Below are 72,089 nucleotides of genomic sequence, written 5' to 3' on the forward strand. Positions count from 1 at the left end.
GTTTAACCAAACCAAAGGAATTATTAAGCAAAGAAAAGTTGTGTTAATTTAAGACAAAGTAGACTTTAAGACAAAAATAATCAGCAAAGGAAAATAATGTCAACATAATGACAATAGGTAACTTTCTCCAGGAAATTTCTAAAGATATACATATAAAATTCAATACGTGTGTCTCTATCTCAGAGCTGCAGGACATATAAAGAAAAGAGATGACAGAATTACAAGTGGAAAATGAAAAATGCGTTACTGTTATGGGAGATTATGAAGACAATCTCTTTCAGTAACTGAGACATAAATATATAGAAGAGAAGTAGGATATAGAATAGTTTAATGCTGTAATTATAGAACATCTTGATTTAAGAAACATACACAAACACTTCACCCCAAAACACTGACTGATATTGGAACCTTTATTAATGTTGATTATATTATTTATACCTTAAAACAAATTACAATAAATTCCTCAGACTATTTAGTCTGACCACAGTACAAACAAATTATGACTTATTTTTAAAAAGTATGCATGCTAGGAAATTTCAAAGCAAACTTCTGTACAACTCATAACTCAAAGGGGAAAGTATAATAAAAACTAGACCATACCTAGAAATGAATAATACCACTTCTCAAAAAAAGAACCATGAGGATATTTAGAATTGTACTAACACTAGCAAAGATGATTAATAGAAAATACATGGTATTATTATTGAACTCAAACTGTTAGAGAAAAAGAAAAAGAATAAGCATGAACTAAGAAAAATGTTGCAAGATACAAGCAGAAATTAATAAAACAAATGGTAAATGCATTTTTTAAGAGAGACAAAAACTCAAGAGGATATTTATTTTTAAAAATATAATAGACTAGAAAAATATTTGCCTAAACTGGTACAATAAAAATTTTAAAAAAACATAAATTCATAATGTTTTTTTAAGCAATAAATTACAAGATACAGTATGGAAAATAAATTTCAAGGAAAAATTAAGTAGACAATGTCCTGGGTGGGGAATAATTATATTAAAAGTGATCTGGGAAGAAGAAGAACAACTTGTGTAGAAACTATCTGTATTTAAAACTGTATCAAAAAAGTAAAGCAAAACAAAACAAACAGCTCCCCAGGCCCAGGCAGTTTTAATTGAAAATTCTAACAAAATTGAAAGAACTAAAATTCTATTGTAGAAATTGTTTCAAGGACTAGGAATTCAAGTGCTGGTCTCAAATCTAGTAATAAGTTTGTTCAAAACAGAGACAAAGACATTATTTAAGAGAGGAATTACATATACTAATCTCACTGTTGACCATAGAAGCTGAAATATTAAATATTTTAGTAAACTAAATCCAGTGATACATAAAAAAATAATACATTATTAACACAGTGGCTTTATACCACAAACACAAAGACAATAAACATTATAAAACCTACTATTGTGATTCAAAATATAGGTGGAAAACAGTTTAACAGTAACTGCATTAGCTAAATTCAAACATATTTAAGAGTAAGATTTTCAGGCTTCCCTGGTGGCGCAGTGGTTGAGAGTCCGCCTGCCGATGCAGGGGCCATGGGTTCGTGCCCCGGTCCGGGAAGATCCCACATGTCACAGAGAGGCTGGGCCCGTGAGCCATGGCCGCTGGGCCTGCGCGTCTGGAGCCTGTGCTCCGCAACGGGAGAGGCCACAGCAGTGAGAGGCCCGCATACCACAAAAACAAAAACAAAAACAAAAAAAAACAAAAACAAACAAACAAAAAAAAAAAGAGTAAGATTTTCTAAAAACTAGAAAGAGGAGAAAATTTCCTTATTATAATAAGAGGTATTTACTAAAAACTATACTGAATCCAGTATTTAATTGTGAAACCAAAAAAATACTTTTCTTTAACTTCAGGAAGAAGAGCAGAGTGCCTACTCTCACTACTTCTGTTCAATTTTTTTTCTGGTTGCCTAAGACAAGCTTATTAAACAAGAGTAAAGAAGTAAATATTAAGATAGAGCAGTTGATATGTTTGTGTGCATAGAAAACCCTAGAGAACCTATAGCTAAATTATTGGAATTAATAAGAAAACTCAGAAGGTTGTTAGTTGTAAAATCAGTGTATGAAATTGGATTGTATTCCAATAACCATCAACAAACAGGTGGAAAATCTAATTATTAAAAGACCATTTACAAAACAAGAAATATATTACTGAGGATTAAATCTAACAAGAGATATGCAATAACTTTATGGGTAAAAATATGAAACATTATTAAAAGACATAAGAGCTAACTAAATGAAGAGAGATAACATGTCATAGCTAGAAAGACTCAGATATCAAGATTTTTTTTTATAAAATAAAAGAGACTGAGAGTGTAATGTTAGCACTGGGATAGAAAAACAGATGAATAGAGCATGGCCATGAACATAGAAAGAGCCCCACAAACATAGATACAGAGAATTGGTTTATGACAAAGGCAGCTTTGTAAGTCAGTGCAGAAATGCTGGCATGGGGGAACTTTCAAGATGGCGGAGGAGTAACACGTCGGGATCACCTTCTTCCCCACAAATACATCAGAAATACACCTACACATGGAACGACTCGTACAGAACACCTACTGAATGCTGGCAGAAGACCTCAGATTTCCCAAAAGGCAGGAAACTCACCACGTACCTGGGTAGGGCAAAAGAAAAAAGGAAAAACAGAGACAAAAGAATAGGGATGGGACCTGCACCTCTGGGAGGGAGCTATGAAGGAGGAAAAGTTTCCACACACTAGGAAGCCCCTTCACTGGCGGAGATGGTGGGTGTGGGGAGGAAGCTTTGGAGCCACGGAGGAGAGCACAGCAACAGGGGGTGCAGAGGGCAAAGTGGAGAGATCCCCGCACAGAGGATTGGTGCTGACCAGCACTCACTAACCTGAGAGGTTTGTCTGCTCACCCGCTGGGGTGGGTGGAGGCTGGGAGCTAAGACTTTGGCTTCGGAAGTTAGACCCCAGGGAGAGGACTGGGGTTGTCTGCGTGAACACAGCCTGAAGGGTGCTAGTGAGCCACAGCTAGCCAGGAGGCAGTCTGGGAAAAAGTCTGGACCTGGCTAAGAAGCAAGAGACCATTGTTTCTGGGTGTGCAAGGAGAGGGGATTCAGGGCACCACCGATATGAGTTCCAGAGACGAGCACGAGCTGCAGCTCTCAGAGTGGACACCAGAGACAGGAATGAAATGCTAAGGGTGCTGCTGCAGTCTCCAAGAAGCCAGTGTGCAAGCACAGGTCACTATCCACACCTCCCCTCCCAGGAGCCTGTGCAGCCTGCCACTGCCAGGGTCCCATGATCCAGGGACAACTTCACCAGGAGAGAGCGCCTCAGGCTATTGCAACTTCACGCCAGCCTCTGCCTCCTCGGGCTCGCCCCACATTCCATACCCCTCCCTCCCCCAGCCTGAGTGAGCCAGAGCCCCAGAATCAGCCACTCCTTTAACCCCATCCTGTCTGGGAGAAGAACAGATGCTAGAGGGCAACCTACATGCAGAGGTGGGGCCAAACACAAAGCTGAACCCAGGAGCTGTGCAAACAAAGAAGAGAAAGGGAAATCTCTCCCAGCAGCCTAAGGAGCAGTGGATTAAATCTCCACAATCAACTTGATATACCTGCATCTCCGTAATACCTGGAAAGACAATGAATCATCCCAAAATTGAGGCAGTGGACTGTGGGAGCAACTGTAGGCTTGGGATTTGCTTTCTACATCTAATTGGTTTCTGGTTTTATGTTTATCTTATTTTCGTATTTAGAGTTTATTATCATTGGTACATTTGTTTATTGATTTGGTTGCTCTCCTCCTTTTTTAAAATTATTTGTTACTTTTTTAATATATATAGATTTTTTTCCCTTTTTCCCTTTTTGTGAGTGTGTATGGGTATGCCTTTTTGTGTGATTTTGTCTGTATAGCTTTGTTTTTACCATTTGTAATAGGGTTCTGTCTCCATTTTTTTTATTACTTGTTAATTTTTAATAATTTATTTTTATTTATTTTTTATTTTAATAACTTTATTTTATTATTTTTCTTTCTTTCTTTCTTTTTCTCTCCCTTTCCTTCTGAGCCATGCTGCTGACAGGGTCTTGGTGCTCCAGCTGGGTATAAGGCCTGTGCCTCTGATGTGGGAGAGCTGGGTTCAGGAGCTCGGTCCACCAGAGACCTCCCAGCTTCACATAATATCACATGGGGAAACATCTCCCAGAGATCTCCATCTGAACGCTAAGACCCAGCTCCACTCAACAACCAGCAAGCTACAGTGCTGAACACCCTATGTCAAACAACCAACAAGACAGGAACACAATCCTCCCATCAGTAGCGAGGCTGCCTAAAATCATAATAAGGTCATAGGCACTGCAAAACACACCACCAGATGCAGTCCTGCCCACCAGAAAGACAAGATCCAGCCTCATCCACCAGAAGACAGCCACCAGTCCCCTCCACCATGAAGCCTGCACAATCCACTGAACCAACTGTAGACATTGGGTGCAGACACCAAAAACAAAGTTAACTATGAACCTGCAGCCTGCAAAAAGGAGAACCAAAACACAGTAAGTTAAGCAAAGTGAGAAGACAGAGAAACACACAGCAGATGAAAGAGCAAGGTAAAAACCCACAAGACAAAACAAATGAAGAGGAAATAGGCAGTCTACCAGAAAAGAATTCAGAGTAATGATAGTAAAGATGATCCAAAATCTTGTAAATAGAATGGAGAAAATACAAGAAACATTTAACAAGGACCTAGAAGAACTAAAGAGCAAACAAATAGTGATGAACAACACAATAAATGAAATTTAAAAATTCTGTAGAAGAAATCAAGAGCAGAATAACTGAGGCATAAGAAATAATAACTGAGCTGGAAGGTAAAATAGTGGAAATAAATACCACAGAGCAGAATAAAGAAAAAAGAATGAAAAGAATTGAGGACAGTCTCAGAGACCTCCAGGACAACATTAAATGTGCCAACATTCAAATTATAGGGGTCCCAGAAGAAGAAGAGAAAAAGAAAGAGACTGAGAAAATATATGAAGACATTATAGTTGAAAACTTCCCTAATATGGAAAAGGAAATAGTCAAGTGCAGGAAGCACAGAGAGTCCCATACAGGATAAATCCAAGGAGAAACATGCCAAGACACACATTAATCAAACTATCAAAAATTAAATACAAAGAAAAAATATTAAAAGCAGCAAGGGAAAAGCAACAAATAACATACAAGGGAATCCCCATAAGGTTAACAGCTGATCTTTCAGCAGAAACGCTGCAAGCCAGAAGGGAGAGGCAGGACATGTTTAAAGTGATGAAAGGGAAAAACCTACAACCACAATTAATTTACCCAGCAAGGATATCATTCAGATTTGATGGAGAAATTAAAAACTTTACAGACAAGCAAAAGCTAAGAGAATTCAGCACCACCAAACCAGCTTTACCACAATTGCTAAAGGAACTTCTCTAGGCAGGAAACACAAGACAAGGAAAAGACCTATGATAAAAGACCCAAAACAATTAAGAAATTGTTAATAGGAACATACATATCGATAATTACCTTAAATGTAAACGGATTAAATGCTCCAGTCAAAGGACATAGACTGGCAGAATGGATACAAAAATAAGACCCGTATATATGCAGTCAACAAGAGGCCCACTTCAGACCTAAGGACACATACAGACTGAAAGTGAGGGAATGGAAAAAGATATTCCATGGAAATAGAAATCAAAAGAGAGCTGGAGTAGCAATCTAATATCACACTAAATAGATTTTAAAATAAAGACTATTACAAGAGACAAGGAAGGACACTACATAATAATCAACGGATCAATCCAAGATGAAGGTATAACAATTGTAAATATTTATGCACCCAACACAGGAGCACCAGAATACCTAGGGCAAATGCTAACAACCATAAAAGGGGAAATCAACAATAATGCAATAATATTAGGGGACTTAATTTATTTATTTATTTTTTGTGGTACGTGGACCTCTCACTGTTTTGGCCTCTCCCGTTGTGGAGCACAGGCTTCAGACGTGCAGGCTCCAGATGTGAGCGGCCATGGCTCATGGGCCCAGCTGCTCCACAGCATGTGGGGTCTTCCTGGACTGGGGCATGAACCTGTGTCCTCTGCATTGGCAGGCAGCCTCTCAACCACTGTGCCACCAGGGAAGCCCCTAGTAGGGGACTTTAACACCCCACTTTCACCAATGGACAGATCATCCAAAATGAAAATCAAAAAGGAAACACAAGTTTTAAATGATACATTAAACAAGATGGACTTAATTGATATATATAGGACATTCATTCCAAAAGCAACAGAATACACTTTCTTCTCAAATGTTCATGGAACATTCTTCAGGTTAGATCATATCTTGGGTCACAAATCAAATCTTGGAAAATTTAAGAAAACTGAAATCATATCAAGTATTTTTTCCAACAACAATGTTATGAGACTAGATATCAATTACAGGAAAAAAACTGTAAAAAATACAAACACATGGAGGCTACATAATACACTGTTAAATAACCGAGATATCACTGAAGAAATCAAATAGGAAATCAAAAAATACCTAGAAACAAATGACAATGAAAACATGATGACCACACATTTATGGGATGCAGCAAAAGCTGTTCTAAGAGGGAAGTTTATAGCAATACAATCCTACCTCAAGAAACAAGAAACATCTCAAATAAACAACCTAAACTTACAATTAAAGCAATTGGAGAAAGAAGAACTAAATCCCCAAAGTTAGAAGAAGGAAACAAATAATAAAGATCAGATCAGAAATAAATGAAATATAAATGAAGGAAATGATAGCAAAGATCAATAAAACTAAAAGGTGGTTCTTTGAGAAGAAAAACACAATTGATAAACCATTAGCCAGTCTCATCAGGAAAAAAAAGGGAGAAGAGTCAAATCAACAGAACTAGAAATGAAAAAGGAGAAGTAACAAATGACATGGCAGACATACAAAGGATAATGGGAGATTACTACAAGCAACTATATGCCAATAAAATGGACAACCTGGAAGAAATGTACACATTCTTAGAAAAGCAGAGCCTTCCAAGACTGACAAAGGAAGAAATACAAAATATAAACAGACCAATCACAAGCACTGAAATTGAGACTAGGATTAAAAATCTTCCAACAAACAAAAGCCCAGGACCAGAAATATCAATCAGTGAAACAGAATAGAAAGCCCAGAGATACACCCACACACATATGGTCACCTTATTTTTGATAAGGGAGGCAAGAATATACAATGGAGAAAAGACAGCCTCTTCAATAAGTGGTGCTGGGAAAACTGGACAGCTACATGTATGGAAATTAGAGCACTCCCTTACACCATATGGAAAAATAAATTCCAAATGGATCAAAGACCTAAATGTAAGGCCAGACATTATAAAACTCCTAAAGAAAACATAGGCAGAACACCTTATAACATAAATCACAGCAAGATCCTTTTTGACCCAACTCCTAGAGAAATGGAAATAAAAACAAAAATAAACAAATGGGACCTAATGAAACTTAAAAGCTTTTGCACAGCAAAGGAAACCATAAACAAAACGAAAAGACAACCCTCAGAAGGGGAGAAAATATTTGCAAATGAAGCAACTGACAAAGGATTAATCTCCAAAATATAGAAGCAGCTCATGCAGCTCAATATCAAAAAACAAACAACCCAATCCAATAATGGGCAGAAGACCTAAATAGACATTTCATCAAAGAAGATATACAGATTGCCAACAAACACATGAAAGGATGCTCAACATCACTAATCATTAGAAAAATGCAAATCAAAACTACAGTGAGATATCACCTCACACTGGTAAGAATGGCCATCATCAAAAAATCTACAAACAATAAATGCTAGAGAGGGTGTGGAGAAAAGGGAACCCTCTTGCACTCTTTGGTGGGAATGTAAATTAATATCACCATTATGGAGAACAGTATGGAGGGTCCTTAAACTAAAAATAGAACTACCATACGGCCCAGCAATCTCACTATTGGGCATATACACTGAGAGAAATATAATTCAAAAAGAGTCATGTACCACAATGTTCATTGCAGCTCTATTTACAATAGCCAGGACATGGAAGCAACCTAAATGTCCATCATCGACAGATGAATGGATGAAGAAGATGTGGCACATATATACAGTGGAATATTACTCAACCATAGAAAGAAATGAAATTGAGTTATCTATAGTGAGGTCGGTGGACCTAGAGACTGTCATACAGAGTGAAATAATTCAGAAAGAGAAGAACAAATACCATATGCTAACACATATATATGGAGTCTAAAAAAAAAAAAATGTGGTTCTAATGAACCTAGGGGCAGAACAGGAATAAAGATGCAGACGTAGAGAATGGACTTGAGGACACGGGGAGTGGGAAGGTTAAGCGAGAGAGTGTCATGGACATATATACACTACCAAATGTAAAATATATAGCTAGTTGGAAGCAGCTGCATAGCACAGGGACATCAGCTCAGTGCTTTGTGTCCACCTAGAGGATCAGGATGGGGGTGTGGCAGGAAGACGCAAGTTGGAGGAGATATGGGGATATATGGATATGTATAGCTGATTCACTTTGTTATAAAGCAGAAATTAACACACGATTGTAAAGCAATTATACTCCACTAATGATGTTTAAAAAAAAAAAAAGAAATGCTGGCATGTTTATTAAGGAGTTTGGGAAAATATAGTTATCCCCCAAATATATATATATATATATATATATATATATTTATATGAAATGCTACATTATACTGTATATAAAAACCAAAGCTAAGAGGGATAAAATCTAAAGATGAGAAATAAGAATTTAAAAATTTACTAAAACGATTATGCTTATGCCCACATGAAAGTAACTGGTGTGGGATGTGCCCACCCACTGTGAGCAACTAGATATAAGAACTAGATAAAATATTGAAATCATGCTTTAAAAAAATAGGCAATATGCAGCACAGAATTCTGATCTCTAACAGAAGGAAATAAACAAGTGATCCCTACCTTCAATTTGTGCCTCTAGGCAATTTCTAAACTTCAGTTCAGGGAGGGCAAACTTAAGCAGAACACTGTGGTCTTTGGTGTTACTGAGTTGAAGAGACAATGATTGTACTTGAAAGAGGCAGAAGTGGCTTGAATTTAGATGGTAAAGTATCAGAGTGGAGAGAGAAAATGTCTCCTGAGTCTTTGGCTTAATTCTCATACACTCAGGAAAGACATGAAACTCCACGAGGCTGCGGAAAGTACTGCTACCAGATTCAGAACAATTAGCAGGGAAGCTGAAAAATCACCACACAGAGGTGAGAACAATTTCAGCTCCTACCAGCTAATACGGATATATCAGTATCTTGTTGAATACAATGGGGCGTTATGTAGAGATCCCAGAAAATAACAAGTATTTTAAGTAAGTGGCCCAAACAAAAGTGGGATAAGTAATCGTCGAGTAAAGGCTGCTCTACACATGTCCAAAAAAGTACCTAAAACCAAGCTGCAAAATGTTCAAGCTGATGCACAAGTTGTGTAAGTGTCTGCTTATGTGCCAGCCCAAGTCCAACATGCTTTCAAGCCATAAAACAACCTTCGGAACTCAAAATCAGAAATACGCAATGTCTAGAATCCAACCAAAAATTATTTAAAAAGAAGAAGCAGGAAACGGTGCTTCCCATTACCCATTACCAGGAGAAAAATAAATCGATACAAACAGATGTATAAATGAGAGAGATTATAAATGATCACACAAAGACTTTAAAATAGTATTTATAATATGCTCAGAAAGCATGAATATGAGAAAAAAGTTGAAGATATAAACAGGAACCTCATGTAACTTGTAGAGATGGAAACATGTTATATCTATGAAAAGTCCCATGTACTCATAAAATCTTCCACTTTATTAGAAAAATTTCACTGGAGGTATTAACAATAAATGAAATGTAAAAAATAAATGAATTTGAACATAGCTGTAAAAACTCTGCAAAATGAAGCATAAAAAACAAATCGACTGGAAGAAATTGAACTCACTAAAATTTATTTATCACCCCCAAATCAATACTTGCAGCACTTTCATGGTTGAACAAGACAACATTCACCTTCTTATTTTAGCTCTCCTACTGTCAACAAGCTGCCTTTTTGTGATCCATTTCAGGTCATGTTTCTGCATTTTTGTGCTTTTTGTTAGTGAGTAACTGTTTAAGATGTTTAAAATGACACTCAAGCATATTACAGAAATTCTGTCTGTGTTCATGAGCACAAAAAAGCTGTGATGCACTTTATTGTTAATGTATTGACATTACATACCAAATAAGGTGTCTTCAACAGAAACATAAATTATGCATTGATTGACTGATGAAAATGTAGGCTCACAGGAACCTAACTCTGTATTTCCCCTTGGAGCAATGTTCAGTATCCACTAACTCAGTATTTGTGGACATTTTATAGAAGATGACTACTAAGAATAATGAGAATTGACTGTATTTCTTATATCGATACAATTGCTACACTTTAAAAGCAGAAATATTATATGGTGGAAACTATATTAAGAAGCTATGCCTTCTCATTCCTTCTTAGAGGAATTCCTTGTATTGGACTAACTCTCCAATCAATAGTAATTATAAATTTGTGTAAAATACAATAAACATTTTTGAAGGCACTACAAAGTGACTAAAATTGGCTTAACCAGAGGGGATTTGACTCTCGGATGAAGAAAACCACACTTAGTGAAATCCACATTCATGTATTTCACTTCAAATGGGAAAGGTAGAACAAACATCCCTACAGGGACGTTGCAAATAGATAAGCATATGCTAAGATAACATGCAGATGTCTGGGAAAGATTAGCTACAATCTGGTCCACAGAAAGATGTTTGTAATATGATGCAAATCAAAGTAAGTAATCTTTGAAACATTGATGAGAGTAAGTACATTTTACGTAGTAAAGGTAAATTCCTAGCTTAACAGATTTTTAAAATTGTAACTGATTCCTTGAAAAGTTCTAGAAGAGCTAATAAATAAATAAGGACCAGCCAAGATTACAGCAATGAGGAGTAATCACTAGTACTAGTTAAGACTAGTAATCACTGATTTTAATAGCTAATAGTTATTAAAACTCAGAGGAGCAAACTCGCAAGCTGGCTTTTTGGGTTTTGTTTTATGAAGGGCTTACTGAAATGGAATATCTTGAGAGAGCTGTCCATAAAGAATATCTTGATTTCAGCAAGGCATTTTGAACTCAGTGGATTAAAAAAGAAAAAAAAAAAAAGATGAAGCGGAAATAAATGTAATGTGTATGCACGTGGGGAGAATTTGTTTGGAATGCTGTACTATTCTCTGATGGACAAGAAGCAATTCTAGCATGTTCTCATTACTGCTGAAAAGTGGATTGTGTCATCTCCAAGTGCTCACATAGAGCCTGAGTATACACAGGGGAAGATGTTTTAAATGTGTTTTGTCACAGCTGCTTTTGAGTGGAAAAATGATAATCGATAAACAATGTGCATATTCCTTGCTCATTTATTTGTTTTTAAAATTGCATTTACACAAGAAACCTAAGTAGAGTGTCTTCACATCTATAATAGGAGGCTCATTTTCTGTTTGTTTGCAATTTTTATTTTTAAAAATAATCATGAAAAGCTGGATTTGTAGAAGTAGGGGGTGAATGTGATCCACACATTCATGATCTCTTAGCTCTGATTAAAAGACAAACAGGAAGGGTTAACACTATGTCCTTTTTATATAGCATTAGCAATGGACATGGGTGCCCTTACACATGGAAGAATTTAAAAAGTCAGATAAAGACTCATGTAAGGTTACAAGAATATTCATACAGAGTCCACTAGATCTGATGCAATGCACATGGAGGATGTCTTGCTCACGTAAAATTGTCCCCACCAGCCCAGGAGGTTTGCTCTAAGAGGTTTCATCCACTGTGCTGTCTTCATTTCCCAGAAATAACTGCTGGATCTTGTTATCCGAGGAATGCAGATGGGATTGTGCCATGTACAGGCTGACTTCTTTCCAAGGCTGCCACTGCTCACAAGCTCACTGTGTGATTGTTTTCCCAGTGTCTCACTTGTACATCCAAGACTTGGGTTAAAGCACAACTAAGATCCTTCCAACTCTAATAGTCTGAGCTTCTGCTGCTGCTTCAGATCCTCCAACCCTGTAAGCAAAGAGCTAGAGGATCTCAAACACAAGATTACAGAAATGGGTATTGTATTTAGAAAACATTTCTAAAGAGTACTTTTATAGTCATAAAGATAATGCAGATATATTTTAGGAAATTTGTGAATTACAGAAAAAAACCTTGTGATAATAGTTAAAATTACTTGACGTTTGTTAAACACTCACTACAATCTGGGAACAAAATACTTTTTATACTTTGTTCCTCCCCAAGCCTCACAAACTAGGTAAAATTATATTACTTATATTATAGAGATAAGTAGAGTGAGGATTAGAGACTGTAATTATTATACAACCACAATATGATTTCACAGCTAATAAATGGGATTTGATCCCAGATCAAATTCTAAAGAATACATTTTTACCACTGTAATAATCTGTCGTGTTAAATGCTTATTTCTTTCCATCTTTCTTTGTATAGATTTACATTCTGAAAAGAAATTGAGATTATACTACATATATTGTATGTACATAAACTACAATCCAATAATTGGTCAGCTTGTGTTGCTAAAAATGTGGAGTATCCCCATATCATAAACTAATCTTATAACGTATTGTTTTCAATAACCCCATGGCATTCTGTTGAGTGGAATGTTGTAAAATGTATTACAATCTGTTATCTACTGGTGTATCACAAATTATTCTAAAAGTTTAGACACCTGAAACCATGAAGATTTACTGTGTCACGGTCCCTAGGAGTCTGGAAGCAGCTTAGCTGAGCTGTTCTGGTTCACAGTCTCCAGTGGGAGGGGGAGCATTGCAGGCATAATGCAGTTAAAATGGCAGTGGAGCAGTGGGCATCTGAAGGCTTGACCTAGCCTGGAGGATTTGTTTCTAAAACAACTCCCTCACTTGGCTGTTGGCTGAAGGCCTCAATTCCTCACCATGTGAACCTCTCCCCATAATAGGGCAGGTGACTTCCTGCAAAGAGCGATCCAAAATAGAGAAAGCAAGGGGTAAGTCTCAGTAACGTTCATGGTGTAGTTTCCAAAGTCAAACAGATCACTTCCCGTTTATTATACTGCGTGTAAGTGACTCAGGAGGCCCATCACACACTCAAGGGGAAGGGAATTAGGTTCCATCTCTTGTAAGGAAGATCATCAGAGAGTTTGTAGGAACACTTTCAAACCACAACATGAAATAACTCTACTTCTATATTTGCATTTACATATTTTCTAATTGATTTCTAATTATTACCATTGTTAACAATATTGTTACAAATAGTGCCATACATAAATCTATGAGATCTTTGTCATTATTCCCTTAGAATAATATCCAAGTGAGATGACTGGGATAAAGGATATAAATATTTTTGAGGTTTGGAATGTATATTGCCCTGCAGAAGGCGGGCACCTCTTGAGCCTCTGTGGCAGGTTGTATTTTTCCAAAGACGAACAACAAAATCACTACATTCTACATATTATTCTTACAATGTGATGTTAAAAATATTCCCTTTGTGTAGTAGGGCCTAAGTCCTAGTTCCCCTACACTTGAACCTGGGTGAAACTTTATGACTGTCTCAACCAATAGAGTATGGCAGAAATGACACTATGTACTTCTGAGTAGGTAATAAAATGTCATGAACTTTTGTCCTCCTGGGACACTTGTTTTTGGAACCAGTTACCATGGTGCAAGGAAACCAATTGTCCTCAAGGAGACCACATGTAGGTGATATGGATGTCAGCCCCAGCTAAGGTCCTGGACACCAGCCAACATCAACCACCAGGAAGAAAGTGAGTGAGCCTTCTGATAATTTCAGACACAGGGCATGCCAGGTTTCAAGATGCCCCACTTGACACTGCATGGAGCAGAGATAAGCTGCCCATTGAATGTGGTCCAAATTGAAGATTCATGAGCAAGATAAGTAACTGGTAATTCCACTCCAGTGTATTGACCCAAGAAAAATGAAAAACTATGTCAACGAAAGACTTATATAAGAAAGTGAATAACTACCAAAAAATTGAAAAAAAATCCATATGTCTTTAGACAGAAAAGTAGATAAACAACTGTGCTATACTCATAAAATGAATATGCCACAATAAAAAAGAGAAAACTACTTACACATGAAACAACATTGATAAATCTCACAAAAGAATACGTACTGCACGATTTCTTTTGCATGAAATACTAATACAGTTTGTTGGAGGACAGAGGGAACAAAAAATGTCCATTGAACTGAGAGGGTATCTTGAGACCAAAAAATGAGGCAGGCAGCCCCATGTAATCAGTGGATCAGTTTATTATAGGGTAACTTACTCACAGGGTGGGAACAGACAGACAATGATCTGTAAGCATTTGTAGCTGTACTTGGCACTGCTGAGGAGCCACTGGGACCATTTTATAGTTAACCTAGTGTATGGGGGTGCATGCTTGGAAACAGGATGTGCATTCCTAAGATTTATGAATGGGTAACTAGTCTCATGTGTGCCAGGAGTACGTCAGCGAAGGTCTTCATCATTGTTTGGGGACTAACAGAGCATGGAGGCCACCTGGACCTAAAGATCACTAAACAGTATCTATTAACAAAGCCCTTGATGACAGAGAAGAGATTTACTACACGGTGCAGACCTAGATAGGGTCAGCGGAAGGACAGGAGGGACTAAATGGGCCCAAGGTGGCATCAGTTATTCCAGCAGCCGTACACAGGTAAAACTAAAATATGGTGATAAAAATGGATTGTGGTTATGGGGACAGTAGAGAGGGGAGGTTGACTGGAAAGGGTACAGTGGAATTTTCTGGAAGGATGGAAATGCTGTATATCTTGTTTTGGGCATGGTGACACGGGTGTTTATAATTGCCATTATTCATCAAGCTGAACACTTAAAATCTGTGTATTTTATTGTATAGTAATTACATCTCAACTTTTAAAACCTGCAACCATCTAAAATACTTTTACTCTCTCAGTCCAACCATGCACATTTAATATTATCATGGAAGACACTTTCTATTAAGCTATTAGAGGATGGAAAATGAGAAACCATATTTATTGAAGGTCATTTTCTGTGATGGAGGTTTCATCAATTCAACTTGGGGGCAGAAGATGACAAAAAATAAAGCTAACCACTTGGTGAAAAATGGGGTCTGAAGATAGGAACTCAAGTATTTAAAAAAATCTAGGTGATGAAGCTTAAATTGAGCACTCCTGCTACTCATGTTCTCACATGAATTTATTAAGAGGAAATTAGCACAAGCAGTGGACTTATAACTTAGCCAACACTGTTTCTGACAAGTTTTAGGAAATAATTTCGGCAAAAGAAGGGTTATATTAACACGATCAATATTTACATTCAAGGCCCTGAAATATAGTTTAATGGATAAAGAAAAAAATGACATCTTAGTTGTGTAGTGGGTTCTCGTGCAGGGTTTACATTCAGTCCTGAGTCCAGGGGAGAATCCCAAGTGAAAAAGAATCCTGTAGTCTGTCATCTTGATCTTTGAACGTTAGGTATAATAAAGAAAAGGTTTTGCATAAAGGCAAGTTGTCTCTTCTCCTAGTAAAGTGGAGAAATGTTTGTGTACTGCTCCCAGGAGAAGCTAAACAAATGCTACCTCCATCTCTCTGTGTCCAATCAGATTTAGGAACTGGACCCTCAGTTCTCCATGTCTCAGAGTATAAATGTGGACAAAATACTACCTGGAACATTGAAGAGGTGCCACTGGTTACTGTAAATACTTTTATTTCATTTCCAGTGGTTTTCTCAGTGATGTATTAGTAAGTCAGGGAATCTGATTAGGGAGCCAATAAGAGAAAAATCCCTCAGTCTGGGTTTATCCATAGATATGCTTTCAAAGTCAGATGTGGGGCCCAAAGATGGTAAACAAGATGAGCCACTGACCCATGAGAAGGAAATTTAAGAGCTTTTCGTTGTATTAAATTATAATTAGAAAGGAAGTATGCAGCCCTAATGTTCAATAGCAGGTCTCTAATCGAGTCCTGGATCTGTCTGCGGGTCACTGCTGATTGATGGGTCTTTAGAGAGGAGATATTGGCAGTCCCACCTCACTTAGTTACTGGCTTTATTGCCATGCTTTGCAGCTTAAATGGGCCAAAACAAGTAGATTTAAAAATTGTATTACCTAATTTCACTTAACTATTCTTTTGCAGAATAAAAAAAAACTGGTTTCAAATAGACATACACGGAGATACCAGTTGTATCTCAGTGTCACTGGTCCAGAGAGCAGAACAGTCTGGTCCAGTGATACCCTAGCGAACTCAGTGGGCAAACAGAGGATCCCAGGTGGATCTAGGGACACCTACATCCACACCCCCACGAGGACACAGATTCTTGACTTCTGCTTACGGCCAATGTGGAATCAATCACAGGGACTGAATACACCCTTTCTCTTGAAACAACGAAAAAGTGGACAAAATATAGGAAATGATGATTTTCAAGACACTAGACATCAGTTATCCTTGGTAGGGAGGAAAGGAGTGAGATGAGCTTCACAGTAGCCACAGCTCACGACCTGTGGGGAGAGACAGGTGTCAGCAGAGCAAACTGCCTGAAGCGAAACACGGAGCCCAGCGCCTGGAGATCAAGGTTGTCAGGGTGCATGACAAAAGAAGGGAGCAGAGCTGTGCAGAGAGACCTGCAGAAGGCCTCCTTCAAATACTCGGCTGTGAACTGACCAACTCATGTGTCTGAGGAAAGGACCACCCAACAGGACTAGAGAATAGTACCCCGTGCTCGGACAGGGCCAGGCTGGTGCCTGTTCCCACCAGCTGGGCTGGATTCACAGGACACTGGGCGGGGCATTCGGTACACTCTTGCCTCTGTGGAGGGGAATATCATCTCTGAACTGAGCATTGCTCCAGTCCCGCCTAACACATCTTAAGAGCAAGACCCAAAAGGATCAAGCTGTTTGCAAGTGGCTTAACTGTGCCTCAGAACAAAGCTCAAGAACACTTATAGGGATGCAAAAATATCCAGGTACCAGCAAGGTAGGATTCAAAATGCATGTTCTCTTAAAGATGACCAAGTGTGCAATGAATCAGGAAAATGCCACCTTACTGAAAACTAGGAGAAAAAGATAAATCCTCTATTATACTCAAATATTGCAATATATCTCTCCTTCAACAAAAGAAAATCAGTTAGGATATAAAATGTTTAAACAACAATATCAACCAACTTGACCTCATTGACATTTATAGAGAAACTCATCCAATAAACAGCAGAATACATGCTCTTTTCAAGTGACACATAATTTTGACCAAGACAGACTATATTCAATACCATAAAACAAGTCCCAATACATTAAAAATAAATAAATTTCTACAAAATACGTTCTTGGATCACCATGAATTAAATTAGAAATCAAAACCAGATAGATCTCTGGAAAATCCATGGATATTTGGAAAGTGAATGCATCAAATAAAATATCAAAATTAAATTGTAGAACATTTTGAACCAGATTAAAATGAAAACATTAGGTAATAAAATTTGTGGAATGCTACTAAGGCAGCACTTGGAGGAGGGTATATTTAGCTCTGTATGTTAATATTAGGGGGAAGAAATCTCAAATAAATGACTTAAGTTTCCAACTTGAGAAACTAGAAAAAGAAGGGCAAATAAAGTTCAAAGTAGAAGAAAAGAAATAATAAAGATCAGAGCAGAAATCAAGGAAATAGAAAACTTTAAAAAAGAGAAAACCAATGAAATTAATAGCTAGCTCTTTGAGAATAGTACTAAAACTAATAAACCTGTAGCCAGACTGATTAAAAAATGAGAGAGGATACATTTTACTAATATCAGAAACGAAAGAGGCAGTATCACTACTGGTTCCACGGATGTTAAAAGGATAACAAGAGAATACAATGAATGACTTTATGCCAATATATTTTATTTGTTTTATAAATTTATTTATTTATTTTTGGCTGCATTGGGTCTTTGGTGCTGTGCATGGGCTCTCTCTAGTTGCAGCAAGCGGGGGTTACACTTCACTGCAACGCACAGGCTTCTCACTGCAGTGGCTTCTCTTGCTGGGGAACACGGGCTCCAGGCATGGGGTCTTCAGTAGTTGTGACACAAGAGCTCAGTAGTTGTGGCTCATGGGCTCTAGAGCACAGGCTCAGTAGTTGTGGCACACGGACTTAGTTGCTCCGCAACATGTGGGATCTTCCCAGACCAGGGCTCAAACCTGTGTCCCCTCCATTAGCCGGTGGATTCTTAACCACTGCACCACCAGGGAAGTGCCCAATACATTTTAAAACTTAGGTGAAATGGACAGATGCCTTGAAAAACACAACTTATCAAAGTTCACTCAAGAAGAAATACGTAGTTTGAATAGCTCTATATATCCATTACATTTTCAAATTTGTTATAAACTTTTCAAAAATGAAAATTCTAAGCCTGAATGAATGGCATTATAGGTGAATCCCACCAAAAATGTAAGGAAGAAATAATACTAATTCCATATAAACTCTTCTAGAAATTGAAAAAGAGATAGTTTCCAAATGATTTTATGAGGCCAGCATTACCTTGATACCAAAACAAGACAAAGACATTACAAGAAAAGAAAACTATAGCCCAGTAATCCCTCATGCATGTAGATGCAAAATTCTTAAGAGAATTTTAGTAAGTGGAATCCAAACTACAGGTACTTTCCTGGTGGTGCAATGGTTAAGAATTGCCTGCCAATGCAGGGGGCATGGGTTCAAGCCCTGGTCCAGGAAGATCCCACATGCCACGGAGCAACTAAGCACATGCACCACAACTACTGAGCCTGCACTCTAGAGCCTATGAGCTACAACTACTGAGCCCACATGCCACAACTACTGAAGCCCACGTGCCTAGAGCCTGTGGTCCGCAACAAGAGAAACCACCACAATGAGAAGCCTTCACACCTCAACAAAGAGTAGCCCACACCCACCGTAAATAGAGAGAGCCTGCAGGCAGCAACAAAGACCCAACTCAACCAAAAATAAATAAATAAATAAATTTATTTTTTAAAAAAGGAATCCAAACTACATATTAAAACTTCATCATGACTTGTGAAAATGACTATACTACACAAAGCCATCTACAGATTCAATGCAATCCCTATCAAACTACCAATGACATTTTTCACAGAACTAGAACAAAAAGTTGCACAATTTGTATGGAAATACAAAAGACCCTGAATAGCCAAAGTAATCTTAAGAAAAAATAAAAAATAATGGAACTGGAAGAATCAGGTTCCCTGACTTCAGGCTATACTACAAAGCTACAGTAATCAAGACAGTATGGTACTGGCACAAAAACAGAAATATAGATAAACGGAACAGAATAGAAAGCCCAGAGATAAACCCATGCACATATGGTCAACTTATCTTTGACAAAGAAGGCAAGAGTATACAATGGAGAAAAGAGAGCCTCTTCAATAAATGGTGCTTGGAAAACTGGACAGCTATATGTAAAAGAATGAAATTAGGACACTCCCTAATATCATACACAAAAATAAACTCAAAATGGATTAAAGACTTAAATATAAGGCCACACACCATAAAACTCTTAGAGGAAAACATAGGCAGAATACCTTATGACATAAATCACAGCAAGATCCTTTTTGACCCTCCTTCTAGAGAAATGGAAATAAAAACAAAAATAAAGAAATAGGACCTAATGAAACTTAAAAGCTTTTGCACATCAAAGGAAACCATAAACAAGATGAAAAGACAACCCTCAGAATGGGACAAAATATTTGCAAATGAAGCAACTGACAAAGGACTAATCTCCAAAATATACAAGCAGCTTATGCAGCTCAATATCAAAAAAAGAAACCACCCAATCCAGAAGTGGACAGAAGTCCTAAATAGACATTTTTCCAAAGAAGATATACAGATTGCCAACAAACACATGAAAGGATGCTGAACATCACTAATCATTAGAGAAATGCAAATCAAAACTACAATGAGGTATCACCTCACACCAGTCAGAATGGCCATCACCAAAAAATCTACAAACAATAAATGCTGGAGAGGGTGTGGAGAAAAGGGAACACTCCTGCAGTGCTGGTGGGAATGTAAATTGATACAACCACTATGGAGAACAGTATTGAGGTTCCTTAAAAAACTAAAAATAGAACTACCATAAGACCCAGCAATCCCACTACTGGGCATATATCCAGAGAAAAACATAATTCAAAAAGAGTCATGTACCACAATGTTCATTGCAGCACTATTTACAATAGCCAAGACATGGAAGCAACCTGGGTGTCCATCAACAGTTGAATGGATAAAGAAGATGTAGCACATATATGCAATGGAATATTACTCAGCCATAGAAAGAAATGAAATTGAGTTATTTGTAGTGAGGTGGATGGACCTAGAGACTGTCATGCAGAGTGAAGTAAGTCACAAGGAGAAAAATAAATACCGTATGCTAACACATATATGGAATCTAAAAAAAAAAAAAAAAACGTTCTGAAGAACGTAGCAGAAGGACAGGAATAAAGATGTAGACGTAGAGAATGGACTTGAGGACCCAGGGAGCGGGAAGGGTAAGCTGGGATGAAGTGAGAGAGTGGCGTGAACATATATACACTACCAAAAGTAAAATAGATAATTAGGGGGAAGCAGCCACATAGCCCAGGGAGATCAGCTCGGTGCTCTGTGTCCACTTAGAGGGGTGGGATAGGGAGGGTGGGAGAGAGATAGATGCAAGAGGGAGGAGATATGGGGATGTATTATATGTATAGATGATTCACTTTGTTATACAGAGAAACTAACATACCATTGTAAAGCAATTATACTCCAATAAAGATGTTAAAAAAATTAATCAATGTAGTTCACTATATTAACAAACTAAAAAAGAAGATCCAATCATATGATTATCTATTGAATAAACAAATACAGGAAAATATTTGTCAAAATCCAGCAACCTTTCTTTAAAAAGGTCCCAACACAGTAGGATTAAAGGAAACTTCCTTAAATTGATAAAAGTCACCTATGAAAATCTATAGCTAACATCATACTTAAAAGACTGAATGATTCCCCCCAAATATCATGAACAAGACAAGTATATCTCTCTCAGCACTTCTATTTAACTTTATACTGGAGGTTCTAGACAATACAATCAAGTAAGGAAAATAATAGTAGCCATCACAAAACATGATCATCTATGTAGAAGATCCAAATGTATGTACAAGAAAAAAAAATCCTACTGGCACCAATAAGGAGTTTAACAAGTCTAAAGTATATAATCAGTATACTAAAATCAACCATGTTTTTATATATTTGCAACAAATAATTGAAACTTAAAATTAAAGCAACAAAACCATTGGCAATAACATCAAAAGTTTAAATTATTAGGGATAAAGCTGTCCAAAGATCTGAAAGACCTGCAGACTGAAAAATAAGAAAATATTGCTGAGAGAAATTAGAGAACTAAATAAATGAAGAGCCATACCCTGTGAAAGGGTCAGAAAACTCAATATTGTTAAGATATCAATTTGCCTGAAACTGAACCAAAGTAATCCCAATCAAAATCCTAGCTGACATTTTTTTTGGTAGAAATTGACAATTTTTTTCTAAAACTCATATGGAAATGAAAATGACTAGAAGTAGAGAAAACAACTTTAAAAAAGAAAAACAAATCTTGAGAATAAATACTGCCTTATTTCGTGACTTATTATACTGCTATATTAACCAAGAGATTGTAGTATTGTAGAGACAGATAGATGGAATAATATAGAAGAAATAAACACACACAGACATATATATATATATATATATATATGCACACTTGATTTGAAAATGGTACTAAGACAATTCAATGGATAAAGAATAGTCTTTTTGCAAATAGTGGTAGAATATTTGGATATCCATAGGTTAAAAAAACAAAAAAGAAATTCAAACTGCACTTTGCACTATATCTAGAAATAAACCCCAAATGGACCATAGACCTAGATGTAAAACCTAAAACATGAAATCTTCTAGAGAAAAACACAGGAGTAAAGGTTCATAACCTTGAGTCAGGCAAGGATTTCCTTAATGGAATGTCAAAATGTACAGTCCCTAGAGGAAATTATTGATAAATAGAACTTCCTCAAAATTAAAATGTCTGCTCTTGGAAACACTGTTAGAAGAATAAAGAGACAAGCCATAAACTGGGAGAAACTATCCTCAAGCCATATGCCTTAAAAAGCACTTGCATCCAGGATTTATAAGGAACACTCAAAACTAATGATAAGTGTCTTAGTCTATTCAGGCTATAACAAAAACCACAGACTAGGGGGCTTATAAACAACAGAAATTTAATTCTCACAGTTGTGAAGGCCTAAGATCATGGCACACGCATGGTCAGGTGGGAGTCCTCCTTCAGGTTGCAGACTCCTCATTGCGTCCTTATATGGAGGAAGAGGATAGGGAGCTCTCTGGAGCTTCTTTTATGAAACTCATCCTATCCATGAGGGCTCCACGCTCATGACTAAGCACCACCTGAAATCTCCACCTACTAATACCATCACCTTTGGGGTTTGGATTTCAACGTACGAATTTTTAGGGAGACAGAAACATCCAGACCTCAGCAATAAACATATATACAAACTCATACAAAGTGACAAATATGTGCACATCCATTCGATCAGATACTTCACTAAAGAAGTTATATTGAAGGCAAATAAGCCCCTGCAAAGTTGTTCAACATCATTATTCATTGGGAGAAACGCAAAAACGTTCTGGAAAACATTTTAGAAGTTTCTTAAAGAGTTAAACTTACCCTTCTCATATGATCCAGACATTACATCCCTAGGTAGTTCCCCAAAAGAAATGAAAGCATAAATAAAAAATAAAATTAGCAGAACTAATGTTTATTCTTAAAGTAATATTTTGTCAAGCAAATTATTCTGTAAAAACCTCATGTACCTGCTGTTTTTTCTTTGCCTGAAGCACTCTTCATCCCTTGCTCTGCATAGTTCCTTCTCTCACATCCTCCAAAATTCCAAACAAATAACACCTTCTTGTTGAAACTTTTCCTAAAACAACTAACTGGAAAGGTCCCCTATTCCTTTACACTTTACACATCTGTTAACTATGTACAATTTGCAAAACAAATTCAGTTCCCTACCCTTATAGAACTCACGTTTTACTGAGGGAAGACAGACAATAGTAAAATAAATATTTGTTGGATGGATAAATAATCACACGTGCAGCTGCAAAGTTGGCCAAAACATTTGAATTTATCAAGAAGTCTATTTTAAAGAAGGATGTATATCTACTATGGTTAATTAATGACCTTGCTCAAAGTATGTGTTGCCTTGAGATATTGACTCATGATGACAAAATGGATTATAAATCCTAAGTACATAAGTGTACATATGCAGGACATACCTTGAAAAATGTCTGATTGATAGTGATGCATGATCACATATGTTTGCAGATGGCTGGTCTAGGTCAAGGCCAACTGTGGACCTAAGGGAAACCCCTCTCATTTCAAGAAGATAGAGACTGGCCTCCTCACATGCTGGCTGGGAACCTGGTGAGGGATGAATGGGCTGATTTATTTTAACATGTTTGTTTCTGTCCAGATATTTTGTTTGACACTCCTCCTATGAGATGGGAAAGGAAGAGGAAGGAAGCAAAGCAACACTGATTTTTTTAAACCATCATTTAGTGTCTCTGGTGGTTTTCTCTCTCTGTGTGTGTACGCTTTGCTTCCCCAGCCACTTCTGAGCCATGAAAGCAAAAATAGCCATGAACATAGAGTCTGGCTCAGTGCCCTGGAAGTTTTTTTTTTTTCATACATCATTCACAATCTGCTGCAGTGACTATACAATGCAGCACATAACCTCGGTAGAGAGGAAGGATAAAGGAAGAGTGTGCCCACGTGAGGGCTTGGCCATACTTATGACTACAAAGCATCCTATGCTATCTGCTCATACAGTTTCTGCTAATAAAGGAAAAAATGCACTTGAATCAAGGACTTTTTTTTCTTCCTGAGTTTATTGACTTTGATTTTGATATTTCAATAAGTTAGCTAACTGCAGAAATAAGTCTAAATCTTTGTTTTTATATTTAGACAAGGAAAATAATTTTCTTTTGATGTCAGTGGCTTCACAGACACAAGTTCAAGGGAGCCTTTGTCTTCTCGGTTTGTAGAAAATTAGTTTTGATTTTACATACCCATACACACATGCACACACACACACTCACACTCATATAGGCAGATTGACAGTAGAATAAAGGTCATCACATTTCCTCCTGAATTCCAATTTAGGGGAAAATTAAGGTCATGGACAAATTAAGCAATGTCATTTTTTCTAAATCAATAGTTCTTCATATTTTGGGGTCACAGACCTCTCTGAGTATCTGAGAAAGTTATGGAAACTCTCTGAGGGATGGGGGTAGGGTGGGAAGCATAAAACATTTTTCATACAATTTCCAGAAACATATGGCCCCTCATATTTTTCAGAGGAAAAATCTCTGCTTCAGGTCTGAAATGCAGTATGCACTAGCAATGCCATTATTTATAACTCAGTAGCAGAGACTGGAGTGGGGAAGCAAACTTCATCCTTGAAACAAAGAGAATGGCTGCCTCATTCACCCAGAAACTCCCCAAGGCCAAAGGCCTTGTCTTTGATTCCAGTTCTGTTTCCATGCAGCCCACAGGTATAACATACTACCTACAGTCAGTCTCCACAAATGAAAGGGCCAAGCAGTGCTTTGAAGAATCTCCTGGGTGGCTCTTTTAAGTGGGAACAATTCTAACCTCGAGTCCATCTAGGAGGAAGTCTCAGTGGGTGACCACGGTCCACAGCTGCCCACCCCACTCTTTGTCACTGTGGTCACCAAGCTCACACATCTCACCCCTGTTCTGAGGAGGGAGGCTTGGCTCTCGGTTGTAACGCTAGGCAGAAAATCTTTTGTCACTCCACGGATGCTTGGCAGGCTTTACTCTCCCCGCAAAGTCTTAAAAGGAGAGTTTAGCAGGGTTTGGAAATGGGGCAGACCATCACTGAAACACTGCATCTGACCCATCTTCCTCTAGGGAGGCAGCACGAGAAACAGAAGCATGCGTGTCTCCAGGTGCTGTGTTATTCTCCCTTGCTTGTCACACACAAGCTATTGCTCAGGTGCAAGATCAAGAATGTAGAAGTATTAAAAAGTGGGAAAGCCAATCTGGAAGTTTCTAACCACCATAAGGATTATAAAGCCACATGGATATATGGTGCTTGCCCTTACCTGACTGCGGTGCCCCTGTGAACCTCCATGGCTGCTCTGGGATGAGCCCACACATCCTCTGTGCATCGGGAAACACTCCAGTCCCGTGAAGCTGGAAAATGAGCTCTGCCTCTCGTCAGCAAACCTGCAACCAGTCACTTCGTGGGGCACAGAATGAGGGTGCAGGTTCCTGTCCGTTATGTCATGAGGGTCCAGCTTGCTCATACATCCTCCTATTCTGCTTGACTTGACTTCTTCGATGCTGACATTCACTTGCAATTCTAAACCCAGTTTCTGACCCTTTTCTGTGAAGTCTTTTTCATCTTTCCAGTGAGTGTTCACCACTTTCTCCTCTATGTTCCCAGAATCCTCTAGCTTTGTCATGTTTTTACATCTCCAAATAACACCTCTTTTCAAGAGGATGCACAGGGTCTTGGCCTCAGACAGCAGAGCCTGAGGCAGAGGGACTCTGTAACTACTTAATGAGAAACACCATCCATGGAGCAGGGGCAGGGCAACACAAAGGTGTGTCATCAGACTGACCGACATTTTATGAAGAGCAGTCACGTACCCAGACTTGTGGGTCCATCTTCCCAGCGGCTGTACAAGCGGCTGCTTCCCAACGCAGGCTTTCTGGAGGAGGGAAGAGGAAGAATACATCTCCAGTTCCCTCTCACTGGTGGAAGGTGGTCTCCACAGGGCATCACATGTCCCTGAGCTTTCTGGTCGGGCACGTGGTGCCCTCAGCATATCCTGAGAAACCCTGGAGCCAGAGATAAACAAGGTGTGAGGGGCTCACACGAGGCACGGCTCTACTAGCTTGTGTCTGTGAGATAACCATGGTTGGAGATCATACAAGAGGAAGCAGCAGGGTGGTGAGGCTGGGCCTGGAACGATTGGCCAAAGGCACCTGAGCAGATCTGTGGGTGGTCCAGTGTGGCACATGAAGCCCCCTAACAGTCACAGGTGTGTCATAAATGTGTCATATATGGAAAATTCCAGAATCTTCAAGTCACAAGGAAACTTAGAGACTAATCTACAACCTGACCTGGGAGCCCCTTCTGCAGCATCCCTGAAAGAGCCATCCAGACCAGGAGCACCAGCGCTCCCTGAGGTCGACCATCTGCTGCTCCGGGCTGTAATAACGGGAAACCCCTGCACTCGCAGCTGTCCCCCTGCAGGCCATTAGATCTGGAACGAGGGAATTCCTCTGCTTCAAGCCAGTCCTTCAAGTGTTTTCAGAGTATCATTTTCTAGGTTAAAAATGTTCAGGTTTCAGAACGAACAACCCACAACTACACACAACAACATGCGTGAATCTACAAAAGTGACGCCAAGCAGAAGAATCCAGATGTAAGAAAGCACGCACTGTGTGTTCATTTAGATCCAGTGCAAGAGCCACAGCTGCTCCATGCTGAGAAGCCCTTGGGAGGTTCACAGCGAGGCAAGGGACTCCTGGGTGCTGGCAGCTTTCCGATCCTTCATCTGGATGCTGACTACACTTTTGAATTAATTTGTGAGATTTATCAAGCCATCCACTGAAGTGTACTCTTTTCTGTATGCATCTTTTACTTCAATGTTTTCTTCGAATGTCCGATCTCATGGACCATTACTCTGATGAAATGGGGTCCAGATCTCCCACTACTTTTTACCTTCTGTATCTTTGCATGGTGCCCACCTGAAAATGGGACCTCCAGGAAGCACCAAGACTGATTCTGATCTTATCACTCCCAAATCTTATTGTAAAGTAATTTCCAGGACTAGACACTCAGCCTCCACTGATGCAACTTTAAATGGTTTGGAAGTTTGACCATTTTTTAAAATAACACAAATAATGATAACTTTTTTTCTTACATTTTCCCATACAGTAATCCCGTGGCCAAAATATTCAACAAACACACAGGATTCCATGGCTAACATACAACTATTTTAGAATGATGTGAAAGGGACCACAAGGTTTCAAGCCTATGTTTCCACCCTGAAATTTGCTAACATAAGCATTATCTTTCTACCAAGATACTACTTTAAAAATGACTTAATAAATGATAATACCTCCATGTGATGTGATTTTATCCAGATATTAAAATGACATGTGAAGAGTTTGCAATCCTGAAAACATATCCACCAGTAAACACCCATGAAGAGTGTGAAATCCCGAATGGGCACAGACATATGAACAGGCGATTCCTCTGTTGTCACGGATGCTGCTGGAGACCTGTTCATCCTCACGGGCTGGCCAGCTCTAGGAGCGCACCTTGCCAACCTGTGGGCAGGTTGGAAAAGGTGGCACCAGATAGAGTTAGGTAATGGCCAGGCCAAGGAAGGGTAGAGTCTGCTGTCACATGCGGAAAATCCTGAAGATTAAGGAAAGAAGGGAAATCTTTCAGCAGGATCTAAAAATTGATTAATTCATCATTCCTGAATTTCCTCTCCTTCTAACAATTCAGGAAAACTAATTTCAGATTAAAATAAGTTTCTGGAAAGGATGAAGACCATACTCCATACAAAGTTATTATTTAAAGGAGAACAGAGAGAGATATTATACTGGTGGATAAAGCCACATACCGGGCATGACAGCCTCAGTCAGGCACACCTGCTCCCTCTCTTTTCTGCTCCTGGACCAGGAGGGCTGCAATGACCTGTGCTGCAGTGACCATTGGGTGTAGATCTGGGGCAACAGGATGTAAGAGAGTGAACTGAGGGGGTTCCAACCACAAGGCTCTGCAAGAGAGTGATGTCCTGTTTCTTTCTGCAGTGTGTAAGTAAATGAAGGGTGTGAGTAAACTTACCACCACAGGTACAACGTGAAGAGTTGAAGGGGAGTGAGGAACAGCCAGAGCATTAGAGGACAAAGTCAAAGAGGAGAGAAGACATGGGTGGTGGCCCTGCACCTCACCAGTGCTGAACACCCTTGGGGAAAGTCCTCTAGCTCTCTGTGCCTCAGTGCCCTCACCTGAACATGGTCATCATGCCTCTGTGCTTTGTCATGAAAAGCCCTGGACAAACTGCAGCTCACCTGCAGTGGGACGTCGGGTGAGGGCTCCTCTGCTCTGTTGGCATCCTGCAGAGGTGTGCTCGCCCGGGGACACCTCGAGGGACCAGGGCACTGTGCGCTGGGTGGGGGAGCTGTGACCTATTTCTCCCCATCTTAAGGAACAAGGGTGCCAGTCCTACAGGAATTTGAGTGTGGGCACAGCACCTCCTGCTGGTGGAAGGGAGGGAACTTTCAAAGGAAGCTCTCAAGTCATTCTTGTTTCCATATGGTGGTTTTAGAATTAAATACGATAGAATCAATCAGGCATTTAGCATAGTGCATGGCATAGGATAATTTCTCATTATATACCATAATTATATTCTAGCCCATATACAGAGTCTATCCCAATTCTGGCCACCTGGAGAATTCTGTAACTTAATTGCCTTTTTTTTTTTTTTGATGAAGAGACTGAGGTTCCAAGGGGCTATGTGATTTTCCCAAGCTACCAGCTAAACTGTAACCATCCTGAACATTTCAATATGGTTATTGACACTTGGTGTGCTCCATAAGTAACTATTGAGATGTGTTGGTTAATTTAGCCATTCAGCTGGTAAATGGCAAAATAGCCAGATAAACCTTGACTCTCTGACTCCCAGGTTGTGTCCGTGTCCATCACACCATGTTAACTTCCTTCCTTCACTTGCTTCTTGCTTCCTCCTCTGACATCACACTAACCATTGAAGGTCATCTCAGTTGTGCTCTTGACCACTAAAATGTAGAGAAGGGAGTGGGTATCATGCGTCCAAACAAAAACATGAAGTGTTTTTGCAGAAAATCTCACTGACATTCTATGACACACTCTTGAGAAATGCCAGGAAAGTATCAACCTTATTGTGCACACACTTTTCCACAGACATTTTCCTCTGGTTTGTACTGCTCGGGCTCTCAGGGATTTATCCCTCTTTTTAAGTAGCCAAGAAAAACACCAGCTGCTCCCTGGAAGCCCATTCCGTCGTGGAGAATTTCTCCTTTTTATTAGAGCATTTGCTTCTCTCTGGTCCCATGGCCAGCTGTCTTCTGCTCTTTATGTCTATTGTGTGCATGCTTAGCTTTTAAAATTGTCTTGGGTCTTAACCTTAAGCATCTGAGTCACAGCTAGTTAGTCTTCAAATCACTAGTCAGTGTCTCCTGAAACTCACTTCTCTATTTACCTAACGGGGAGTTCCTGGCTTTCTCCTTTCTGTGATGGTCATGACTCAGTGGGCTCCCTTAACATTGAAAATCCTCAAAAACCATTTAGCTACCTTAAAAGGGCAAATGGCCAAGGCAGGGTGGTCATTTCCAGCCACGGGAAGATTCCTCAACAATCCGTCTGAAGGTCAAGAAGCTGTTTCCCCTTGAATTGAACATCAGGATTAAGTGGGAGGTAAACTTGCCTTTGTAAAGCAGTCTGCTTGCCTTCTGAATATGTGTTATTTAAGTGATGCCCTTGTTACCTGGAGAGCTTACCTACATCAGTTGGAAACCACATATGGACTTCCCAATAATACACCTACTTCTGTGATTCTGTCTTTTATTGGCAGTTTTTTCCTTTCTTTTCACTTGAGTTTTTTTTTTTTTTAACATCTTTTTTGGAGTATAATTGCTTTACAATGGTGTGTTAGTTTCTGCTTTATAACAAAGTGAATCAGTTATACATATACATATATCCCCATATCCCCTCCCTCTTGCGTCTCCCTCCCACCCTCCCTATCCCACCCCTCAGGTCACAAAGCACTGAGCTGATCTCCCTGTGCTATGCGGCTGCTTCCCACTAGCTATCTATTTTACATATGGTAGTGTATATATGTCCATGTATTGGCATTTTTTTGAATAGTATTCCTGAATTCTATCACTGTGTCAAGTCCAAATCTCTAAATACATTGACATATAGAGTAAAACAGAGATTTGCCTCTTGGTATGTCAGAAAACATCAAAGTTAAAGAGTACATGTTCTATAACCAAACAATAGATGTAGGATATTCTGCTTAAAGCCAGAAAGCAGAGGAATTTCAGACTAAGAGTAAAAATAAATAATATTATAATTGTGATAAACAGACAGTTCAAGTTGAGACCAGTTAAGTACCACAGGTTAGATGTTTGAGAAGTCATCCTTCAGGTAGATTACACACCTGTGTGTAGGTGTGAGCGTGTGTACATGTATGTCAGTCATCGTTGTCAGCAGGATCTCATTAGAGAAATTAATGGAGAGTTTGAATTATTGAATGTTTTTAAAGAAATTTAAATTACATCAGTTGATACTTTAAGGAAGGGTTTTGATTTATTCTTTTAACTAGCGTATATCAATTGTTGACAAGCAATTGGGTAATTTGAATATACTTGACGGATGTAAAAAAAATTGCTATCTTAGGCCTGCAAATTTATATGCATAGTTATTTTGTTGGCAATATCTTTCCTCCCTGGCAGTACCAAGGTTAATCCTGTTGAATAATCAAAACAATGATCAAGACATTACTGCATTTGTGAGAGAGTTGAACTTACATCATATGAATGCATTTTCTGTTTCTCGCTATGAGTATAGTGTGTGCGTGTGTGTGTGTGTGTTCATCCAAGCCTAAATCTCTCCATGGCATCATAGAAATCAAATATAACTAGAAAAGAAGATGAAGAGAAAGTAATAGCCACCTATACACACTCTCTGCCAACTACTACACTCACCATCTCCCTCCTACCATATAGCATTTTCTAACATTCTAGTTCATGTCAAATTTGTCCCTTTTAGTAAATGTCAATCAGCATCTATAATTATTCCTTATAGGAATAAAAGTGTTTAGTAACCTTTAACAATTGCGCTGAATACATATTTTTCATTCAAGTTTGAAAAGCAATGTTAGCATGACATTGTTTTACGAAGGTATTTGCGTTCGAACAAGGTAAGCTCCCTGTCATGATGGGGGGTTGTTGAAGGAAGGATATGTGATGTAAGGAGCCCAGGAGAGATGCAGTGTCATGGAGTAACCTGGGTTCTAGAAACCGACACCTTTATCATCATGAGTGTTAAAAGGAGCCCTGGAGGATGAAGACTGGTGAGAAGGGAGTTGGGTCCTGCTTTGCTATCCTGCAAGTCTTTCACCAATTCACCGCAGGCTACTCCTCTCTCAGCTGCATGTAACACTGGGTGTCAGCCTCTGGAAATGAGTTGAGAGGTTCGTCCAATTTTACACCCAGAAGTATTTAGCTTTTATCCTTGAATGTGACTTTAGCAGGATGTAGTATTCTGAGATTAAAGTAATTTTTCCCAAGGACTTTGAAAACTTGGAAGACCTCCCCCCTAAGTTACTGTAGCATCCATCACTGCATACGAGAAGTGTGTTACCGACCTGATCTTCACTCCTGTGTCAGTAACGTGGGTCTCTCCACGGAATCTCTCTGTCTCTCTCTTTGTCTCTCTCACGATTTTGAGAATGTTTCCTTCTTAGATTTGTTATTCTAAATGTTATTATCTTTATGTCCTCTTTATGATAGCTCTTCTTTAGTATTTGAGGAGATTCACTTATCAGTAGGAAGTCAATTTTTATAATGGTTCTATATATGCTCAAAAATAATTATGAGGACAAAGTTCTATGTATATTTTATTCAATTAAACTAGTCAGTTACAATGTATATAATTAACATACCCTTATAATTGAGAAGAATGTTAAAATCTCCCTTTATTTCTGTAAATTTGTTCTCTTTTCTCTTATTGTTGCTACTATGCTAAACAAATATTCTTCACTCCATTTTATTCTTTTAATTATTTGGAAGTTACATTCTCCTGAAAGTCTTTTTTTTTGTGATCACACTCAAGATATTAACAGATATATGAAAAAATAAAGTTAATCATGATCTCTATAGCTTTCCTCATCAGTGATCTAATAAAAATTTATTATAATAATAATAATTTATTAGATCACTGCACTCCTATCAAGTGTTACTAATGTCCAATTTTTCAGTTCCTTTTTTATCACAGCATGCAAATAATAAGAATTATAAGTATTATTTTTATTGCTTTTCAAAGACAATGTTTATTTAGATTTACTAACTATTCTTATTTTTAATTTTTAAAATTGAAGTACAGTTGATTTATAGTTGACTAGTTTCTGGTGTACAACATAGTGATTCAATATTTCTATAGATTATACTGCATTTAACGTTATAAAATAATGACTGTATTTTCCTGTGTTGTACAGTATATCCTTGTAGCTTATTTTATTTTATTATTTTATTTTATTATTGCTTTAATGGTAGACTTTTTTTAAACATCTTTATTGGAGTATAATTGCTTTACAATGGTGTGTTAGTTTCTGCTGTATAACAAAGTGAATCAGATATACATATATCCCCATATCACCTCCCTCTTGCATCTCCCTCCCACTCTTCCTATCCCACTCTTCTAAGTGGTCACAAAGCACTGAGCTGATCTCCCTGTGCTATGTGGCTGCTTCCCACTAGCTATCTTTTTTACATTTGGTAGTGTATATATGTCCATGCCACTCTCTCACTTCGTCCCAACTTACCCTTCCCCCTCCCTTTGTCCTCAAGTCCATTCTCTACATCTGTGTCTTTATTCCTGTCCTGCCCTTAGGTTCTTCAGAACTATATTTTCTTTTTCTTTTTTTTTTTAGATTCCATATATGTGTTAGCATACGGTATTTGTTTTTCTATTTCCGACTTACTTCACTCTGCATGATAGACTCTAGGTCCACCCACCTCACTATAAATAACTCAATTTCATTTCTTTCTATGGTTGAGTAATAGTCCATTGTATATACGTGTCACATTTTCTTTATCCATTCATCTGTCGATAGACACTTAGATTGCTTCCATGTCCCGGCTATTGTAAATAGTGCTGCAGTGAACCTTGGGCTACATGACTCCTTTTGAATTATGGTTTTCTCAGAGTATATGCCCAGTACTGGGATTGCTGGGTTAAATGGTAGTACTATTTTTAGTTTTTTTTAAGGAACCTCCACACTGTTCTCCATAGTGGCTGTATCAATTTACATCCCCACCAACAGTTTGTACCTCTTAATCCCCTATCCCAATGTTCCCCTCTCCACTTTTCTCTCCCCACTGGTAACCAATAATTTGTTCTATGTATCTGTGAGTCTGTTTCTGTTTTATTATATTCATTTGTTAGCTTTTCTTTTTTTTATATTCCACATGGAAGTGATAACATACAGTACATAGCTTTCTCTTTCTGACATAGTGAAATACTAATCGGAATACCACCTAGATCCACCAAAGTTGTTTCAAATGGCATTATTTCATTCTTTTTTATGGTTGAGTATTATTTCATTGTATATATACACCATATCTTCGTTATTTATCCATCTGTTGATGGACTTTTAGGTTGCTTCCATATCCTGGCTATTGTAAATAATGCTGCTATTACTATTAGTATACAGGCATCTTTTTGAATTAGTGTTTTCATTTCTTTCAGATATATATTCAGGGTGGAATTTCTGGATCATATGGTAGTTCCATTTTTAGTTTTTTGAGAAACCTTCATACTGTTTTCCATGGTGGATGCACCAGTTTTTATTCCCATCAAAAGTGTACTAAGATTCCATTTTCTCTACATCCTCACCAACATTGTTATCTGTAAACTTTTTGATGATAACTATTTTGACAAGTGTGAGGTGATATCTCATTGTAGTTGTTGATTTCTCTGATGATTAGTGATGTTGAGCGCTTCTCATGTGCTTATTGGCCATCTGTATATCGTCTTTGGAAAAATGTCTATTCAGATCTTCTGCACATTGTTTAATTGGGTTGTTTGATTTTTTGATGTTGAGCTGTATGAGCTGCTTATATATTTTTGATATTGACCCCCTTATCAGTCACATATTTTGCAAATATTTTCTCTCATTCAGTAGTTTTTCTTTTAACATCTTCATTGGAGTATAATTACTTTACAATGGTGTGTTAGTTTCTGCTTTATAACAAAGTGAATCAGTTATACATATACATATGTTCTCATATCTCTTCCCTCTTGCGTCTCCCTTCCTCCCACCCTCCCTATCCCACCCCTCTAGGTGGTCACAAAGCACCGAGCTGATCCCTCTGTGCTGTGAGGCTGCTTCATTCAGTAGATTTTCTTTTCATTTTGTCAATGGTTTACTTTCCTCTGAAGAAAAAAAAAATGCTTTTGATTTTAATTAGATTTATTTTTGCTTTTATTCTCTTTGCTTTAGGAGATAGATCATATATATATATATATATATATATATATATATATATATATATAGCTATGATTTACAACACAGAGTGTTCTGCCTATGTTTTCCTCTAGGAGTTTTATGGTTTCTGGTCTTATATTTAGGTCTTTGATCCATTTTGAGTCTATTTTTGTTTATAATGTGAGAAAATGTTTTAATTTCATTATTTTACATGTAGCTGTCCAGTTTTCCCAGCAGAGTGGGCATCCTTATCTTGTTCCTGATTTTCGAGGAAAAGCTTTAAGCTTGTCTCCATTGAATATAGTGTTAGCAGTGAGTTTGTTATAAATGGCCTTTGTTATGTTGAGACATGTTCCTTCTATACTGACTTTGAGAGAGTTTTCACCATGAATGGATGTTGAATTTTGCCAAATGTTTTTTCTATGTCTATTGAGAAGATCATGTGATTTTTTCCTTCCTTTTGCTAATGTGGTATATCACATTGCTTGATTTGCCGATATTGAACCATCCTTGCATCCCTGGAATAAAGCTCACTTGATCACAGTGTATGACCTTTTTTATATATTGTTGAATTTGATTTGATAATATTTTGTTGAAGATTTTTGCATCTATGTTCATCCGAGATATTGACAGGTAGTGTTTTTTGTAGTGTCTTTGTGTGGTTTTGGTATCTGGGCAATGGTGGCCTCACAGAATGAATTTGGGAGTGTTCTCTCCTCTTCAGATTTTTGGAATAGTTTGAGAAGCATAAGCTTTAGCTCTTCCTTATATGTTTGTTAGAATTCTCCCATGACGACCTGGACTTTTGTTTGCTGGCAGTTTTTTTTTAATTACAAATTCAATTTCACTGCTAGTGATTAGTCTGTTCAGATTGTCTATTTCTTCCTGATTCATAGTTGGAAGGTTGCATGTTTCTAGAAATGTGCCCATTTCTTTTAGAGTGTCCAATTTGTTGACATATGACTGTTTATAATATTCTCTTATGATTTTTTTTGTATCTCTGTGATACCTGTTGTTATTTTTCTCTCTCACTTCTTATTTTGCTTATTTGGGTCCAATTATTCTTTCTTGCAGTGTATTCTAGCTTCAGTCATCTTCTTTCTAGAGTAAGTTCTTTTATTCTTTTATAAAACTTTAGTTAGTGCTGAAATGCCTCAATCTTTGTTTGAAAATATCATTATTTAAAATTCAGTATTAAACAATAGCTTAGTTGGATGTAAAATTCCAAGAATAAGGTTATTTTCTTTTAATACTTTGAAGATTATTCTATTATCACATGATTTATGTTGTTAATATACAGAAGTCTTTTGTCAGGCAAATTTTTACTACATAAGGAAATCTGTTTTAGTTTTTATTGGAAAAATTTAAGACTTTTTTCTTTTTGGACTTTGTAGTTTCTTTATGATGTGTCTAGCTGTCTATATGTTTTATTGATATTTATCCAATTGGATTCATTCGTAATTATGCTTAGGAAAATTCAGGTGTTTTCCTTAACTCTGAAAAGTGTCTAACCTTTATACTCCAGATATTTCTTCTCTCTCATTCTTCCTATTTTCCCCTTTTGGAATCCACATTAAATCTATGTTGGGCAATAATTTTGCTCTTCATTTCTGCATATATAGATATACATATATATGTATATATATATATATACATGTGTGTGTGTTTTTTTAAATAAATTTAAGTTATTCAGTGCTTATATTTTCCTAAGCATTTCATAAATACTAATTAATTTAGTCCTTAAAGCAACCCTTGAGATAATACTGTGTAAATCCCTAGAGTAATCTTATAGTTCACTATATGTCTATTCTGCTTTGTGCAGCCTCCTCATTCCCGCAGTTTTTTTCATTTCAATTATTTCATAATTTTTATATCTGTGTGCTATTTGGCTGTATCCTGCACCTCCCTTACAAGGTGAGTCCTCTTCTTCATGCCTTTGCTTGTGAATGTTTTCATCTCCTAGTCCTCCCCAGCAGTTCTACCATGTGAAGTTCTGGGCATCTTTCCTGACTTAACCACATCTCCTGACTATTGTCACAGTAGGTTCCCTCCTCGTGTGTTGGATTTTGGATTTGTCTTGAATGGATGTTATATCTGCTATCCTTGGCAGCCTGGGTTGGAGGTGAGTCCCTAAAATGTGATTTTTGTGTTTCCTTTTTGGTTACCACAGAGATAATTCTGGCTGTGTGCCCCTTTTATGCCAGTTAATCAACTTTCAGTTATGGGTAATGTAAACTTCAACTGTTAGGCAGACCCAAATTACATATGCTTTGAAAGACTTTTTTTTCACTCTCAGTGCCCAGGTCAAGGCTAGTCAGTTTATTTGTTTGCTTCCTGAACTAATCAGCAAACTTTTCTTCCCTACCTTTTACTGAATATGTAGTTCTGTGAGGGTCATAATTTTATGCCACAGACTATGTGTAGACCCATGGATTTTATTACACAGGTTTGTTCCTCTCACTACAGCCTGGTCTCCCATCTCCTAACCTTGCCAGAAAGCTGCAGCAACAGCTGCTCCTTGCACCTTCCTTTCAGGGTCTTCCCAAACTTTGACATTGTTGGAAATTTCTATTGATTTCTGGTTACTATATATATATATATATCTCAACATATATCCACGACGCTCTATCCAGCATATACTATGGCACAGCAGCTGATAGGGGGAACTCTGAAGCCTATTGCCTTGGTTCAAATCCCAGTCCCACCAAGTGGTAGATGTCAAAAGTTTTGAAAATTTTATAACCTCTTTGTACTTCAGTTATATCATTTGTAAACTGGGAATGATAATATTCCCTTTCTCATAGGGTGTGTAAGGAATAAGTAACTTTACATATGCAAATCATTTAGAGATATTCTTAGGCTCTATGTAAGTGGTAACTATCATTATAATTGTTAAATGTTCAGGTTATTTAGAAGGTCAGCTTGCAAGGAATACATGTCCCCTTCAATATGGTACTCTTTCAACTGTGTTTTAAATAATCAGCTCTTTTACAGAAAAGCTTCATTTTATATTGGTTTATTATGTACATAAATTGTCTTACTCAATTGTCATACAAGCCCTGAAAGGTTGGTATTATTTTCTCCATCTAGGAAGTAAGAAAACTGGACATGCGGATAACTCTCACAGCTTCAGCATTGATGAGGATTCAGATCCCAGACTAATCCTAAAGCCCTCGCTCTTTCTATTTGTTTTGAAAACAGGTATGTCTTATCTCTAGCTTTAGTGACTCTAGCAGTAACCAGATTTTTTTGTACCATAACATACTAGACATGCCTCCCCCAGCACTTTCTGTTCAGTGTACCTGAATTGCTATGTACAAGAAAGGGAGAAGGAGCTAGATGAGTGCTGAATTTGCAAATCTAAGCTTCCATTGGGATGCAAAACATCATACACAATGGACAGGTGGATGGACTAGGCTATGGTTTGGGGTGTGATTATAATGGAGGAAAATCTAGACAGGAGTAGAGATTGCCCCACACTGTCTGTGACCATACACTGCCCTGCAGGTTGTCCTTGCCTTACCAGCATTTGTTTTTATTTACTTATGTATTTATTTGACTGTGCCGGGTCTTAGTTGTGGCACATGGGATTTTTTAGTTGCAGCATGTGTGATCTTCATTGCCATGTGTGGGCTCTTCCTTGTGGCATGCAAGATCTTTAGTTGCAGTATGCAGTCTCTTAGTTGCAGCATACGGGCTCTAGCTCCCTGACAAGGAATTGAACCCTGGCCCCCAATGTTGGGAGCACAGAGTCTTAACAACTGGGCCACAAGGGAAGTCCCTTTGCCAACACTTAATTCAATGAAAGACCAATATATGTCTAATAGGTGTCAGGAAAACCCAATCTAAACCCCCGGACCCTGCCCCACATCCTAATTAAGAATACCTGTAAGAGGAAAATTGTGACAATGTGGTAGTACAGTATTTCTTCCCCAGCACCACAATGAGTGTTTTTTTCTCCAAATTGAAAATGAATTCATGGCCACTGTAGCTGGAACTTCGTTTCCCCATGAAGAAATGATGTGTGAGTTCCTGGGCAGGTGCACAGAGCATTTCAAACACAATTACAGAAAGAGACCATTACTTCACCTCATTCAGCTATATCTGAGAATACATAGAATTGTTTTGTTTTAGAATAAGTGATCAAACTTCTTCACAAATGTCTTGAAATAAACTTTTGGAATTCAGTCTGTTAGAGAGTTCAAACTGGTTGTATTAACATTTGTTTTGTTCTGTGATGTTCTATGATCAAAAAGCCACTGAACATTTTCCCTTGAACTCTTGCATATCCTCTGTGAAGAAATACAATTTGATTGTTTGTTTGTTTGTTTGCGGGAATGTAAATGTTCATTAACATTTAATCATAGGATTGAAAGATATCTTTCCATCAATATGCCTCTCTCTTATTATTCCCCAAAAGTTCATTAGACTTCTATGTCTGGTGTTTTTCTCCGTCCTCAGCTACCAAAAAGTTTCAGCCAAGTTGGATGGGTTCCTTCTCAGAGTTAAGAATCCAGGGTTTTGGTTGACTGCTGAGGTGTGAAGATGCCCCACTGCTGGTGTGTTGGGGCCCAGCAAGGGGACAGATGGGAGGCACCATGTGGCTGAAGGTGGACAATGGTTGTAAGATTGGAGTCCATTTGTGCATTTTGTGTTTTGTTCTCAGTTAGCACTTTTCTGTGAGAACGCTTTTTTCTCTATAATAAAAATATTCAGGAAGGAGGTCAGCATGGTGGTGCACAGACCTGGACCTCATCTCCTTGTTGGTCTATGAACATCCCATTGTCAGGGCCTTTCCAGGGACATCAACCCAACTGGTTTAAGCCTCCCAGTCCTTCAAGCCTCCCCATACCTGCCACACATGCCCTGCTAGCTCCTTCTATTTTGCATTAAATTGTTATTTTCCATCTTATGTAACATGTGCTTGGAATCAGTTGCTCATGCTTTAGTGTCTATCCCTCTTGGTAATTCTCCTCCCACGTTGCAGCACTTTAGGGGTGAGTTGTCAAGAAACAAGTGAAAGAAGTCATCATTAGCGAGGGAAGTCCAGAAAAAAGAGATTTTTTTGCACATTTTTGGTACCAACTTGTGACAGGAAGCCTCTAAATCATAGAAGAAGTGCTGGTTCTTATGGGACAGAGAACTGGTGAGAGTCAGCACTAAGAAGCCAAGAAAACTAGAGCCTCCATTCCCACACACTTGGCATCTTAGCTCTTTAAGAACAATCAAGGAGGACAATGCAGCAGAGAGCACAGAACCATGTAGTCCAGACACAGGGAGCCAGAGGTACCCGTGCTTCCTTTCTGGCTGTTTAAATATCCTGTCTAGACACATTAGGCTCTGATCTCATTTTTGCTGCTCTGCAGTGTTGCAAGCTGTGGCTCTTGCTGAGAAGCTGTCTGCCATTGTCTCCTTCCTGAATAGAGGTTGAAGAAGACACATAGAAACTAATATGAAACAGTGGGCCCTGTCACAAGAGACATCACTTTGTGGAAAATTCTGGAGACTGGTGTATAGGGATCTGAATGGGGGTGGAAGGCAATTAAATAGAAGAGAACAAAGAGGATGTTGAACTACACCTCCCTCTCTCCTTTGCCTTTGTTGATTCACAGCAGGAAGCAGGTCTCTGTGGGTGGGGGGAGAACAGGGGTCTGTCCTGGCTTCTGACACTTCCAGGCTCAGCTCTCCTGTGCCATCCTGGCTCCCTTCTGCTGTTGTCACCTCTTTTCATCAAGTGAATTTCAGTTGCTTCAAATTGAAGTGCTGAGTTTAGATATGCAAAAAACATCATGCTGATTGATATACCATGCTCTGCATGCCAACTGAAGCTGCCTGCTGTCCACAAGCTGACTAACCAGACATCCCTGAGGTCTGGGGCTCACCCTAAAAGTCAGAGCTGAAAACTTTGCTTCCCTGAACCCATCACCCCAGCCCCTTGAAACCAAAACTTTGAAGGGAAGTTTCCATTTGAAAACTGTTTCAGAATTAGAACTTATATAAATCTATAACCTGTCATTTTTTCCCCTTTATTTAAAAATTTAATCCAGGGGGAAGAGTCAAGATGGCATAGTAGGAGAATGCAGAATTTGTGTCTCTGCACAGCTAGGGCACCTACCAGGCACTGGTGGGGGACCACAGACACCTAGGGGATGGGAGGACCTCCCAGCGACTGGTTGTTTCAATTATATTTTTCCTAATATATTTGTATCATTGTAATATTATTTTGATTTTTATTCTTTGATATTATACTGTTCCTTTTCTTTCTTTCTTTTATTTTTTATTATTATTTCTTTTTTACCACACCATGAAGCTTGCAGGATCCTAGTTCCCAGGCTGGAGGTCAGGCCCAAGCTCCTGTGGTGGGAGTTCCGAGTGCAAACTGCTGCAATAACAGAGAACCACAGACCCCAGGGGATATTAATCAGAGTGGGGCCTCCTAAAGTTCCTCATCTCAGCACCAAGACCTGGCTCTATCCAACTGCCAGCAAACTCCAGTGCTGGACGCCTCAGGCCAAACAACCAGTAAGACAGAAATACAGCACCACACATCAAAAAGAAAAAAAAGAAGAAGAAACAAACAAACAGCAACAAAAAAAGTGTTATAGATGAAGGAGCAAGGTGAAAACCTACAAGACCAAATAAATGAGGATGACATAGGCAGCTTACCTGAAAAAGAATTCAGAGTGATGATAGTAAAGATGATCCAAAATCTCAGAAAAACAATGGAGAAAATACAAGAAACATTTAACAAGGACCTAGACGAACTAAAGAGCAAACAAACAGTGATGGACAGCACAATAAATGAAATAAAAATACTCTAGAAGGAATCAATAGCAGAATAACTGAGGTAGAAGAATGGATAAGTGAGCTGGAAGATAAAATAATGGAAATAACTACTGCAGAGCAGAATAAAGATATAAGAATGAAAAGAATTGAGGACAGTCTCAGAGACTTCTGGGACAAAATTAGGCACACCAACATTCGAATTATAAGGGTTTGAGAAGAGGAAGAGAAAAAGAAAGGGTCTGAGAAAATATATGAAGAGATTATAGTCAAAAACTTCCCTAACATGGGAAAGGAAATAGTCAATCAAGTCCAGGAAGCACAGAAAGTACCATACAGGATAAACCCAAAGAGAAACACACTGAGACACATATTAATCAAACTATCAAAAATTAAATACAAAGAAAAATATTAAAAGCAGCAAGGGAAAAACAACAAAATACATAAAAGGGAATCCCCATAAGGTTAACAGCTGATCTTTCAGCAGAAACTCTGCAAGCCAGAAGGGAGTCGCAGGACATATCTAAAGTGATGAGGGCTTTCCTGGTGGCGCAGTGGTTGAGAGTCTGCCTGCTGATGCAGGGGACACTGGTTTGTGCTCTGGTCCAGGAGGATCCCACATGCTGTGGAGTGGCTGGGCCTGTGAGCCATGGCCATTGAGCCTGCATGTCCGGAGCCTGTGCTCCGCAATGGGAGAGGCCACAACAGTGAGAGGCCTGCATACTGCAAAATAAATAAATAAATAAATAAAATAAAGTGATGAAAGGGAAAAACCTACAACCAAGATTACTCTACCCAGCAAGGATCTCATTCAGATTCGACGGAGAAATTAAAACTTTTACAGACAAGCAAAAGCTAAGAGAATTCAGCATCACCAAACCAGCTTTACGACAAATGCTAAAGGAACTTCTCTAGGCAGGAAACACAAGAGAGGAAAAGACCTACAAAAACAAAACCAGACAATTAAGAAAATGGTAATAGGAACATACATATCTATAATTATCTTAAAAGTAAATGGATTAAATGTTCCAACCAAAAGATATAGACTGGCTGAATGCATACAAAAATGAAACCTGTACCTATGCTGTCTACAAGAGACCAACTACAGGCCTAGAGTCACCTACAGACTGAAAGTGAGGGGATGGAAAAAGATATTCCATACAAAGGGAAATCAAAAGAAAGCTGGAGTAGCAATTCTCATATCAGACAAAATAGACTTTAAAGTAAAGACTATTACAAGAGACAAAGAAGGGCACTATATAATGATCAAGGGATGAATCCAAGATGAAGATATAACAATTATAAATATTTATTCACCCAACAAAGGAACACCTCAATACATAAGGAAAATGCTAACAGCCATAAAATGGGAAATCGACAGTAATGCAATCATAGTAGGGGACGTTAATACCCCACTTTCACCAATGGACAGAACATCCAAAATGAAAATAAATAAGGAAACACCAGCTTTAAATGATACATTAAACAACATGGACTTAATTGATATTTATAGGACATTCATTCCAAAAACAACAGAATATACTTTTTTTCCCAAGTGCTCATGGAACATTCTCCAGATAGACTATAGCTTGGGTCACAAATCAAGCCTTCATAAATTTCAGAAAACTGAAATTGTATCAAGTATCTTTTCTGACCACAATGCTATGAGACTAGATATCAATTACAGGAAAAAAAACTGCAAAATATACAAACACATGGAGGATAAACAATAAGCTACTAAATAACCAAGAGATCACTGAAGAAATCAAAGAGGAAATCAAAAAACACCTAGAAACAAAAGACAATGAAAACACGGCAACCCAAAACCTATAGGAAGCAGAAAAAGCAGTTCTAAGATGGAAGTGTTTAGCAATACAATTCTACCTCAAGAAACAAGAAACATCTCAAATACACAACCTAAACTTACACCTAAAACAATTAGAGGAAGAAGAACAAAAACACCCCAAAGTTAGCAGAAGGAAAGAAATCATAAAGATCAGAGCAGAAATAAATGAAAAAGAAATGAAGGAAACAATAGCAAAGATTATTAAAACTAAAAGGTGGTTCCTGGAGAAGATAAAAAAATTGACAAACCATTAGCCAGACTCATCAAAAAAAAAAAGGGAGAAGACTGAAATCAACAGAATTATAAATATAAAAGGAGAAGTAACAACTAACCCTGAAGATATACAAAGGATCATGTGACATTACTACAAGCAACTATATGCCAATAAAATGGACAACCTGGAAGAAATGGACACATGCTTAGAAAAGCACAACCTTCTGGGACTGACCCAGGAAGAAATAGAAAATATACACAGACCAATCACAAGTAATGAAACTGTGATTAAAAATCTTCCAACAGGGGCTTCCCTGATGGCGCAGTGGTTGAGAGTCTGCCTGCTGATGTAGGGGACACGGGTTCGTGCCCCAGTCTGGGAGGATCCCACATGCCGTGGAGAGGCTGAGCCTATGAGCCACGGCCACTGAGCCTGCACGTCCGGAGCCTATGCTCCGCAATGGGAGAGGCCACAACAGTGAGAGGCCTGCATACCGCAAAAAAAAAAAAAAAAAAAAAATCTTCCAACAAACAAAAGCCTAGGACCAGACAGCCTCACAGGTGAATTCTATCAAACATTTAGAGAACAGCTATCACCTATCCTTCTCAAACTTTTCCAAAATACAGCAGAGGGAAGAACACTCCCAAACACATTCTACAAGGCCACCATCACACTGATACCAAAACCAGACAAAGATGTCACAAAAAAAGAAAACTACAGGCCAATATCACTGATGAACATAGATGCAAAAATCCTCAACAAAATAATAGCAAACAAAATCCAGCAGCACATTAAAAGGATCAAACACCATGATCAAGTGAGGTTTATCCCATGGATGCAAGCATTCTTCAATATATGCAAATAAATCAATGTGATACACCACACCATATTAACAAATTGAAGGATATAAACCATATGATAATCTCAATAGATGCAGAAAAAGCTTTAGATAAAATTCAACAAAAGTTTATGATAAAAACCCTCCAGAAAGCAGGCATAGAGGGAACTTTCCTCAACGTAATAAAGGCTGTATATGACAAACCCACAGCCAACATCAGTCTCAGTGGTAAAAAACTGAAACCATTTCCTCTAAGATCAGGAGCAAGACAAGGTTGCCCACTCTCACCACTATTGTTCAACATAGTTTTGGAAGTTTTAGCCACAGCAGTCAGTGAGGAAAGAGAAATAAAAGGAATCCAAATCTGAAAAGAAGAAGTAAAACTGTCACTGTTTGCAGATGACATGATAATATACATAGAGATTCCTAAAGATGCCACCAGAAAACTACTAGAGCTAATCAATGAATTTGGTAGAGTAGCAGGATACAAAATTAATGCACAGAAATCTCTTGTATTCCTATACACTAATGATGAAAAATCTGAAAGAGAAATTAAGGAAACACTCTCATTTACCACTGCAAAAAAAGGAATAAAATACCTAGGAATAAACCTACCTAAGGAGACCAAAACCTGTATGCAGAAAACTATAAGACACTGTTGAAAGAAATTAAAGATGTTACAAACAGATGGAGAGAAATATACCATATTCTTGGATTGGAAGAATCAACATTGTGAAAATGACTATACTACCCAAAGCAATCTACAGATTCAATGCAATTCCTATCAAACTACCAATGGCATTATTCACAGAACTAGAACAAAAAAATTTCACAATTTGTATGGAAACACGAAAGACCCTGAATAGCCAAAGCAATCTTGAGAAAGAAAAATGGAGCTGGAGGAATCAGTCTCCCTGACTTTAGACTATACTACAAAGCTACAGTAATCAAGAGAGTGTGTTACTGGCACAAAAACTGAAATATAGGTCAATGGAACAGGATAGAAAGCCCAGAGATAAACCCCCACACATAGGATCACCTTATCTTCAATAAAGGAGGCAAGAATATACAATGGAGAAAAGACAGCCTCTTCAGTAAGTGGTGCTGGGAAAACTGGACAGCTACATATAAAAGAATGAAATTAGAACACTCCTAACACCATATACAAAAATAAACTCAAAGTGGATTCAAGACCTAAATGTAAGGCCAGACACTATCAAACTCTTAGAGGAAAACATAGGCAGAACATTCTATGACATAAATCACAGCAAGATCCTTTTTGACCCACCTCCTAGAGAAATGAAAATAAAAACAAAAATAAAGAAATGGGACCTAATGAAACTTAAAACCTTTTGCACAGCAAAGGAAACCATAAGCAAGATGAAAAGACAACCCTCAGAATGGGAGAAAATATTTGCAAATGAAGCAACTGACAAAAGATTAATCTCCAAAATATACAAGCAGCTCATGCAGCTCAATATCAAAAAAACAAACAACCTAATCCAAAAATGGGCAGAAGACTTAAATAGACATTTTTCCAAAGAAGATACCCAGATTGCCAACACATGAAAGCATGCTTAACATCACTAATCATTAGAGAAATGCAAATCAAAACTACAATGAGGTATCACCTCACACTGGTTAGAATGGCCATCATCAAAACTCTACAAGTAATAAATGCTGGAGAGAGTGTGGAGAAAAGGGAACCCTCTTGCACTATTGGTGGGAATGTAAATTGATACAACCATTATGAAGAACAGTATGGGTATTCTTTAAAATACTAAAAATAGAACTACCATGTGACCCAGCAATCCCACTACTGGGCATATACCCTGAGAAAACCATAATTCAAAAGGAGTCATGTACCCCAATGTTCATTGCAGCACTATTTACAATAGCCAGGACATGGAAGCAACCTAAGTGTCTATCAACAGATGAATGGATAAAGAAAATGTGACACATATATACAATGGAATATTACTCAACCATAGAAAGAAATGAAATTGAGTTATTTATAGTGAGGTGGGTGGACCTAGAGACTGTCATACAGAGTGAAGTAATTCAGAAAGAGAAGAACAAATACCATATGCTAACACATATATATGGAGTCTAAAAAAAAAAAAAAGGTTCTAATGAACCTAGGGGCAGAACAGGAATAAAGACATGGATATAGAGAATGGACTTGAGGACACGGGGAGGGGGAAGGGTAAGCTGGGATGAAATGAGAGAGTGGCATGGACATATATACACTACCGAATGGAAAATAGATAGCTAGTGGGAAGCAGCCACATAACACAGGGAGATCAGCTCAGTGCTTTGTGAGCACCTAGAGGGGTGGGATAGGGAGGGTGGGAGGGATAAGCAAGAGGAAGAGGATTTGGAGATATACATATGCACATAGCTGATTCACTTTGTTATACAGCAGAAACTAACACAACATTTTAAAGCAATTATACTCCAATAAAGATGTTTTAAAAAATATTTAACCCAGTAGCACGTTAAAGCTTAGCTGCAAAGGTTTAAAAAAGCCTCACATTTATGTACCCATCTGCATCCTAAAAGCATAGGTGATTTTGACTTAACAGTTTTCTAATTGTTTGCCAGAGTATCAGGAGCTGAGTTTGGGGGAAGAGAAGGAAAAGTGCACATAAAAATTTATACAGCTCATATCCTTATAATGTCCTTCTAGAGAAAACCAACCATGGGTGGACAGAGGTGTGATGCCAGAGCCCTCCATTGCCCCCAACTCATATGGAGAGCAGTAGCTCAGTCTCCATACCTGTGACCTGACATGACATTTCTCTTAGGAATGTGCTTTGCCTGGAGTTGGTCTCAGCCCCCAGACTCAGTCTCACAGCCATTGTGACCTTGGCAACAAGCTGACCTCTGAGCTGCAGTGTTACTACAATGACTATGCACCCAGGGCCCCCTCACAAGACCACCTCCATATGAAAATGACTGGGGATACAGGTACATTGGGATTTCACTTTCAGGTGTAATTGACATGCAATAACATAAAAGTCATCCCAGAAGAACAAAAATTGCAAATATAATCTAGCTTGGAGTTTCCACATGTAGTTTGGAAAAAGCCATTTTTTTTTCTTTTCTTAATCCCAGGGGACTAAGAAACAAACATTTGCAAAAGGAATGCAAATTCCGTGTGTAAGGAAGTACCTGTCATAATATCACTCTGGACTGTCTGTAGATTTACTCACCTCAGAGGACTCTTTCCTTTTCATTAGGGCTTGAGATAAAATCTCCTGTCCCTCCTGCCAGCTAGCTGCCTTAGGCCATCAGTATTTCTGCGCTGACCCCATTTCCAGAGCAGCACTCCTGAGAGAGGGAAATCAAGAGAAATGGCCTTCCTGTCATCTGCAGTGTGAATTCCAAAACCAAGGCCAGACCCCCTAACAATGAGTTGAAAGCTCTGAGGATTCCCATTTCTGACTCTTGGGTGGCAGAAAAGTGCCATTAATTTTTATAGATGAGAGGATGCTACCATGGTGCACTGCTATCCAAATAGTAGTCATAGAAGGTGCCTGGATACAGCTCTGAACAGTGATCATCCAAGATGGATGCCGCTTGGGCTTTGGGTGGAAAGCCCTTTAAGACAGATTACTCGCTGGAGGGTCTGGATTCAGTGGTGAGAATGCTGAGTGTTTGGAAACTTGTCAATCATCCCATGCAGCATCATTTCCTGGCTGGTGCTAGTGCTGAACGCCCTGTGGTGGTGAGTTTGCAAAGACAGCAGGTGGCCCTGCAGGAACTGGGGACCCAGTGGAAAAGGGGGAGGACAGGTAAGAAAACAATTATCAGGTAGAACAGACGCCTTAATGGAGGGGAGGGAAGGGCCCCTGGGACCTGAAAGTGTAATGGGATTGAGGAGGTGACGTGTGTGTTGAGAGCAGGAATGACCGTCTCAAACATTCTCAGGGATTACAGCTTTATTCTGCTACCCACAGGGAAGAAGCAGCTCAAGACAGATGGTAGCAGGAGGGCTGAGACCAGCTGAGGAGGCCTGGCAGTAGTGATGGGAGGGGCAGGGGCAGCAGGGGAGAGTAGTGCTGTCTTGAGCTGGAGACCTGGAGACTATAGGATTAGGTGGGTGCAGGTGAGCAAGGAGCACAGTGTGAGTGATTACATGACTCAGGGTCTTCGGGTCTGCCTGGAGATCGTGTCTGTTCTCTGAATGTTATAGACTGAATGTCCCTGTGCCCACCCCACCACGCATATGTTGAAGTCCCAACCCCCAATGTGATGGTATTTGGAGGTACTTAGGGTTAGATGAGGTCATAAGGATGGGGGCCCCGAGATGGGATTAGTGCCCTTACAAGAAGAGACACCAGAGCCTGCTCCCTCCACTGCCCACCAAGGAAAGGCCACATGAGGACACAGCATGAAGGTGGTCTACAAGCTAGGAAGCAGGTCATCACCAGAACCCAAATCTGCTGGCACCTTGACCTTAGACTTTCAGCCTCCAGAACTGTGAGATGTAAATGTGTGTTGTTTCAGATGCCGCATCTATGGTATTATGATATAGCAACCCCAGCCGACTAAGACATAGTTAGTGAAGCCACAATAGGAGCAGGCTTAGAGGGGAGGAAGGGCTGTCCTGACACATTCCATTTAATCTGTTTTAGAACTTTCAGGTGGGCTTGCCAAGTTGGCAGGTGGATAAAAAGTCTCCAGCAGTTTCACTGGGTCCACCTCCCGCTCCATCCTCACCACAACATTTGGACAAATGTTGAAAAGTTCCTTCTTCTGCTACCCTTGCTCTTCCCTCCCACCCCATCCCTTAGGGGCAGCTTTTCTTACAGGAAAGTGTGTTTCCCCACAGAGAGGGATTCCCCTAGAAGCCACTATGGTGGTTCAGCAGGGGAGGCTGGGGAGACCACATGGACATGGCCCAAGGACCTGCCCTCACTCACACACTCTGATTTGGGGACCTGGCTCCGAGCTTGTTTCATGGTTGTCCCAAAGCTGCTTTTTGTTCTCGCTTAAGAGCTTCAATAGCTTAAGTGGTTCCTATTGTTTTCAAAGGCAGATTTGTCCTTTATGAGCACTGAGGGGAGAGACTACAAAAACACACTCAGTCTGTCACTCTGCGCTCAGACTATCCCTTATCAATTACAAACCCTAGTTATCTGGAATAAAATTATGTCTCCTTCTAGTGCTTAGCCAACACCTTCTTTTTCAAGAATCCCAAGCACTCTCCCAGCCCTGTTTACCAATTAAGGAGTTTCCAAACCATCCCAGGAGCATCCCATCCTCCCTGAGACCTCAAGGGACAGAGGAGATAAGGGACCCAAGACTCTATTCCAATGGTCATCTGGTCTTCTGGGCAGTGCAGTTCATTCCCTGAGAATCCCAAGACTCACATGCGAAGTAGTATCTCAGATCCTGGGCCTAACACCTTTCCCCACCAGAATTCCCAAGGTCCAGAGGGTGGGAAGGACAGAGAGATGGCAACTCCCAAGGAAACAGGATGACAGGACAATGCCCTGCACAAGCAGTCTCCTCCCCTCCCCTCCCCTCCCCTCCCTGGGCTTCTGTGTGGAGGAAGGAGTAACAGCCCTCCTGTTCCATGTTGAAGGACAACGAGGGCAGTCTTGGACCACCCCCATCTCCACCTGCCCTGCAGGTGCCCTTCTACTAGGGGAGGGCTTACAAAGGCTTTGCTGAAAAAGATGGATGGCTTCCTTGCAAGAAACATTTAAAATTGAGAAAATGAGCAAACCAGACAAATCACTTCCATTACAATTCTACCTGTGCAAATTAAATTTGGAACTAATAATTCCCAGATGGTTATTCCAAAAGAACAAAAAGCAACCTAGCTTATTGATGAAGCCAACTACACATTCTTGGAAATAAAAAACAACCATAAATACAAATATTGGAAACCTCCAGCTTCCCTGGTCCCCTCAAGTGCCCCACCCCTCTGAAGTCCACTCCCTGGAAAAGAAAATTTACTAAGAATGGTCCCACTCACCCCTCTCCCTCTCACCTCTCCTCCCGTCTGCCTAGGACGTCCTGTTTCCCAGGAGTAGACTGTGGAGGCTGGAGATTTGTAAGAATCACCGCGCCTCCACAGCCCAAGGTCGGCTTCTAACGCAACAGAGAGTGGTTTTCTTCAGACAGAAAACCCTCCCTGGTGTCTCATCAAGTGCCAACTGGGGTTGACAATTGCTCTTTTTTCCATTTATAATCAAAGACGTGGCTTTCATACTCTCATAATCGCTCCCCTTCATTCTCACTCCATTTTTTTTATGTTTCACACCATCATAGCAGCTGAAATTCAGGCTTAGGGACTAAAGCAACATGCAGAGACTGATGCAGAAAAGAAACAGTCTGAAATGAGCTGAGAAGCCTACCATTGGAGCTGGCTTATTCTTCCAAGTTTGACAACATACATAGATGCTGGAAGGGGTGCTCTAAGACACATTGTTCCAGACAATTTTAGAGTAGCAGAGCATGCTCTCTGGCAGGAAATTGGAAGAAAAGATGCTCATCAGCTCACCGTGGCTCTATCCAGGGCTTGGAGAACCCAGCATCCTGGCTCCGAAGGACACGCTCCTGGCCAGTTCAGAGACGACAAGGAGGCTGCTCCCTGAGACCCACCCACAACTACGTCCCCTCACTCAGAAGGCCTGTGATTGCACATCTACCTTCTCCCACTTGCCTCGGCCTAGGCGTTACACTCATGACAGCTACAAGATGTAAACGGCATTGGCTGGAGACAAGAGGTCGTGGCTAAGGTGATTCAAAAAACTTCTCAGACCCTCCATCTGTAAGAGTCCCTGATTTCTATCACCCATCTAAATCACATGTTGCTGCTTTTTGAAAGTGGTCCTGAAAGCAAATGAAGACAGCATCCCCTGGATCAGACGGCAAACTCCCTCCTTATCTTCCCAGCCCCTGTTCCTTCTCTTCCCCCAAACCCCATCCCCTTTCTCATTCCCTACACTGTGGTATAGTACAAACTAAATTATAAAATTAAACTTCTATGCCAATACATTTAAATTTAATACAAATACAAGGAGCAAATTCATTAGGAAGGATTTAAAAGTTATTTATTATGTGATGAAATGGTAAGGATATAATCTCTCTGGGCTACCTGTATTTTCAATTTGCATATTATATTCAAACTCAAATTCATGTGCAAATAAAAGCAGTATAAGCTTAACATTCTGCTATTTATTGTAAAAACAACTATGTACCTTTCTTGTCCCTGAGTTTACTAATTTTCTGAAATGCTATAAAACTACTGTTTTGTGAACTTATAATTTTGAGGTGCTTAGAAATTAAAATTAGCCCTAATGTGTCTTTACTTACTCTGTCCAACTCTGTGTGAAGGTACAATTTCAACACATTCTGATTCTTCAATTTAAGTGTCAGTGATCAAGGTCCATACTTCATAATAGTTGTCCTTTGAAAAAATGAAAGTGTTTGTCTTTCTGTTTATAGAAGTTAAATATGTTCATTACAGAAATTTGGGAAGAAGAAGATAAAAATCCCTCTTCCTAATCCCATCACTCAAAACTAATCTCTATCAGATTTGACATAAATACACAAAACTGTTTTTGATTACGAAAGGCAGAAGGTGTGTGGACTCATTGCCCTCAGCAACGTGCAGATGGTGAGGGTGATTGCTGTGCCCCAGGCTTGGAAGTAGTCTGTCCCGGGAAAAACAAGACAAATAGAAGTCGTTCCTTCCCAGGACAGACATGCAGGAAAAGACCTGGATTAATTGTTAAAGACAGACTCTCACTTGTCTGAAATATGACAAACCTGGAAAAATATTCCTCCTTGATTTTTCTTTTTATCTCCTGAAGAAATACTCTAAATCATTCATTCAAAGGGAGAGTTTTCTTGTGAGTTTCAAGTCGCAAAGAGATAAAATAGTGAGTCAAGGAAGCCAGGGCAGCCTGTGATGTGAGGGGGTGATGTCGCTAAGTCCCCAAAGCCGAGCTGAGCAGGCGAACCGCCCACAAGCTCCACAGTACAAGCAGCTAGTCAGACACGTGGTAAGGCAACTAAGGAAATATTCAGTTCATGCTTAAAGCAACAGGCATATTCAAACATTTTCTCAAGGCTCATGAATGGTTATGTAGATAAAAAGTGACAGTGGACATTTTGGCTGTTTGCCCTAATCCTTCAGAGAGTTGGTCTAAATGACACAATGAACTGATGGCTGCGTTTCTTACTCTAATGTGTGATTTTCAAATAGATGCAACTCCACCTGTTCTTTTAAAGCATTGAATCCTGTTAGAATGAAAGGTCTGCAGCTCAGGAAGCTTGTGTTTTTAAGTGATTAAGAAGTGTGTAGCTACCATAATGGTTCATGTACATGCACGTGCCCACACACACACACACACACATGCACACAAGCACAGGCACAAGCAAGAACCCCACACCAAGCACTGTGCCAGGAGCCCTGCGATACGCACTGCTTTTTCTTGCAAGTTACGGATATTCCCATTTTATGAGTAAAAAACTAAGACTTACAGTGGTTAAACCATTTCATTCTGAATCACACAGTGGTGAAGCTATGATTTGGTGTGGCTCCACTCAATTTTACCAACGACAACACAGTGTGGATGGTTTAAAATTTGTCAGTGGAATGACATCAGCCCAATGAAAGAGAACACGGAGGGAGAGGCTTCAGGATGTGGACTTTGCCAGAAATTCAGGATAGCACACTGAAACATTCTGTAGTTACTATAGTTACTGTCACTTATGGACTCACTGTCTTGGGAACAGATATTAAATCATGCAATTTTTTGTTCTTCTTGGAAAAATCACGAGAGTTTTAAAATAATTCTTTTATTTGTTGAACAGATATTTGTTACCCACTAAGATTCCCAGGGCACTGGGATAAGTACTGAAAACATTTGTGAAGATACAAATGTGTTCTCCCAACTCATACAGCTTATAGTCTAAGCAGTTACTAAATAAGCAGTTACTAAAATTACTTTTCATGAAGTGACATATATATATATATTCATATGTACATGTATTTTATATATATATATATATATATATACACACACATGTATATATATGCCTGAAACAGAATTTAAGGGCAATAGACATTTTCCCTCCATCTTGGGAGATATTACTTGAAACATGCTCCACAAGGTACCCCACAAGCCAGGATGTGTTTGTCCTCAGCCAGAATCTGCTCTCTCCCATAGTGGTGACTATAAAATGTAAGTTAATACCCCCTGCATGTCCTTACTAAGTAACTGTGACTATTAGCATTGCTGACACCATTATTGCTTAATAATGGTGATCTGTCCCTCATCACAAATAATTTTACACAGCTTAATAAGATGTATTATATAAAATAAAATTCACCCAATTTAAACATATAGTTTGATAGTTATGATAAAAGTATACAGTTATGCAATTACAACAGTCAAGTTTTAGAACAATCATATTATCCCTCAAATTCCCTCAGGACTATTTGCAGAAAAAGTATTTCCCAGAATTCAGTACAGTACACATTCATGATTTAAAAAAAAAATTTTTTCAGGAAATTAGGAATGGAAAAAAATGTCCTCTACCAGATAGAGGGCATCTATGAAAAACCAATAGCTAACCACATATTTAATGGAAAAAGGCTAGTGCTCACAAATAAAGCAGAGAAGTCTGCTTTCACCACTTCCATTTAACATTGTATAGGATGTACTAGCTCTTGCAATAACACAAGAAACAAAAAAGGCATACAGTTGGGAAGGAATAAGAAAATCTCTATTTGCAGATAACATAATTTTGTATGTAAAAAGTGCTAAGGAACAACAAAAAAAATCTACTAAAACAAATGAGAGTTTAACAAGATTGTAGGACACAAGGTTGATATATAAAAACAATTCTATTTCTCTGCAGTAGTGGCCAAAAAATTCAAAATTGGAATTAAAAAAATATATATATATATATACCATAACATAAAAAAATAACTAAAAATAAATATAAGAAATATGTGCAAAACCTCTTCACTAAAATCCACAAAACTGTTAACAGAAATGAATAAATAGAGATGTATTAAGTTCTTTGATTAGAAGACTCAGTATTGTCAATATGGGAATTTTCTCCAAATTGATGTGTAGCTACAAGATAATCTCTATCAAAACCCCATCAGGCATTTTACAGAAATTGACAAACTGATTTGAAATGTGCATGGAAATGTAAAATACCTAGGATAACAAAATAATTTGAAAATAAAAGAACAAAGGCAGTGGACTTACCTGATTTCAAAGTTGACTATGAAATTATAGTAATGAAAAAGTAAAATATTGTCATAACAGTATGATCAACTGATCTAACATATAGATCAATTCACTGAGTCTTGGTGTGTGGCCCAGAATAAGGTCTCTCCTAGGGAAAGTTCCACTTGAATTTGAAAAGTATGTAGACACAGCTGTTTGGGTACACAGCTGTTTTGTAGATTTCATTAAGCCAAGTTGATGGAACGTGCTGCTCTACTATGCTTAGGGGTTTGTTCCATTACTTACTGAAAGAGATATACCACAGTTTCCAAATATAATGGTTGATATTTCTAGTTTTCTTTCAATTTTTCCAGTTCTTGCTTCATATATTATGAAGGTCTGTTTCTATGTGCATAAACATTTATAATTTTGGGGACTTCCCTGGTGGTGCAGTGGTTAAGAATCTGCCTGCCAGTGCAGGGGACATGGGTTTGAGCTCTGGTCTGGGAAGATCCCACATGCTGTGAAGCAACTAAGCCTGTGCACCACAACTACTGAGCTTGCGCTCTAGAGCCCGCGAGCCATAACTACTGAGCCCACGTGCCACAACTACTGAAGCCCGCACACCTAGAGCCCATGCTCTACAACAAGAGAAGCCACCACAACGAGAAGCCTGTGCACCACAACAAAGAGTAGTCTCTGCTCACCGCAACTAGAGAAAGCCCGTGCGCAGCAACAAAGACCGAACACAACCACAAATAAATAAAATTAGAAAAAAAGATGAAAGAAGTCATTTTTTTACTACATAAAAAAATTATAATTTTTATATGTTCCTTCTCTAGTTTCTATTTTATCATTATGAAATGCTAATTTTTTTCTCTAGTTTATCTTAAGGTATGTTTTGTCTGACCTTTGAATAGCCATTCTATTTCCTGTATGCTTAGTGTTTGCAGGATATATTTTTATATCCTTTCCTTTCATCTCAGCTATGTTCTTGAGTTTAAAGTGCTTCTCTTTCAGGCAGCATATAACTGTATCTTGTCTTCTCATGAAGTTTGAAAAGTTATAACTTTGATTCAATTATTTATTACATTCAATCTAATGTGATTATTGATATGGTTGAATTGATATCTATCATTATGTTGTTTCTTATCTCTTTTCAATCCTCTGTCCCTATTACTAATTTCTTTCATTTTAAAGAAATATTTTAGTGCACATTTTCTCTTTTTACTTTTTAGCTATATTCCTGTATATGTTTTTCAGTGGTTGTTCTAGGTATTATAATATCAGTCTTTAACTTTGCAAAATCTACGCCAAGTTAATACTAACTTATTTCTGGTAATATATAGAAACTTAGCAACCTTCTATCTCCATTACACCCTTTCCTTCCTGTTGTACATATTCCATGCCTTTACATTATAATTCCAAAAATACAGTTGTCCCTTGGTATCCTTGAAGGATTAATTTCAGGACCCCACCACGGATAACAAAATTCAAGCATACTCAAGTCCTTTATTTAAAATGGCATAGCTTTTGCATATAACCTATGCACATCCTCCCATATACTTTCAAACATCTCTAGATTACTTATAATACCCAATACTATGTAAATGTTATGTAGATAGTTGCAAATACAATGTAAATGCTATGTAAATTGTTGCCAGGTGCAGGGAAAATTCAAGTTTTGCTTTTTGGAATTTTCTGGAATGTTTTTCAATTTATGGCAGAACTCACAGTAAGAAACTCACAGATACAGAGGGCCTATTCTACAGTGTGACAATTTTACTTCAAACAAACATATGTCTTTTAAAGAAATTAAGAGAAAAAATTAAAAACTTTTTAAAATATTTACCTACATATTTACTCTTTCTGGTATATTTTGTTCTAGCTTTCAGATCAAAGTTACCCTCTGTGACATTTCCTTCAGCTTAAAAGGCTTCTCTTAGCATTTCTTCTGGGGCAGTCTTGCTAGCAACAAATTTTCTCTGTTATTATTTTCCTGACAGTGTCTTTTGTTTACACCTTTTTTTTTTTATTGGAAGAATCATTTTGCTGGGTATTGAATTGTTGCTTGATGAGTTATTTTTTCCTTCTTTCAGCACCTTGAATTATGCCATCCCAATGTCTTCTTGCCTCTACCACATCTAATGAGAAGTCACATTAATTGTATTGTCCCACTGTGTGTGATGGGTTGATGTTCTCTTGATGCTTTTAAGGTTTGTCTTTCTCTTTGTCTTTCAGCATTTTACCTGTCTTGTTTCTAGGTTTCATTTTATTTGTACTTATTTTATTTTAGGTTCACTAATATCCTTAGATCTGTAAGCTAGATTTTCACCAAATTTGAGGCATTTCATCTGTTAGTTTTAAAAATATTTTTTCTACCTCTTTCTCTCTCTCCTCTTCTCCTGGGACTCCAATTACAAATATGTTGAAATTTTTGCTATTGTGCCAGAGATCTCTGAAAATATATTATCTTTTACATGTTTTCTCTCTTTATGTATTGGATAATTTTCATTGCTCTATCTTCTAGTTCATGGTTTCTTTCTTCTGTCATCTTGAATCTGCTATTTGACCCAATTTTCTGTTTCAGTTATTTCACTTTTCAGTTTAAAATCTCCACTTACTTTTTTTTTAACATCTTTATTGGAGTATAATTGCTTTACAAAGGTGTGTTAGTTTCTGCTGTATAACAAAGTGAATCAGCTATACATAAACATATATCCCCATATCTCCTACCTCTCATGTCTCCCTCCCACCCTCCCTATCCCACCCCTCTAGGTGGTCACAAAGCACCGAGCTGATCTCCATGTGCTATATGGCTGCTTCCCACTAGCTATCTATTTTACATTTTGTATCCACTTACTTTTAATTGTTTCCACTCATGTGTTGAGATTACATATTTGTTCATATATTATTTTCACATTTTCCTTAATTCTTTGTACATTTTTTAAATATTAGAAAATACATTTAATAACTACTTTCAAATTTCTGCCTGCTAAACCCAATGTCTGAATATGTTTGGAGTCTTTTTTATTGACAATTATTTCCTTATTATTTAGTGCACTTTCTTATTTCTTTGAAAGTCTAGTAATTCTAGCTTGAAAACTGGACATTGTAGGGATACTTTTGTAGAATTCTCAATTCTGTTTTGTCTTTCCAAGAGTTTTTTTTTTTTAACATCTTTATTGGGGTATAATTGTTTTACAATAGTGTGTTAGTTTCTCCTTTATAACAAAGTGAATCAGTTATACATATACATATGTTCCCACATCTCTTCCCTCTTGCATCTCCCTCCCTCCCACCCTCCCTATTTCCAAGAGTTTTTGACATTTTGTTTTAACAGGCAATTGATTTACCTAGACATAAACTGTGAAACCTATCCTTATGAAATCACTGTGGCTTTTGCTCATATAGTTTCAAGCTGGAGCCATATGGGTCTCCCTTGTACTTGTGTAGTCTAAGGATCAGATAATAATTTGGGCAGATGTTACACCCTTCACTCAAGCTAGTAGGAATTTTGTGATTGGCTTCCAGATCTATGTGGGTGAGGAACACATTCAAAGCAACACAAACTTTTGAGTCTCTCCAGCCTCTTGCTTTTAGTCAATACCCTTGGGGTCTCCTACCTGCATGCATAATTTAGCAGTCATCTGTGTGTATGTGGTGAGTTCGTTCACTTGTCTATTGATTTTTTGCTTCAAAGATCTCCACCTAACTTTGTAGCTGCTCTGCCTTCACCTCAAATGAAGTTTGTCACCCCCAGTAAGTAGAGGTTTGTGTTTTTTTGCTGCCAGATTTGAATGGAGATGTCCACAGGCAAGAAGGCTGTGACGTGTCATCACCTTTCTTATCTAATGTAGTAACACTTTTTCATGAGAAAATATTTCTCATGTTGTTACCTACTTTGGTCATTTCTCAGTGTCCTGAAATAGTTGTTTTTAATACTTTGACCAGTTTTGTTCTTTTATTCTGTGGGGGGAATTTCCCAACATCTTCTCACCATTATTACTGGAAACTTAGTTCCCAAAACCCACATTTCATAATAATTTTTACAAGCAAAATCCTGCTTTATTAAGACTCAGTGTTTTCCATATCTCATTTTTTCATTACAAAAATGAAATAAAAATGTGCAATAAATTAAAATGCTTCTCCCCCAAAGTATTGATCTAGCTTGAAATAATTACAGCTAAATGTAGCACTTCTTGTGCATCAATCAATGTTCTGAGCACTTTACATCATATCCCACTTAATCCCCATATAAGGAAACCATTTGAGAAAAACATTATTATTACCTTTTTTACAGATGGGAAACTGAAGCACAGAAACAAAAAATAATTTGAATAAAGTTATACAACTAATGAGTAACAAAGCCAGAATTCAAACCCAAACACTCTTGTTCCCAAGTCCATGCTTTAACCACAACACTCTTTATTTACCTCTTGAGTTCCTGAAACTACGACTCAAGAAGACTCAAAGCCAGATCCCCAGGGCACATCACAGAGCTGTTCCCACAACTGCCCTCTGCCATTTACATCTTTGTGCTGGTGTGTTTCCCAATGATGTCTACAAGATCCAGCCTGGTGAGATTTATATGTTTTATATGCAGAAATGAGAAGGTTGTGTTTTGTTCATCTTTACAATTTGTATGTACCATATATAAAGTCTGAGAACATAACAAAAATAATTGTCTGTGTTAAGTGAAAACATGATATTCATCCATGAGGTATATGTAAGAACTTCCTTATATGATAATATCATGGAAATATCACATCTGAATTCTTTCAAGCAGCCCTAAAACCAAGGCTCAGAACATTGGAGTGGATTCACTGAAACAGAAATGTGTCCCATCTTGTCCCACCCCTCCTGGCGTGGCTGTGAAATGTTGGCCAAGAAGGGGAAGGAGGGCATGTGTGAATGCCTGAGGTATGCAGAGGAAGTATGGGGAGGACAGAGGTTGGGGATAAATCTTTTAAAACTAAAAGCAGGGAGAGGAAGCTTATTTTTTCCACAATATAAAGATTCCCCAACACTGCCTTTGAAAGAGTGGTCTAACTAGCCTGCAGTGTGATTACATCCTTTTTGCAGTCAGGTCATCTAAAAAGTGTGGGGTAGTTTCTTAGGTATTTTGAGAGTAGAGAGATACTTCAAGATGACATATATTTAGCTGCCCAACCATCTTGCTCATGCATTTTGTGTGGTGGATATATTTTCCTGATGGGCTTATGTTTAAAATTCCAGTAACGTGTTTACTGAAGTTTGTGAAATGTTTATCTATCATACTGATTTTTTTTAAAAAACAGATTTGGGTTTATTATTTCATTTCAGTTATTGTTTTCATTGTTTCATTGTTTTCATTGTTTCATATTTCATTGTTTCATCTTTTTATTTATTTCTCTTTGATTCTTTGTGTTTCTTGGCTTTTTTCCCAGTTTACTGAGGTGAATACAAGTATTTTTTATACATAGCTTTTCTTCTTGAATAACGGTAGCAATCATCATACATAGCATTTATTTTGCATCACAGGTTTTGGTATAAAATTCTCTTTTTATTGCTTTCTAAATAATTTTAATTTCAGTTTTAATTATCTCTTTAATTCATGAGTTATCTAACAGAGGGTTTCTCAATATGTGAAGAGTCAAGGTTTCTTTTTCCTTATCTTTTATCACTTATTTCTGACTTATTAGATCATAATCAGAGGAAATGAACTAAAAAATCCTCTACTTTTAAAAATGAGCTATGGCTTTTGTAGCTAAGTACATACCAAATTTTGTAAGTAATCCACATATAAACATACATAATGCTCTCTAAAGATACACCTTTCTCTGTATACTCATTACTTACTTACACATTTATAAATTTTAATTAACTTTTAAAATTAATCTATGTTATTATTTTCTTCGGGGAAATATCTGATTGAGTGATGTTTATAAAAGTCTTTCATCACATTATTATGTTTATACTTCTAGTTTTTCTCTATGCTAATTTGTTTGGAATATTAAGGTTTATTACTGATGTGCTTCATTCACGAATTGGGACTTTTGCTCTTGGTATAATATCTCTCTACATTGTTTAGAATTTTCAATATTAAATCCTGCCCTATCTGATATTAATATTGCTCTGTATCCTTCTTGTTTCTTGTTCTCTCTCCCCACATCATTGGTTGCTAATATCAGTGGGTAAGAGACTGACAAAGAACAGGATACGTTCATGGTCTCAAAGCACTCTCCACAAAAGACTAATTACAAGTGGAAAAATAATAACTTTATGGTGGAACAACCTGGTTGGCACCACTTTAAGGAAATTATCAAAGACACTTTTACAAACGGAGAGACAAAGGACATCCTATGGCTTTTGATATGATGTGCAGAGAAGGTACAACATCACTTCTAAATCTACAAGCTAAATCACAAGCTAAATCTACTGATGGGGAAAAGTTAAGCAAAGCCAAGCTGAAGGTGACTCTACAAAATAACTGGCCTCAATTCCTTAAAAATGTCAGTGTCTTGACAGTCAAAGAGAGGTTGAGGAGTTCTTCCTCATTGGGGGGGATTGATTATATAGGACAACTGAATGAAACGTGCGATCCCAAATTGGATCCCAAACAGAAAAAAATAGCTATAAATTATAGAGACAACTGGTGAAATATGAAAGTGGAATACAGATTAGATAATGAGGCATGAATTTCCTGATTTTGACGATTTTACTGTGGTTATGTTAGAGAATATCCCTCTTCTTAGGGAATTCACATTGAACTATTTAAGGGTAAAGGGTCATCCTGTGTATAACGTACCCTCAAATAGTTCAGAAAAATATTATAGGTATTAGAGAAGATGATAAAATAAATGTGACAAAATAATAATGATTGATGGTTCTGATGGAGGTTATATAGAAAGTTCTTTATAATATACTTACAGCTTTTCTGTAAAATTGAAAATGTATCAAATAAAAAGTCTACCAAAAAAGAGAGAATTGTACACATGTATATTCTAATGGACTTACTTGACTTTATTCCCTCCATCTTACTTAAGTTTATTAGCTTTGTGTGTTTTCCTTTTTCCTTTTCCATATTTTTGCTGTTTTGTTCAACTTGCTACAGCATCCCTGTTTATCTTGGTTACTTTGAAGCTTCTGTGTGTTTCCCTTCCCCACTAGTGGATATCTTCTATTTCTCAATGGTTGTAATTCTACAGGGACGTCTAGATGATTGGTGAAAGCAAGAGATCCCCTATTCGTTCCACCTGAGGCCTTTCTCCCTTGCCCTGCATGAGAAATAGAGAACACTTTTATCTCTTGTTCTTACCCTTATATTTCTTGTCCTAATTAATGTCACCACTCTGTTCCCAGTTGCTAAGCCATGGAGCTCATCATCGTCCTCAATGACTCTTTTCCTCTCTAAGTTCTACCAATTCCATCTGATAGAACCACCAAAGGCAGCAGTTCTCCACTCCCAGTGTCAGGCTCTCACTCAGGCCCTCATTGCTGTGCCAATATTCTGACCTGTTCCTTCCATTCTCTTTTCCACGTGGTCCCTAGTTAGGATCTGTAAGCAAATATCTGCTCATGCCACTGCCTAACTTTAAAAGTCCATAGGGCCCCCCATTGTCTGAGGGTAAAGTTTGGGTAAAAATGAAGGTCATGATGCATCCTCTGTGTGTCCTGTGGACCACCTCCTCCTCTCTGGCTCAGGGTCCTGCCACTCTGGGCCCTAGTGACCCCAGTGCTCCTGGTGACCTCATTCTTCAAGGGCAGCTGGTTCTCTCTTTGGAAACCTCTTCTCCCTCTTCTCTCTCTGCCCAAGCCCTCCTTACCGTGTAATGTCTAAATCAACCACCCTGTCTTCCGAGGAGCTCTCCCTGGGTGCCCCCAGCAGGGTGATTACTTCTGTGCCCTTTTATATCATTAGTCATCTGGAATTGTAATGATATTGGCTCCTCATAGCAGAGAGTGTGTCCCATTAAACTTGGCTTCCCTGATGCCTCAGTAGACAGAATATATTCAGTGAATAAACGTATGAGTGGGTGTACAGGGCATGCTGAACAGCAGACTTGGGAATCACTGACAACAGCATGCTCTCATAGGAGGCACGGCGTGCTGGGGGTTTTGCGGCCTCTACCAGAATACCAAACCAGCCCTGCACGTATCTCCCAGGTAGACCGCAGGAGGAGCCTCCACTCGCCCTTCACACGTTTTATTCACATCGAAAGTGAGGCCCAGAGTGATGCATTCTTTGCAGCCACAATATTTGTCTTCCTTTCAAAACAATCACTTGAGGAAAGAATTAAAACTGGGCTCATGGTGAATGTCAGGGCTGCTATGTCAGGTTGGGGTGCTGAAGAGTCAGCTGAAAAAGACCCTGGACTTGCTGATTCTGCCAGCTGCCCCCACCAGGGGGAGAAGGAGAACTGTGGGAAAGACCCCTGGATGAAGGCAGCCTGCAGTAGGGTTATTACGAACACATCACGCCAAAAACAATTGGTGTTTATTCCAGTCAGGACTTTGCTGAGCTTGCTGTACATCCCAGGATATCTATCAAAGAATACAACAGATCACATGTCAATAAATTAAATGAGTATGAAACAAAGAAACACAGAATGATGTAGGGATTTCTAATTTGAGGATATAAAGGAAGAAGGAGAGGGGGCACGTTCTTAATGGTGTTCCTGATGGCCATTAAACGTAGGAAAAAGCCATTTCCATATATTATGGAAATACACACTGGTCTCAAGTGCCTTCCATTTTCATATTGTTTTGCTGCCTTAATGGCATAGGCTATTTTTGTAACATCTGTTTCTAGGGACCCTCCCTTTCTCCTGTTCTTCATTAGAAATTCAGTGGCTCTTCTTTATAATGAGTGTTGGTGCTTTTGGGAAACAGAGAGTGTGTTATTGTTTTACTGTATGGGCCATTCTGTCAGAGTTGAAATGGTTTATCCACAGAGAATGTTATGATGTGACCCCCAAAAAGATATCTGGATGGTGAGACAGCGGATGTGGTGTGCCACATGGGTGGACACGCATCCAGGAAAGGTCAGAGGTGGGGGTTGGGCGAGGATCCCTGGGAACCGTGATTTGATGGTGCACAGGAGGACATTATGTTTACCTTCCCCAGGCAGTGTGAATTCAGAGGGTCTGACAGAGACTGTGTTGGATGAAATTTAAAAAAAATGAAAAATCTGAGTCTACTATCCAAAGCAAAGATACTGTATTTCTTCACGCTGCAGCACACCCGGAAATTAAACCCCAGCCGTCAAGTACTGAAATGTAAAGATAAACATGGTGGAAGTTTATTGATGCGCTGGAAGGGATGACAAGCTTCTCGAGCTGGAGCCGTGGTGCTGGTCCATCTGTAGAGGGCTACCATTTATTACAGCAGCAGGTGCCGAGCTTCACCCTGGCTCTGAGATATTAGATGAGCAAGAAAACAAGGAGCAAGAAAGAAAGGAAGGAGAATAGAAAGCGGGAGGAGAATGGTGAGCAAGGGGAAAGTGCCGGGCTCAGCCTCTCCATGGTCACAGCAGGATGCGTAGGGTCCCAGGGCCACCAGCTGAGTGACTTGGCCTTCCAGGTCCCCAGCACTCAGGATAACACTGACCCCTCATCCTCAGAAAGGACCTCAAAGACAACGGCAGGAAATGATTCCTTTGGGCTAGGAGAGGTCCAGAGAAATGTGCTTGCCTGTGTTCTACATGTGCTAGTATTTTTTGTTATTTGGAGTTCCAGATTTCTGTATGAATTTTGTAGGTCTTCATGTCTTTATCTTTCTGCATGTGCCATGTATCCAGTTGAACTGCAAAGGAAAAAAATTGAGAATCATAACATTTTTGTTTTCTGAAGAAGTGAGAACATTACACTGCAAACTAGCCAGGCTGCTGGTTATACAACACTTAAAATAAAATAAAAATAAACACTCTTTTGTTTCATTTCCTGATTTACCTGAGGTGCTTCTTATTCTCTGTATTCCTTCACCTTCGACCCATCTTCTCATCTGTGCACACACACCCCCTCCCTGTCCCCTCTTGTCCAGCATGATGTACCGTGGCACCTCCACTTTGCCAGGCTCATCTGGGTGGCCAGAGATGGGACTCGTGGCTGTCTGAGCTCCAGTGTTTCATTTTCACAGCCTGGATTCTGGCCCTACAATCTTGTCCCTCTTGCCTTCATCTCCAGATCTTTGTTTCTCCTTGGAAACAACCTGAGCACAGCCCTGGGTAGCCTTGCATTGCAGTAGCAGCTTTCAGTCTGAATAAAGTGAGATAGGTCTGAGGATGAATTTCCCTGCTGCTTTTCACTTAGTTTGGCATCTGATCCAGATGTGCTGCTGAATTAAGTATTTCCCACTCCCTTTCCAATTCATCCAGAAAGACCTTTCAGGGCAGTAGCACAAGGCATGACCGGAGGGTCTTGGGTCCCTGATGCAACAGGTGACCCACCCAGGGAAGTGAGCTGAGCTCCCTAGATCCTGTCTCATTAAGTGTGAAGAACGACAGTGCATACCTCTCCTACTGAGGAGCTAGAACACCAACCAGCCAAAAGCACTGACAAAGTTTTAAATCAACTATACTTCAATAAAATAAAATAAAATAAAATAAAAGCACTGACAAATCAACTTCCTGAAGCCAAATGGCTGATTCTAACACAACAGCTAAACAGCTCTGTCATAATATAACCTCCTGCTGTCACAGAACCATTTGGAAGAGTGTTTTAAATAAAGAAAGTGAAGTGCCACACATCAGGGAGACTGTGTTCTACTGGAGAGAACCTTCCAGCTCAAATTTCATCCCTCTGATGTGTGCTCATCCCTAGGGAACAGACAGATCTTAACATCTCATTGCTAAGAACATGCTGTGCCCTTCCTACTGGCACAGGAGAAGTCGAAACAAAGCCATGTCCACAGCAGGGTCAGCAAGGGAAAGGCAGCACCGTGCTCCCTGCACAGGTCCCAGCATTTTCATGGCTCTGCAGTTGGGAGGTTACCTGGTTCGAGGATGGTATCCAGAACAGCTTTCTTCTTTGCAGCAAAGATGCCCGTGGGGCTGCGCTGGGGTATCTATGGGTCCCCTGCATGCACACATCAATTGGAGGTCTCCTATGAGTCCCAGGGTAGCAGCCCCTATTCTGAATGTTGTCCCTCTATTCCTAGAAAGTCTTTTGGGACACTGAGTCATCCCCACATGAGGACTTCCAGGAAATCAGGTCTGGAAGTCCCAGGCCCATTTCTTCTGTCCTTGTAGTTAGGGTTGGGGAGGCAGCCCTGCCCCAGAAGCTCCAGCAGCCCTCCTCCAGAGAAGACTTGACCTGCTCCAGCTCACTCTCACTCCCTGGCCAGCCAGGCTGCCCTGGTGAACGTATGCCTTGCAGATGTCCTTCCTTAGCAAAAGGATCTGAGAAAATCAGAGAGAACCCTTGTGCAGACAGAAGAACAGCCCTGGACCACAGGGCACAGTGGGAGACCACTGCTCCCAACATCCTGCCCATGGGCACAGACAGCCCACTTCGCTCACAACGACCCCCGTGAGTATTTGCTCCTCACGTTGGTGCTTTCAGCAGTCTGGGATTGTACTGGACTGGACATGGGTAGGAAATCACCCAGGACAGTGAGGTGCACATAGAGACGCTATGTAAACAGAGAGCAGGCTTTCACCATCCCTTCTTGTCCATGTGATTGTGCTTCCACATAGATGGGTCACAGCATCTGGTTTAATCAGAAATAAAGATTGGAAGTGTTCGAAAGTTTCTCAGGCAGGCCTTAGGCGGTCAGCTGAGAACACCTGGCATGCACATGTGTTTCTTTCCTTCTTTGACAATATGTCTGCTTCTTCTTTTTAATGAAAGGCCAATACTTATACTTGGATAATTGTACATGCCTCTCCCATTGTTCTCTCCTATTTCTGCGCCTTTTTGTCTATTTCACCTGGGTGTTGGTGGGTAAACTTCAGAACAATGGGGATTTTGTTTGTAGCCACACACGGAAATGGAAGAGGCTGCGTCATGGGGGAATCTCCTCCAGCCCTTCACTTAATTTTACTACCATAATTATTCACATGTTTGAAAACAGAGTTGCAAATGTTTTTTTTGTTGTTGTTGTTGTTTTTGCGGTACGTGGGCCTCTCACTGTTGTGGCCTCTCCCATTGCAGAGCACAGGCTCCGGACGCGCAGCCTCAGCGGCCATGGCTCACGGGCCCAGCCGCTCCGCGGCATGTGGGATCTTCCCAGACCGGGGCACGAACCCGTGTCCCCTGCATCGGCAGGCGGACTCTCAACCACTGCGCCACCAGGGAAGCCCTGCAAATGGTTTTATTTACTTTTTCCATACATACTGAGACAGAACAACTTTTGTCACAATAATAAAAATAAATAATACTCTGGCAACAGGATTTTTTTTAGCTTTATGACCATTTAATGAAGAAAATTACACAATGCATAGCTGGCATACCATTTCCAAGTTACTCACAATCACCAGTTATTCCTCACATTTCTCAAGATTTTTAGAAAATATGTAAAGTCAGTTTTCAAGGGTTCATTTCTTCCACTCAGACCTTTGCTACATCTTTTGGTGGTTGACCAATGAGCACAATTGGTTTTCAAAATGTTCAAATTAAATGGACTTGCTGCTCAGGGTTATCTGGGCCATATTTGGGCTTTTTTGTTCTTAATAAATGATCATTTGAACAAACCAAGACTGTACTTTTATAAAAGCCCAATTTGAGAGTTTTGTTTTTTTTTTAAAGTTCTGTTTAAAGCCAAAAGAGTTCATGGCTGGGAAGTGGACAATGTTTTTTGGTGGAAACAACTATGAAACCCAGTGGTCCAAAGTGGAATTCCATATGATAATTAAATGTAGACATGACTCCCACCCACTCAAAGGATGGGGAAGCCAATAACTGAGATAAATGACCCATAATCACAAGGAGAAGCATTCACAACGATGACGAAGCTCTGCCACCAGTTCTTGTGAGGTCACTGTACCAGCTTCAGCCTTCCCATGTCTCTCTGAGGCACTTCCTGCACCCCAAAAAGGCAGTATGGCAGCCTTTCTAATCCTTCACATGCTTTCATGTGAAGAAATCACGTGATTTCTTTTAAATATTTTCAGAGGAAGCCTTTCTGGGGCTGCACAAACATGCGAGAAAGAGGAAGTTGGTACCTTCTCCCCTAGTGGGAAGGGTGTGCTTGATGGGGTTTCAGACTGTAGTCTCAAGGTCCTAAAGTGAAGAGGTTTATCTTCTGCAAAGGAACATCCTCCCAGTGTCATATCCTAAGTACAGAGAGCCAGACCTCTAGCACGTCACCTCGGTTCCCCTTAGCATCTCCTGGTCTTGGCTACTTCCAACCAGCACTGCAATGACCAAGGCTGTGGGGTTTCCAGCTAGTCTCCCACAGAGGCAGTCTGAGGGCCCTTTTCTTCAGCCTGTCCTGATGCCCCTATGCACAGCTTCTGACCCCCTGCCTGCACCAGGACTTCCCTAGAGACATGGAGGCCCTGGCCAAGCATAATCTGAATTTCCCATTGGGAGACCGTGTGAGATAATCAGCTGAACTCCGCCTTCCTCTGGATGAGAATCCCGGAGATGCAGTACTGATCTATGTGGAGCAATCAGAAGCCCTTGACATTGAGTAGCAGCCCTACACTGACTCTCCTTCCATCCCTACCTCATGCCCCTTTGTCCTCCTTCCAGCTTCCTTGTTAGCATCACTGCTTTAAGCCTTTGACTACACCTCCTGGACATAAGCTGGTGATAGTCAAAATGCACATTGGTGGCAGTATTACCTGCATATTTGACTGAGTCTTTCCTCCAAGAGATCCATAACAGGATTGTTTTATCACAAGATTCTTCTTAATTACTAAAAAGTCTTTTACTTAACTTTCTACCACATTTTCAAGAGCTGATAGAATGAGGCTCTCATAAACAGTCATGTTTTTACATAAATCACTTGGCAAAAAGTGTCTGACATCTCAGGTCCTGAAGTCTCCAGATAGGGAACAAACACCGCAGAGCAGAGCACAGCTATTTCTCTCCTTGATTTGGGTGACAGATGTAGGTTAAATTGGCTCAGGATTGCATATTAGTTTTAAAGAGATATACCTTCCTCTGGATTCTTGTTGAGCTTATGGTTGGCTAAGTCCCTTGATCTTTTTCCTCTTTTCTATGTGATCATTAAGACAGCTCTTCCCAAACTGTACTTGTAGAGTTTGTTTGCTTTTATTTTTGTTTGCTTTTATACCTGTTAAATTGCATTAACCAGTTATTCTGGGCTGTCTGTGTTACACAAACGAGCCCTTCTTATGTGGCCAGGTGTCTGAAAAAAAGTAAAAAACAACTAAAATGTTCTTTTTTCACTGCATTCATTTGCCCTACAGTGTTCATCACAGGTTTGGTGCTCCTTAGATGTATAAGAAAGGAAATTGTTTTCCTTTATCTCTGTATCTCTTATGAGTTCTTCAAGTTCATTTAGTCACCAGTGTTTACTACTCTTCCATCATCGTGGTGCATTTCTTTGAATAATTTGAAAAGGCAATCCGAGCAAACTTGGTTTATGTGTTGGAATAATTCAAAGCAGATGATATGTTTTACTAAACACCATTCTGATCTAATCTGACGTGTGCATATATATTTATACACAATGTGGTTGCTCCTGGGGTGCATGCATGCTCTCAGCAGCTCTCTTGCATGTTGATTACCCAGGAGAGTCCCGATCAAACCTGGCTTCACGGGTAGCTTATGCAGAGGTTTCCAGAATGACAAACTCAACCTCAAGATCAGCTGATCACAAGCTCTGTCAGACCCTCCCAGGAAAACCCTGAGAATTTCAGAGTGGAGGAGCTATGCACAGCAAGACCCGAACACACTCCTTAGCTGCTGTTAAAAAGGCATGTAACTGTCTATGTTTAGTCAAGTGCCATCAGCTTAGCTCTCCTAAAGGCAGTCCACCTGCGGATGCTCCTTTGCAATCTTACACCATAAAGTTGGAGGTAGAATGAAGATCCACTCACCGAGGTCAGAACATGTGTCAGATCTCACCATCTTGAGACCAGGGGTAAGATAATTAGTGTCTTCTGCCAACTCTATAAATAAATTTTACCCAAGTTTGCAAATAAAAAAGCATATTTATTCCATAAAAATACCACATTCCTCCAGTATTATCAAGAAATGAAAAGTTTCATATGAATCAATTCTTCAGTTAACTGAAGTACATGCTTTCCTAAACTAATATTTCTTTTCATGTCTTTTGCTATTTCTCTCCAAAAATGTAATATGCATTTTCCTGTGTCTTAGGCAGAGCTGTTGAACTGGTTTTAATCTTCCCCTGATGTTCAAAGTCATCATAATGAAAATGTTAATGCAGAGCCATGTCTGCTGTCGGGCCCCTTGGCCTCTCCAATTCGTGTCAGGTTGTCAGTTATCACTTCCCTACCTGTCATCATACCTCCCTCTAATTGCCTCCCAATTTCCACTGATTTTGTGCTTCCAGTCTGCTCTGAGCCAGGATTCCAGACCACACTGCATGTTAAGCATGGCATACTAAATAAGATTTGATTAGAATCTGGGTGAGGGCTCAGGCTTTGGGGAGCTGTTTTAGGGAGATCAGAGGTCTCTTTGATTATTTGTTGAGGAATGAGGCTTGCAAGACCTCCAATAGACAGTGTTGACTCTAAACTACTGGCCATCAGCCTTGACTATACATTTGAGAAGTTTTAAGAAATACTAGTGCCTGACCCCACATTGCCTGATCATAATTTAATTGGTTTAGGAGGCCAGCTGAGCATAAGGACTTCTTAAAGCCTATCAGGCAAATATAAGATGCAGCCAACTTTGAGAACTTTGGTGCTAAAACATCTTAAAAAATGTTTATTGATATGGGTCAGTTTTGTCTAGGGTAGTGATTGTTCTTCATAGGTATTATGAGCTGAATTTTGTCCTTCTCTCCAAAATTCATATGTAGAAATCCTAACCCCCAGTGCTTCAGAATGTGCCCTTATTTGGAAATAGAGTTGTTGCAGATGTAATTAGCTAACATGAGGTCATATTGGAGTAGGGTAGACCCCTAGTCCAATATGACTGGTGATTTTATAAGAAGGAAAAATTTGGACACAGAGACATACCCATGGAGAATACAAGCTGGAGATGGAGACAGAGATCAGGGTGAAGCTTCTACAAGCTGAGAAAAGCCAAGGATTGCCAGCAAACCACCAGGAGCCAGGCGAGAGGCCTGGAGCAGATCCTCTCTCACAGCCTCAGAAGAACCCAAACCTGCCCACACCTTGAACTCGGACTTCCAGCCTCCAGAACTGAGACAATACATTTATGATGATTAGGCACCTCAGTTGTAGGACTTTGTTATGGCAACCTTAAAAGCTAATACAATAGGCATGGCTATAAGTTCTCAGAATTTACATCTTAAATGTGCATGAGACATACTTTCCTATTGAGCATCTGCTATAGATGAGACCCAATGGAGGCACTGAGAGAAGATGCTGGAGATTCAAAAATAAGAGAGGGAGCTTTGTTCTTAAACTTACCTGGTGATATTTGTCTCACAGAATCAAATCAGATTGCTTTGCAGACAGGCAATGCACAGTGAGGGTGAGGGCTCCAAACACAAGATCACAGTAACACTCCTTCCTTGTATTTGCATGTGCAAATAGCATGGAGAGATCTGTTTTTAATAAATTCAAGTCATAAGTGTAAGGTGTACAAAAATTTGCATTGCAAAATATTCTTGCTCCAGATGTTGAGTTTGAAAGAATTTCTGTTGCTTTTTAAATTATTATCCTACCAATATTTTATAAGATCAAATACTACTGAATCAATTTTATTTTAGGATCCACTCAAAATAGTATTTTAGACTACTTATCTATGAGAGAAAGATAACTTGTGTCATTCCTAATATAACCACTGATGTTTTGTAAAATGTATTTTGCTTGGATACCTCTACTTGTTCATGTTTTGTGGAAGTTAGTACTGGGTTGGCCAAAAAGTGCCTTCAGTTTTTAAGTAAAAGACACATTTTACATTTTCACCAAGAACTTTATTGAACAATGTATTGACTCTTTTGTTCCACTACCTTCTGCCATTTTTCAGGCAACTTCATAGTTCCACCTTCCCAAAATTTTTATCTTTTTAAAGGTAAAATTTTTATCTTTTTAAAGATAAAGTTTTTATCTTTTTAAAGACAAAATTTTTACTGTTCCAGGTGCCTTTTACAGTCTTCCAGGGAATTGAATTTTTTTTTTCCATTAAGAGAATTTGGTAGAAACTGAAATAAATGGAAATCTGAAGGTGCAATGTCTGGTGAATACGGCAGATGGATCAGAACTTCCCAGCCAAGCTGTAACAGTTTTTGCTTGGTCATCAAAGAAACATGTGGTCTTGCATTATCCTGATGGAAGATTATGCATTTTCTGTTGACTAATTCTGGATGCTTTTCATCAAGTGCTGCTTTCAGTTGGTCTAATTAGGAGCAGTACCTGTTGGAATTAATTGTTTGGTTTTCTGGAAGGAGTTCATAATAGAGGACTCCTTTCCATTCCCACCATATACACAGCATCACTTTCTTTGGATGAAGACCGGTCTTTAGTGTGGTTGGTGGTGGTTCATTTCGCTTGCCCCACAACTCTTCCATTCCACATTGTTATAAAGTATCCACTTTTCATCACCCATCACAATTTGTTTTAAAATCGGAACATTTTCATTACACTTCA

Source organism: Pseudorca crassidens, chromosome 3 (genome assembly GCF_039906515.1).
Source record: "Pseudorca crassidens isolate mPseCra1 chromosome 3, mPseCra1.hap1, whole genome shotgun sequence".
Classification (NCBI taxonomy): Eukaryota; Metazoa; Chordata; class Mammalia; order Artiodactyla; family Delphinidae; genus Pseudorca; species Pseudorca crassidens.